The sequence below is a fragment of the Bidens hawaiensis genome, unplaced genomic scaffold, assembly GCF_021521415.1.
Source record: "Bidens hawaiensis isolate Kalapana, Puna unplaced genomic scaffold, B.hawaiensis_p1.1 tig00419396_1, whole genome shotgun sequence".
NCBI lineage: Eukaryota > Viridiplantae > Streptophyta > Magnoliopsida > Asterales > Asteraceae > Bidens > Bidens hawaiensis.
This window is the reverse complement of record NW_027504847.1, coordinates 1,792,330-1,864,418: the sequence shown is the minus strand read 5'-3', so window position 1 is coordinate 1,864,418 and position 72,089 is coordinate 1,792,330. Positions and strand designations below refer to the sequence as shown.

The following is a 72,089-nucleotide window of genomic DNA, read 5'->3' as shown; positions in this document are numbered from 1 at the left end:
GATTAATCAACATCATGCTCTGATACCACATGTTGATTAGTTTCTACAATCGATGATATAATGGAAACAAGGAAATATGTAATACCTGATAATCCAGTGATGTTTGAGATTGACATCTTCTTAATCTGATCGAGTTCCCCTTTAGGGTGTATGGTTAAGATGGAGATTAGGTGTTCTTGATGAACACGATTTGAGAGAGAGAGGTAGGGGATGATTCTTATGGTGTTATTATTCATCATTAGTTTTTAACCTCTCTAATAAGCTCTCTATATATACACCCAAGGGGAAACCCTATTAATGTTAGTAAGGGTAATTCCGTCCATCAAGGATTTACCAGTTATAAACATAAGGTTATTTAGGTCAATGATCAATAATAAGATAAATAATTATAAGGGCCATATATAAATATATAAAATATATTTATTCTAACATCTTGTATAATGTCTTTCAATTATAGATTCATGTTTAGGTCGCTTACTATGTGTTTGAGATTAGTTTATGATTTTGCTAGACATAGTAATCCATATGAACATTGACTTGTGATTTATTAGGGCTTTCTATTCTACCTATCTATATTGCTATTGCTGAGAGGTGATAGATAGTCGGGTTGTCTATGAGGTTAGGTGTTTAAGCTATAACGCTTTGACATGAGGTTTCCTTAGATTTCCCTAGTTTCATTGTAATTTCGTGTCTTGTTGATTGTTCTTAGGTTATCCCTTTTATTTAGATGCATTGAAATAGTGAGACTGACAAGTAATCTCTCTTTTATGGTACTTTTGCATTGTTGGAGGGACTGAGATTTTATACATGGACAAAGGCTAGTATATCCTAAGTCTGTCATTTGGTACATGGACAAAATATAAAGCCTTATCTGTCGTCATGATCTTCGCACATCTCTATAAATGACTCAAGTCCATTATTATACTCAATTGAACTACGGGTTGTATTGGTAAGACAATTTTATCGACAACCATATTGCAATTGAAACATAACTTAGGGTGTTCACGGAGATAAGTCGAGGTTGGGCTGCTAAACCCACTTTTTGAATACCTTATCTCATTTATGACTCATATATGAATGTGTTTTACTTAACACCACAACATGCATCATACACACATATACACAAAATGTTGGCTCGGGTCCAAATCATTTATAAACAAGTCAAGTTCGAGTCGAATCGTGAGCCAACTTGTTTTTTTAGAATACATATAATTTCATTATATTATTATTCATTTATAATATATGGAATGATTTATAGGAGAAATAAAATTATAGCGAGAAACAAATCTGGACCATTGATCATATGTAATCAATTATATTTATTAAAAGTGACATAGTTGTAATTGCCAACATAATATTATAAACTATTTTTATCTAAAAATGGTATATTAGTCTTTTGGGTGTAGTTTGTTTGAGATCTGAATGGTTTTGAAGTCTGATTCGCTCAGATTGTTTGTTTCGTTCCAACATCACATCTGAATGCTGGATGGGCTCTTACCCATTCAGATTTATAACATCGCTGAAGGAGAAGATGACCTAATTGCCCACACATCACAGACCATCGCTCGATTTATGCTTGTACCCTCGTTAATATTTGTTTCCCAACCTCTTGGGTTCTGATATGGTTCGAACAACTAGACTTAGAAGTTACGGTTTAGTTCAGTTTATGTTAAATCTCATAAAGATTCATCAAATGACCAGATTCGTTTGCTTATTTCTTGAAAATATATGGTAATTGATGTTTAGTTTGCGCCAACTGATTTTTGTTCAAATTTGCAAAGTAATTGGTTCAATTAGGGTTGAAAACTTTTCTGCTAGAAATCTGGTTTAGATTTTGGGGTTATTATGATTACTATTTACGAATCAGGTTTTGCTGTTTTGACAATTTTTAGGTCAAACCGGAGCCAAACCATCAGCAGCGGTTTTTATTATTAAAAACCGAAACCAAGCCATTGGAATTTTAAATCAAACTGAACCGTTCTAACGGTTTAGCTCCGGTTTAATTTCACAGTTTGAGCTTTATATAAATTCATAACAAAAATACAAAAGTCGTCCAAATATATAAGAAATGCTACCCAAATGGCCAATGCAAGTAATAGGAAGTCTTCGGTATTCATGGTATTATTAAAGAAATTTAAGTGGCATGGTTTACCGTTTGACTACAAAGCGCAGTTTGGGTATTTTATAAGATTTTGATATCTTGGTTTTGGGTTCAACGTAAATGCAGTTGATTTGGGTCCCCGAATTTGAATTACAAGGGGAATTTAAAAAAAACAAAAAAAGATGGTGCATATTTTGATTGTGGGTCAATTTTTGCTGCAACTGTCTCATGATTTTGACTACAAAGCGATGTTTTAAGTACAAGATAGGTTTTGGTTGGGAAAATTTGGAAAATAAACGATTGTCATTTTTGCTGCAACTGTCTCATGATTTTAGTTGTACAAACATATTTGGTAATCTTGATTGCCTATTGTACTCAAAAGAAATGTGTCTAATTCTCATACATTATTATAATGGCTATTGTATGATCTGTTTTCTAAAATTATGTAATCTCAGTTATCACATATTAATGTAACCATCAGACTGTATGGTTATTTTATTTAGAATCTGGTTTTAATTTTGATCTGTTACATTAGTTTGTATGGTTATTTTATGCATTGTAGTCGGCAACACCGCATTTGTTCTTGTTGTCGTGTCAGATACTAACCGAAAACATCATAAACGGGCTGTCGGTGTTTTCGCCTCCTGTTAGAGCTTTAGCACACATGTTGTATATGGTTAGCAGGATCTTTGTTATATTGGATTGGGTTCAATATGTGTGGATCAACAAGTCACTCGTTCCACAAGCGGAAATCAAGGTAATATAATATGGATGTGGATGAAACCGAAAAAGCTAAACCGAAAACAAAACCAACGAGAGTTATGGTTTTGTTTTGGTTTGCAAGAAATAAAACCAAAAAAACCGAAAGAATTTATAAATTCATATTCTTTATGTTAATTATAAAAGTTTAATAAATATGTAAATTACTTTAGTATACTTAACTAGTTATTAAATAAAAATATAATTTAGCCGCATGTTCATTATTTTGGCCAATATTTTTCGTCGTTCAAAATTTTCAAGCTTAAATGGCAAAACCGAAATAAAAAACCAAAACGAACGATTTTTAAAAATTAAAAAACTGAAGTGTCAGTTTAATTTGGTTCGGTTCTAGCCTAAACCAAACTGTAAACGCCCCTAGTAATATATTTGTAAAACCGAAGAAACCGGAAACCAAAAAACCAAAAGCGAATGATTGTTAGAAATTTAAAAACTGATTTTTGTTTTTGGTTCGGTTTTAGCCTAAAACTGACCTGAACCAAACTGTACCGAAATGTGCAGGCCCATATTAATATATTTGTGTGTTAAAATGTTTTTGACTGTAATTGATGATGTTTTGGTTTTGTGACATGTTGGGAGTAGGATATGGCATGGTTCTGGTTCGGAAGGGTTCTAGCGTTATCAAACCTAGCATTTTTTTTCGATCAATATGTTCGGGTTTCTAATTCCGAGATTCTTAACGAAAGCATCTAATCAGTACTTGAGGGAGGACAAGCAAGTACATGCAACTTCACCTTCAGATAAGAAGTCTATTTAAGACAATTGTATGTATGGATAGTAAATTAAAGGTTTGTATTTGATGTTTGTTTCATGCTTTACTGGTTGTAAAAACTGACAGTTTGTTGTAAAAACCTCTAGATTGTTTCGAGCATGTACGGCAGATTATATATAGCATGTCGTTCTTTAAATAGTGATTTTTGCTTCATAGCAATAGGTGTCGTAGACTCGTAGCAATAGATAACGAGTTGAACAAATTTAAGCGTGTGCGTCATATGCTAAAAACTATAACTAAAACCCGAACCTTAAACCGAAAACTTTCAGTTCAAGTGTAAAATGGTTCAAACAGAATGGGCTATGGAGAACAAGTTATAGAAACTACTTCAACATTAAACGTAACATGGTGGGATATGGATATTCCAGTATGGCGCATTAAAAAGTAGGATGTATTTCATTCAACACAAATAATTCAGATGGGGTAAGATAGTCATTTTGCTCAGTTATTCAGATGTCCAACCAAACAAACTTAACTGATTCAACACTTACTGGTTCAGTGTCTCTTAACCATTCGGACCTCTTACTAGTTCAACACTTAATGGTTCAGTAGTTGCCAAACAGCCCCTAAAGTTAGTACGTGTATTTGATTTTTGGTAACTAATCAATACATTTATGTTTTAGGAATCAGGATACCAAGTTCATTATTTAAACATAAACTTTGTTTTTGCATTTATTGAAAACTAGGGGTTTTTTTCTAGAAAAAAGGAAACGGGGGAAAATTCTCAGATTTTCATCTAAAACTACACTGGTTAATGTAATCATTTATGGTATTGTAATCTTATATGTGTAGGTGTATAGGATTATCTGCAAATTTTGTAAGCTATGTAAGATTATCTTCAATAGTTAACAATTTTGTGGTCAATTTAATGATATGTATTTGTATTTGTAGGGCTATAAGCTGATCAAACCAAACCGAATGAGACCTTATATTTGTTCGCCCGTTAAGCTTTTGTGGTTCACGAACACTCTACCGAACGAAAATTTGTGTCCTTGGCCGTTCATTAAAGAATTGGGTTTGCCTGTATCCATTTGTGTATGTTCGTTAGTATTGTAAATGAACGCTTGTAGGAGTTTTTGCTACGGAATTGGAATTTTGCTATGATCTTAGATACCAAAAGAAACGTTATTTTTTGTACATTAGCTACAGATTTTGCTACAAAATTATTGTCTACGGATTGTTAGCTACGAATTATTAAACACAAAATGTTGCTATATTTTTTTAGCTACAAACCTTTAGCTATGAAATTTTGCTACGATATATAACTGCATAATTTTGCTATAAAAAAATTTTAGCTACAGAATTTGCTACCGACACAACAACTTTGGCTACGTGAATTGGCTATGGTTTTTGCTAGGAAATTTAGCTACAGATTTTGATTGAGTTTTGCTACGAATTTAGCTACATAAATTCGCATACTTTCGCAACATATTGATCAAGGTTTTAGCTATAGATTTTGTATAGAATTTTTCAATATTTTTTTAATATTATTTTCCATTTTTCCCTATAAAAAATATATTCAAATGTTATAAAATACCACACCAAAGATAAAAATCCAAACCAAATAGCATAAAATATCCAAAAGTATTACAATAAAAACTGAAATTTAGTTTTGCAACATCAACCCATATATATTTTATCTTGATGAAAATATTTCTAGTCGGTTTCATGACAATAGTTAAAGTTTATCATTTATTTGAGCATATAATCTCTCATTTTCTTCAATTTTCTTCAACACAACATTTTTTCCTGCTTTTCGTTCCAACCCGCTCTTTAGTCTCGTTCCAACTTGTAACATCACGAAAATTTCGAGACATCAATGTCAAGTTTTCCAAAGACGAGGGACCAATTCTGCCAAATTCCAAACTCCAATGTCTAAAATGAAAATTCTGATTTCCTGACCCTTCGCGATACGCGATGGCTCAGAAGGGAACCCATCGCGTATCGCGATGGGTTGTCTGACAGGTTAATACGTAGTATGCCACGTGACCACACATGGCATGACGTTCTCCATGTGTCCCGCCACGTGGCCACACGTGGCACACCGTTTGCCATGTGTCACAAAGTCTGCCACGTAGCGACATGTGGCAGGCCTACGTGGTGACTGGCCAAGCATAAGTCGCGATACGCGACGGGCTAGCCAAGAGGCCATCGCGTATCGCGATGGGCCTCTGATTTTGCCTATAAATAGAGGGCTACGGGTTTAATCATTCCTGATATAATGCTAAATATATATGTTTCCCTTGTTTATTTTATTTAATATTTTAATAATTTTTATTCGTTTTTAGTCGAGATTTGTATACTACTAACGTTTTTATGTTTCATAGGTTCCGGGATTTGATTGTGATTAAAAAGGGCGAAAAACGAGCTAAAACGAGCCGAAACGGAGATCCGGAACGCGTCAGGAAGAACCAGAACAGAGAACCGGTCAGACCGGGCCGGTCTGACCGGCCCCCATGGAAAAGCACGCCGCGCCGCGCGAAGGGGGAAGGCCAAATGCCCTTAGCGCGGCGCCTAGGCAACACTGGGCTTAATTAATTTCGTTTTTGCTTAATGTCGGGCCTTGTTTTGGATATTTAAACACATTTAATTTAAACCTGACATAACCTTAAGCCACCAGCCGATTTTGGGAGTTGTGGAGCATATTTTCAAGTCTCGTGGTGATTTTGAAGGCAAGAGGACAGCCGGTGAAGAGCTACACGTTTACGTTTGAAGTTTTACGGGTTTTGTCGCCTTTAATCCTTCGTTCTTTAGATTTTCACCATGTTTTCGTTATTATTCGTATTGTTTGATTTAGACTTTATGATGCTAGGCTAAATTCCATAGACTGCCTAGGTCGTGATGAACCTTAGTTCGGTTTGATTTTATTTTGATTTTCGTTTCGTTATGGAGTTTATGTTCTAAGTAAACTGTTAAGTTTGATTTAGTTGATGCTTATGATTGCTTGGTTTTGTTTACTTGAATTTATTGTTTCACATTGTCCTTCTTGATTGTTTCAAAGGATAGGGTTTTGTTAGGTCATTTACTGTGTGTTATTGACTAGTTTGTGATTAATATCGATTAAAATCATTGAAACAATAAAATCAATAAAACAAATAAAAGTGAGCTGCTAGTCTAAAAAGCTGTAAAGTGATAGGCTATTAATAGATCTTTGCTTGTCGGGATTGCTAGATTTAGTTCTTCGTAAGGAGTCCGTCTAGATTTGATTGTCAGCTTAGTCTATTAAATTAATTGGGTTTGCTTTGCTATCTTTTGAATTCCGCGCTGTAAGGTAGGTTTTCGTCATAAAAGATACTTAGACATAAGCAATTAAATAACCGTAAGGAAGTTTAATATAAAACTGGTGGGTCTTAAAACTTGTTAGAAATCCATAGGCGTCTTCTTGAAGTTCAAGGGTCATGTTCGGGTTTTCTGTCAAGGGTCTATTTTATGATCTCGGTTCTATAACTTGCGTTTTCCATTTAATTAATAACCGTAACTTTGGGGATTCTGGCATGGGTAGTTATTTAAATCATCCGAATTAATCCAAGTTTTCTAAATTGTTTATTAGTTAAAACTAATATATTAGGGTTTAAGTTTTATTAATTAATTAATAAGTAATGATTATGTTTTATTATTATTATTAGGGGTGAGCAGAAAACCGAAAATACCGAACCGAAACCGAATTAACCGAAAAAACCGAACCGAAGCATTAACTGAGGTTTTTTTTGGTTTTTCTGAAAAATCGAAATTTCGGTTTCGGTTCGGTTACCCATTTCAAAAATACCTAAAAAAACCGAACCGAACCGATTAACTTTAAATATTAAAATAAATAATTTAGATGATTGTTAATATATTTATACTAAGCCATATGCGACAACAACCGAAACAAATAAGGGGTTTGTTGGTTTAATAGATTTGTAAGAGAAATTAGAGTTTGTGAAATGAATAGTAAATGTTAATATGTATTTTTGTACGTAGGAACTAGTCGCATAAAACAATTAATAGAACAAAAAAAACAAAACAGAAAAAATAAAAAAAAACGAATATAACCGAACCGAAACCGAAATACCGAAAACCGAAAAACCGAAAAACCGAAACCGAACGGTTTGTATATATGAAAAAACCGAATTTTCGGTTTCGGTTTCACCCAAAAACCAAACCGAACCGTGCTCAGCCCTAATTATTATAATAATTAGGGTTTATTTTTTATTATATTAATTAGTTTATTAATAGTTTAATTAAAGTAATCATTAGTTAATTATTATTAGAGTTTTAATTATTTAGTTTTAAAATCCCCCTCAAATATTATTAATAAATAGTCGTGTCTTGTAATCGAGTCTAATTTGCTAGTTTCGTAATTTAATGAGTCTCGTGGGTTCGATATCCGGACTTAGCTGTACTAGAGTCAACCGGTTCACTTTCCGGTTAGTAGTTTATGGGTCTAGAGTATTACTTAGTATCTAGATTAGTATAATTTTAGTTATTTGTTTTATAACTACTTTTAGCACATCAACTCCACACCACAATTTCACACACATTACTCTCTCTCTAGCATCTCTCTAAACCCAAGAAACATACCATCGATCCACCTCGATAAACGTGCTCTCGATTCCTCGTTTCCCGTGCCACCACCCGACGACGTTCATATCAAGAAGGTGATACCATCCCGACGTTCCGACGATACCTATCAAAGAGTGTTGGTGCCTCGTAAAGCGTGCCGACGTGTGGAGAAGTTTAGGATTTCGTAAACGTGCAAAGGAAGAGTGTTAATCAAAGAAGTATTAAAAGAAATCGACGCGGCGACGAAGTGCTGCTCGAGTGTAGGGTTTTTAATGCCAACTAAGGTAGGCGTAATGCCCGAATAAAATAATAATAAAATATTATAAAAGGCTCAATACCCTAAGTCGAGGTTATACTCGATACCTCGATAAAATAAAATAAATATATAACAAAGAAAAGAAAAGAAAGAAATTTAAATGTATATATATGTAAGTGTGAATATATATATAACTCTTTGTTATAAATATTATTTAAGTAATAATGAGTATTCTTAAATAATAAAGAAAATAAATATATACATTTCTTATAGAAGAAGAAACGTAGGGTTTTATATAAATAAACTAAAGGTTTATAATACTACTTTTTAACTAAAGGCTTAAAAGCAAAAAATATTTTGAACTAAAGGTTCTTCGTGGTAAAGATTATAAAATAAGACTAAAGGCCTTAAGCCGGATAGTATATCGGACTAACAAAAGGTTATACTCGTACTATAGGTGCGAGATAGCAAGGGAAAGACCCTCGGACAGTGTTTGAAGCCGATCCAAATTGAAAATGTGAATACGCCCCAAACTTTTAAACTTGTTTTCAAGCGAATCAAACATGTTATGTGAAAAGGGTTTACATGAGACTACGTGTCTCTAAAACATTTATAAACAAGAGTAAAAGCCTATCCCTCATGCTGTCGTGTACGTTTGTCTAGATCCTTACATATGTGGTAGTACACGGTGTGCGCATCGCACCACACCTGGTCGTAGTACGCTTTCCTGCGGGGAGCACGACCTTTTGTATACGATTGGTACTTAACTAAGTCAAACGCTTCGGTGTTTGCTGGGGTACTTAGGTAGAGACTTGAGTTTGTAAATTGTATTATAACGTTATTATTCCTAAGCCAAGATGGGCCGAGGCTTGCGTAACCCTCGAGGGGTAATAAAATAAAAGAAAATATTTTAGCGTCAGCATATTCACCAGCATTCGTTGCTAACGTACTTTCTAACATTTTGCAGGTAATCAGGATTAAGGCTTGAAGAACGAAGTGCTTAAAGAATCCGATGGCTCGGATGTTTTGTTAAACTTAATTATTAATTAATTGTGGTTTTGTAAACTTATAAACAAATAAAGTTAAACGAGACTTCTTGTCTCATCTTTTGTATTGTAAATATTTACAAGTTTAATCCATATGTGTTTTAAATTCTTCCGCATTAACCCGCAACTCTGATTTATTTACAATTGTGGTACCAACTGTTGGTCGCACTCCAAGGCCTAAGATAGGGGTGTGACACAACTCAGCAATCTTTACGTTTCAACTCCGCTCTTTATCATGTGCAACTCTACTAGGATTGGGCACCCGAGACACAACACCACAATCATTGCGTCTCCGTGAACCACGGAAACCATTACCAACACCAGGAGCACCACCACAACCACGATTATCTTTACTACCATTCATAATGTATGCACCGGCACCCTACATACAAATAAAATTATAATAAGTTAAAAAATTAGCATTAGATAATATACAAATTACATTATATGATATTAATCTAAAAAATCAACATATACATATATATATATATATGGTGGGGTTAAAATAATAAGTGCAGTGTGTCTAAGAAGTGTAAGAAGTCATCTGGTGCGTTAGATATGTTGATCTGATGGTGGATATAGAAAGTGTGTTTATTATGCTGTGTATTTTATTCTAGATGCGGTGTGTTTATTGTGTGGTGTGTTTTATTGGATTTAATAGTGTAAACACACTTCCTACACTTATTAGGAAAACTCTACTTCTTATTATAACCTTGCTCTATATATATACACACGCGAAAACTATAAAATATAACTAAACAACGACATTTATAATTAGTCGTACGCTTAAATCGAACAATAACAAACACACCTCGTGACGTTGGAGTGACTAATAGAAAGTGCACCTGAAAATCACAGTAAAACAAAAGAACCATGTGCCATTTTGCTAATATTGAACCTGATGACGGGAGATCTAATATTTATGTTTGTGACTTAGATAAACTTAAAAACATATTATGTAAGCTAGCATATCCTATATAACGAATCAATATCAAAAGTTGTCCAGAAAGTAATAGCCAAAGTGGTAAACCAAAATTGTTATATCAAAAAAGGCATACAACATATTCAAAGAAACTTGCTAATTCAATAAGTTTATAAACAACTACCAAAAAGTAAATAATGAATCACAATATGCAACAAGTTTGACCCGATGATCGGCCGGTGATTATATTAATGTCATAAGTGAAAAGTAGTTCTAACATTTTTCATACATCATGTATTGGCTAAATAAACAAGCATCTCATCACAAAACACATGAGCATATTCAGAATTCACAAGTAAGATTTTAGCATGCAAAAGTGTATTTTATTACCTGAGCAACTCAAGGAAATATATTATGAAAATTTTAACACAGTAACATAAATGTACAAATTTGGTTAAGAGCTAAGTCTCCACCACCACTTAACGAGGAAAGCTAAATTAGAGCTTCGTAAACCACCCACCTAAACCACCCAACTCATTCAATGAAATGATTAGGTTCTGTGCTACCCAATTAATCTTACGTGAGAACCCTAAAGGAATTTTTGCCTTATACCCTCTACAGACAGTATCACCTTGATCAGAATTTTTTTAAACAGGAGAAAATGATAAACGAAAAGGGTCTCTAGGAGAGACAAAGAGACTTGATGGTTTCTATGTGATCCGCCATTCTAAATGACGGATCCTCGAATGATGAAAAGCTATGTGAGGTGGACTTTTATCCCATGTTTCGCCATTTGAAATGGCGGAAGTAATAAAGATATATTGTGTTCTGCCATTTCAAATGGCGGATCCCATTACCCTTTAATCCGTCACTTTGACCGGAAGATCACGTATATCGAAGTAATCTACCCATATATTTTTCTTAATCTTTGAAAGACATTTGCTATTTGAAATAGCAAGTGTGGTTCGGACATATGTCATTTCAAATGGCAAATATGAATAGTGAACTTTCTAACCGATTTGACACCTCACACATCTATTTTTACCATATTATTCACTCTTGTCATTTCAAATGACAAGAGTCAAAAAAAATATTTTTAAATATTTTAAATTTATAACTTAAAATATACAAATATTTTGTGATAATTTTCTCCCTAATACCAATTTAATTGAGGCAACCCTTCTTGCAAAAGAGAGAGAGAGAGATTTTGCCTTCCAATTGGAAAGTCAAGAATTAAACCGATCAATGACAGACTTCCAAAAACCGATTCGTTTCGTATCAACACCCACGGATAGCCCAAGATACATGAGAGGAAAGTCACTACCCATGCATCGAACAGTACTGACCATTGACACAATCTCCTAATTAATCACACGGACTCCTAAAAGACTGCTCTTAGCTAGATTCACTTTAAGCCTTTCGATATATTTCCAAAGTTCCAATGTGATAACCATGCTAATTGTTTGGTTGACACCATGCAACTAAGAGTATTAGGCTTGATGGACAACAGATTTCCATTTTTGGCTTGGCTATACTAATGGTATATTATCAAATTATTGCTTATTTGGCTCTCATGAGGATTGCATGTCTAAAAAGTAAGTTATGAATATATGAATTCGGGTCAAGAAGATTATAAAATGGATAATTGCTCACCTTTGAAACCTTTCCTTTAATTTGATACTCATATGAACTATTTTTGAGCACATCTATCCTTACGAGAGCCAAAATAAACAATAACTCTGATAAATCTCCAACTTAACAACCAAAACATCAGCAGATCGATCACTTGCCCATCAAGCCAAACACTCACAATACAAAAGAACTTCAACCAACAAGTTCAACTGCCTCGTTCGTCTGTCTAGCCATTTTTATATGGATACAAAGAATTGGACCCCAAGACATGGAAGCACTCACATGTTGAATGTAGTATTCACATTTTGGCCCTACTTGTAAGTATGCTAATGTGAGTGATAGCATGTTAATCTTAGAATTGTGCTTGATTTATAGTTCATGATAAAGGAGACATGTTTTCCATGACATAACTAACATGCTTAGAAATTGTTATCATGCCTCTCTTGTTGCCATATCTTTAATGATGGTAGCCCACGATTTTCGATCTTCTTTTCTTGGTGACAAAAAAATTTGAAAATTACAAGAGATAAATACAGTTCAAGATAAAATGACATATTATTCTTGATTGAGGAAAATTAATACATCATAGTCCTTTTATAGGAAATTTTAGCAATTTGTCACCGTAAGTACTCCGTAACTATTGAATGATGACCCAAAACAGTCTAGAAAGGATTATTTTTCTTAAGCCATGCATGTTTTTTATTTTCTTTTATGCATATGTTATTTGTTTGAATAAGTGGATATACTGTTGTTGACTTGTCCTAGTCTCCAGGGATGTGAACGTTGTTCCTTAGACTTCTGTTGATTGTTTTTGTTTATTTATATTGTAACCCTAGAATTCATGTGCGTGTACTTCAGATTATTCAATAAAATTGATCGGTGATTTCCTTGCTTATTATCATCCTCTACCTTTAATCTGCTCTTAATACCAACAGTAACAGCTAAAATATTGAATATGGACAATTAAGAAAATTAATGTGACAACTAAGAAATACTGGACTTTAATCATGAAATAGTCATCAAGAGGGTTAGGGATGGAAACAAAAATGTGTCGTTTATTAGTATATTTATTAGCATGTTTATTGAGTATTTGAATTTGAATGGTTAGAATTATCAGTAGGTTTTTTTAATCAACGAAAGAGTCGAAGTTGTTTGTTAAATCTCTCGTGAACAACTATTGTTGTATATACCGAACTGTTGAAGGAAATAGGTGTACTTATGCATATTAGAGGAACCCGTATCTCATATTGAAGATTCTTTATATCCTAGTATCCTTCCGTGTATTGAACGGTGGTTCAATACTCAGCCTTTCGACGGACACTCAATTCTGATCAGCACCTAGCACCTGGTGGTCGTTTTTTTGTTGAAAGTTAATCTTGAACGAGTTAAAAAAAGTTGAAGGGGTTAAGTGCCATTTTAATTAATTAGTATTTTGAATGCTTAGAGTTATCTAGTTTGATTTAAATTGTTATGATCGATTTTACAGTTATGACCCAATTTAGTGAGAGAAAGAAATCTAGAGTGAGAAGTGAGAACACATAAACAATTATCCTATAGTCCTCACACGCTATTATTATCTATTATTCTATTATCGTAACATAAATGTAGACAAAATGTTAGTATTAGATTATAATTGAGATAAGTAGAGTTGGATTAGTATAGTCTAGCATAAATAGAGGGTCTTGGGTAATTGTAATATGTGATTTTTGTTCTTAATAATACTTTAATAATACTGAAACAATTGTGGTGAGTTACCACAAAATTATCGGTGTTGTTCGTATTGTACGAGCCAAAAGGTTAACAGTTTCAAACCTGGGAATTTTCACAAAACAGCCGATCGATCAAACCCTAATGCTCCATATAATGCATATAGGAACTATCGTCCGTTTTCATACGATCAGTTTTGTAACATTCCTGGATCACCGAAACTTGTGATTGTAGGCTGCTCGGTTTTTAAAGTACAAAAATATTGTTTTTCCCAACCCCTCTGCTAGCCCCCTTAATCTTTTTTCATTCACTCTTATTTGGCATTCTCATATCCAATGTCTTAAGATAATTTTGCCATTGATTATGAAACAAGATACCATCTGTTTCATTAACATTATCCCCATTTACTCAAACTGATAAAAAAGTTTACTGATAACTCAAACGATAAAAACGTTAACAAGAAAAGTTTTAATTAAATCGAGAAACTAATACATATATCAAACTTCTACATATCTATCTTGTAACTTTCATTAATGTAAATACTTACGCCGATTACCAATGTGATTACTGGAGTTTGGCTGAATATTACTGGCTAACAACGGGCAAGTGATCTTCGTTGTTAATTGCCGATAATTAATTTATCAGGTACCCTTATTGCTTATATTGTTGCTCTTGAGAAGCATGCTTAAAAAGCAGGTTATGCTTTTATATATCATTCTTAAAGTTGGAAATTTTGTTTCTTTAATTCCATAATTCTATACACTATTTTTTAGGCAGGCCAATTCTCATGAGAGCCAAATAAGCAATAACCCGATAAAGTACAAGCATTATAACCAAAGCAACAACTGCGGTCATTTGCCCATCGAGCCCAACATTCTTAATGGTAGGAAAATCTTCAACCAAACAAGTCCGGTTACCACATTGGTAGGTCTGGCCATGTTTATACTGTGACCCTATCAAGAGCTTGTAATTATGTTGACTGATCGATACGTATTTGATCCAAGATATAAAAACAGGCACATGTTGAATATAGTATCCTCCTGCTAATGTGAAAGATGACATGATCACAGACCCTAGAACGGTGGCTGACTTTTGGTCCATGACCAGTGCACCTAGCGCAAGTCCGAGCCCTTCTGAGACCAAGACAACTAAGAGAAGCGTGAACAACGTATATAAGAAACTTCCAACTGATGGTTTGAGCCCGGCCATCCAATAGGTTATTGTGCAAAACAAAGTGGGAAGAACCATCTCTAATGGAAGATCTCCTAATGTTCTTGACACGAAATAAGATGAAAGTTTGTACATTCCTGAAGTTCTTTCTTTGTCAAGCATTGGTCTTTCTTGAGGAAATGTGAATATTGCTTGAAATAAAGGAAAAAAGCCCCAAAATCCAGTGTAAAAGAATAGCAATCCTGTCTACAAATGATAAAAAAAATTTGCAAAGTATCAAAAGATTCAATGTTAGATTGCAATTCACTACAAGAAAAGTGACACTTTGTTACATAAATATTGGGGTTTTTTTTTTACTTAAATAAAAGTGGCATTTTTTACTTCAAATGAATGTAATTTTTGTGCAATTTTATTTCTAAAGGCGAACACACACCCTCTAGAATCTAGTATAAAACCCACATACGACCCACTTTGTGGTAATCTAACCCACACTGATTTTATGGGGATAAACACCATATGCCACTAGTTATAGGTGAGATGAAATATTATACCTGATCGTGCAAGTGAGATGAATCACATTGCCACCATAGAAAACCGCAAAGAAATGCTATCGCTATAACCTGACCAATTTTGAGTGGAGAAAAGAAATTATGCCTCCGTTCTTTGACACCTCTTCTAAACAAAATCACAACTTGTTGCGACCAAGTTGTGGTCCATCGTTCATCTTTAATGTCCTCTAAAATATTGTTCACGTGATCATCAACTTCTAATACTTCAGCTTTCAGATTCTCAGCAAGATTTGTGTTATAAGCCAAAGCCAACTTCTGCCTAAGATCAAATTGATCTGAAAAACTTGAATCCTCTGATGATATCCCTAGTTTGTTTGTAAATTTCAACAAATTCACAAAGTTAGTTATTATGCAAATAGATCATGGCACTAAATTAAACAGCTACTTACATACCATTAGCAAGATCTAGCAAAAAGTCGGAAGGATTCATGGCAACTGATGGTGAAAAGCCGATACTTTCAAAATAATTCATAACTTCTGAGCCTTTCCCGAAAAACAACGAATTCCCTTCTGATAGCAACAACACTTTATGAAACATGTAGAAGATCTTACTTGATGGTTGATGAATTGTCATCACAATAGTTCTTCCTCCTCTTGCTAATTCCCATATTGTTGAAACAATCCTTTGAGCCGTCGTTGAATCTAGCCCCGAAGTTGGTTCATCCAAAAACAATAAACTAGGATTTATAAGCATTTCTTGGCCAATACTAACTCGTTTTCGCTCTCCACCAGATATCCCTCTTAAATGTGGGCCACCTATGATTATATTTTTGCATCTTGTCAACCTAAGTTGAGTAATCACAGCTTCCGCATGTGAGATCTTTTCTTGACTTGTAAGATTTTTAGGCAACCGGAGTAAAGAGGTAAATACTAGGGTTTCGGTAACGGTCAAATGAGGGTATAAAACATCATCTTGAGTTACAAAACCGATGTATCGCTTCATAATACTTGAAAATGGTTTGCAATTGTAGGCTACAGTCCCCTCGAGTCTGCCACTTAGTCGGCCACCTAGTGCTGTTAAAAGTGTAGTTTTTCCGGAGCCAGATGGACCTAACATTGCCAACATTTCTCCGGGCAACACCTTGCCTGTGAACCCTTTTAATATAGGCTTCTCTAGTGTTGTGTTCTTCATCCAGCTTTGTTTCTTAATTGTGATGGTGTAAACCACTTCATGAAACTGTTGGATTTCATACCAAAAGTTATGTGTTAGTTAGTTAATTATTCAAACACAATTTTTAACTGTTGATTTGGAAGTAGATAGAAAAAAACCCCTAACCACAAACTAAACAGAAATTTTAGATGCTCTTGACATTGAAGATAATTATTATTATAGAAAAGCATAATTAAAACCTTCATGATTACTTATGTAACAAGTTGTAATTGATTGATCTCATTGATTAATAAGGTATTGGCTGGCCAGTAAATTTTACAGTATCAAGGACGAAACACAACCCGCAACACTAGTTAAATTAGATCGTTCGATGCTCAGCATAAGCTTGAATATCTCAAAAAGGTTCTTGATTTTCGTCAAAGGTCCTTAACCAGACTTATTTTTATTTAAAAAGTTGATTTCTTTATTACTTTGTTTAGTTTACTTATTGAGTAAATGTTCTTAATATGACACAATAAAGGACTTTAATGATTTTACAAAACACAGCTGTTTCTCACATATGACCTCAACTACACTTTATACAAATTTACTTGTGGAAAATATATAACTAGCAAAGAAAGATCAAACAATAATCCTAACATCAAAAAAACAATATTCAACTTTGTGACAAAATAACTGATAAATAATTGCAAACCAATTCAGGGTACACATTCAGTTTTGTGACAAAATAATTGATAGATATGCAACTTAGTTATTTTTTTTCATTTTTATGTGATTTGATAAAGATGTCGTAAATTTGCGGCTGGCTTACAAATTTTGCATCCGAGTTGGTGTAGATCTCTAACTTTGCGATCGTTTTGAATTTGACGGCACATCATTCACTATATTTACAACTGACTTTATGTCGCCAAGTTTCTGAAACTTATTTTCAATCGCAAATGCATGATTTAAATTTTAACAGTATACCCTGAATTGGTTTGCATTTAACTTTTAAATGGAATATTACTAGACCGGATTAGGATCATTGACATCATTTCGGCCTATGAAAGCCAAACTCGCTATGTCGTGGACTCGTCTAGTAATACATAAGAAGCAATTGAGCAATTTCTACATGATGTTATTTACAAAACTAGAAATAATTAGATGTTCAAATAAAACAATTAGATTCATGTCGTATCTTCTATGTGCTACCAATAATTCATTAAAAGTTAAAGAACAAACCTTTAATGTTACCGGACGATCAACTTTGTTGAAGATTGATGTAATTTGCTCACATGAATATTGTGCCTCTATGTCAGTCATCGGTGCCGACATCAATCTATCTCTTTCGGTTCAAATCTATATAATAATCAGATGTATGTAAGTAGTTGTTTAGGTGACTATAAATGTGTGTTTATATAGTAAAATGTGGAATTAAAGGTGATAGAAAAGAGATGTCACGCAATAGAGGTGTGCTTGTTATATCCTTTCTATAGCATTTCGTGTCGTGTTTTTTTATTTATGTTACGAGTTTTTTTCTCCTTGTTTTCTTACCTTTTTTCACCAATTTCCAATATGTATCTTTCTAGCATTCACACCTCATTTGTTCGGTTACAAAAACTTTTTCGATATAGATGGTGGTTTAACCGAGATTTGTAGCCCAAGTTCGCTGAATACAAACTTACAACTTAAATTATTTTTTGAAAGCTTCTGGTATTTAAACAAAAGAACTTAAAAGTTTCTTTCTTACTGGGCCACCATCCCAAGACTTCAAACTTACAACTAAATGTTATATTAAAAAAAGTAAATAATTTATTTATGATTTACTTTATCATGCTATCTTGTAATAACTAATTAGTCTACATTACAATACAATTTTTTAAACTAAGTTGGCATTATCTATTATCTAACAAAAAAATAAATAATAACTTTGATGGCGCTAAATTCTAATTGAGTTAATTGGCGGCGTCATATTGGTTTATGCAATTTTTTTTCTTAATGTGTTTTTGTTTTTAATTCTGATATCGTAAAGAACGTAACAAAAATTGATCAAACACCTTTTTTTTTCTTTTCTATGCTTTAGTTTCGACACCGTGATGAACGTCACATAAACCGACCGACTTCGTGTAAGCTAACCGTCTCAATACCTGAAACCGACAACGCTAGATTTGACCAACGACCGAGTTTTATCGGCCGACGTCACCACATTGGTTCACATCACGTTTTAAGCTTTTTTTTGTAACGAACTTAGCCAAACGATTTTTTTAGTTACAAGTGTAAGGCCAAAAAGTGTGACTTGCGATATCAAATTACGAAACCCGTTACATATTAATGGTCAAGTGAATAATTAAAGCCGACAAAGAATCCGGACACAAAACGAGAGCTTCGGCGCGCGTTTAACTTCAATGGGAAAGCTTTTAGAATATGTATTAGGCTATAAATTCAACATTTTGTAGTCTTTTATGTGTGTGTTATGTAAGGTGTAAATCATCCACCCAAGGGGAGCTCACCTTGGGTGGGTCGGTTCTTTGTTTAATGTTATCAATCTTTTAACCGACAACGAGATCGTTCATTTATATTTTATCTTTATTTATGTTCAGTCGTTTGATTTACCGCACCCGTCTCGAAAACCGTGTCAAGCGCAAAACCGTTCGTGTGGTCGTTTTGGGACCTACAACAATGTAACATCCTAAAATTTATAATGTTGAATAAAGAAAGTTATGTTTAGTGATTTCGCGTTATTAATTCTTAAATATTTAGTAAGGAGCAGGATCATGGACTTAGATTAATTGAGATGGGTTAAATGAGAAAGGGGCCTTAGGTCCATGGGATTTAAGGGATATAAATATCCCCTAAAACCCCAAACTATCTTTCATTCCATCTATTTTCTAAACACACTCCAAAACACACACACCACACACCGCACCCGCCGGCCGGCCGAGGGAAGAATCGAGCGAGATCCGAGAAAGAGAGAGAGATTAGTTGTGATAACAAGTTAAACAAGATCCAAACAAGCTCAAAAATGTATGATTCTTGATCTTTGAAGTTTAAAGATCCGAGCTTTATAGCGTATATACGACCGGAAACGGTTGGGGAACGTAGGGGGTGATGTCGAACCATAGCAAGGGTGTTAAAATCGCTCGAAATGCTGGTCAGAAACCGAACAGCGGCTGATCTGGACAACTTCGCCTGCAACTGGGCAACTTCGCCTTCAAAGCGATGAACTTCGCCTGCAAGCTAAGTTCGCCTGATGAACTTCGCCTGCAAGCTAAGTTCGCCTGATGGCAACTTCGCTGTAAAGTTATGTTCGCCTGATGAACTTCGCCTGCAAGCTAAGTTCGCCTGATGACAACTTCGCATGAGGCCAAGTTCGCCTGATGACAACTTCGCCTGAGGCCAAGTTCGCCTGATGTTAACTTCGCCTAAAGCTAAGTTCGCCTAAGGTTAACTTCGCCTAGAGCTAAGTTCGCCCGAGGGTTAACTTCGCCTAAAGCCAAGTTCGATTAGGAAGTAAACTAAAAATCTAATGAAAAATGTGTTAAGACAGTTAATGGAAATAAAAATGTGTCAGCTCGACCCCAGCCAGGGGCTCTGCCCCTTGGACCCTGCTAGGGGCTGCCGCCCCTAGACCCCGCTGCCAGGGGCGCTGCCCCCGGACCCCCGTTCGTTGTGGGTCATATAAAGATAGAAATACATTATAAGAAGTGATAGTTAATTGATACGTATACTTGTTATACAGTCAGCCGTGCACAACTGAAGAAAGGGATTACGATTAACGGTGAACGTAACCGTGTTCAGGTGAGTTTCTAGCCCCATTTATGTGTTATGTTTTCGGGGCTGTGTGCATACTCGATATGTTTGTTAATACGCTTATCCTAAGAGATAAGTGTATGCCTTATGTGAATGATGTGATATGTATGAATGATTGCTTGATGGTACGTGAACGATCTTCTGATATTGCACGTACTGTCAAGTTGTAACGCTAAGTATAAGGTAAGTATGATATGTATGCTTATGTGTATGAAAATGTTAAAGTTAATAGAAGAAAGAAATGACGGTTGCATGGTTGTATGGTTACGAAAAGGGTACCGAGCCCTAATAATACTCGAGGTATGATGTATGGTTGTATGGTAACGAAGAGGGAATCGAACCCTACTAATATTCGAGAACTAGGGAACCGAACCCTACTAATATTCGAGGAAAGAGGGAAACCGAGCCCTAATAATACTCGTGGAAAGAGGGAAACCGAGCCCTAATAATACTCGTGGAAAGAGGGTACCGAGCCCTAATAATACTCGAGGAAGGAGGGTACCGAGCCCTAATAATACTCGAGGAATGTAGGGCGTAATGCTCTTTATAACGTAAGATATGAAGGTAAGTTAATACAAAAGAAAGAATGAAAGTATGAAAGTATGAATGAAAGAATATAAGTTTATGTATATTGTATAGTGTATGATTAACTAGAACTCACTCAGCGTAGCTGACTTTTAGTATGCACGCAGGTGAGTAGAATGAGGCAGCTCGCTTGAGGAGACACGTGGCAATGAATAAGAGTCTGGCATCTGAAGACTTATGATGTTTTAATTTTAATGCTTTAATGTTGAAAGACAAATGATGTTTTGAGACAAGTTATGAATTATGTAATGTTTTATGAAAGTTTTATATTCCGCGTAAATGTTTTAATTAACTCTGATATTTAGAACTGTGTTTATGAGTAAATCCAACATGAAAGTAGGGCTACCGGTAACGGGGCCTTACAAACAAGACCGTAACGAACATGACGACCGAACTCACATATACTCATCGCCTCAACGCCCAGAACCGACAACACTCGGATTTTACCAGCGTCCGGGTTTTACTAACTGAATAATATGTTTATTTCTTTTTATAATTCGCTATACGAGTGCCACTACTTTTTTTTGTTTGTTTTTTATTATAAATATGATAATTTGACAAATTTATTTTTAGGTTTAGTTCTGTTAACGTAATGAACGTAGTCAATACCAATTAAATTTACGTTAACTCGCCGCTACAACGCTCGAGATTTACCAACTGATTTCGATATGCAACGCGTAGGTAAATCACTAGTTATATATATGAGATCTTATAAATATTGTGAGATAAAAATACTTGATTTTGTGGATAACTCAATTTAAAAAATATATATATAGAAGAATAAACGGAATAGATCTTATATTAAAATTATATATTACGTTATAAGATAAGAAATTATATTTTAGATAAAAAGAATTAGAAATAATAAATTGTTGTATTTTAACTACGGGTAAGAAACCACATTAACAAAAGATTTTTTTTTTTCAAGTACGCCTTTGCGGGAAAATTTTCGAAAATTACTATAAATATAAATTTTATACAAAGTGAAAGACGTATATTTTATAAGATAGCACGTCTCTTTTGGGTGTACATTTTTTTTTGGAGTGGTTTGGAAATAGTAAGTACACAAGGGTGTGAGTCGTCAATTATAAAAGTTCTTTGTATATATATATACACACTAGCTTTTATCTTCCCGTATTACGGAGGTTGTTTTACATTATTCGTTTATAGAAATATTTTTTGGATTTTAATTTTATTTATTGTACCAAAGTTAATAATATACTTATTGATGATAAAAGAGTTTCATAAATAAATGAGATGTCATAACCCGGTTTAAAAGCTATTTGGGTTTGGTGAGACTTATGACCTGCTTATTTTTTTACTATAAAATTGTTTATTAATTATAAATAATATATATTTTTTTTAAATCATGTATTAATTTTTACTATATCCCAACTTTATAGGATTTCCATATCAAATATTTGATAAGATTAATTTAATTTGATGAGATGTTATAACTCGTTTAAGGGGTATATGGGTTTGGTGAGACCCGTACTCGTGAATTCGAGTTAAATGCAAGAGAAACCTTCAATTACAAATAATGCAAACTAGTGGCTTAAGAGAATGAAGGAAGCAACCAGAGAACGTTTAGATTTCGTTATATATATATATATATATATATATATATATATATATATATATATATTATGGGTTGAGTTATTATACAAAAGTAAACAAAAATTACCTGAAACGTAAAATACAATTGAAACTATAAATTACACAATGACTTGAATGTAATACACAATAAACGTAATACTATTTTTCTCAAATTAAGTGAATCACACATGTCATATTCCGAACAAAAGACCATGAACGTATTACACAATGACTGCAACACAATGATAAGTAGAAAGACAAATGTTGAGCACAAAGACACAATGACAAACAAAAAGACACAATGATGTAATCTTTATTTTATTTTTTATCTTTAATATAAGTACCAATTGAAAAGACCAAAATCTATAATACAATGCATAGAAAAACACAATATTAAAAAACCCACTACTTTTTTATTTTATTTTTATATAACAATATGTACGTATGACATTCATATTAAATATAAAAAAAACGCTTGTAATTATGGTGAATTTTTTTTTCATAAAAAAAATGGCGTATGAAAAAGTTATTGACATTATAAAATGATAGAAGAATTGACATGTTTATTGCATATGGAAAAGAAAATAATCATAAGTGGGTTATTACATTAATGTCTTTCTCATCAAATTTTATTCTTAAATTAATCTCCATCATTTAAATCTAAGATCAATGGATTAGATTCACTCTCACCCTTCTCAATTTTGTTATCCTTTGTATTTTAACTTTATTATATATATTATTTAATGGATTTTGTTATTTTTAGCATATACAACTCATTAATCCTATTTTTGTAAAATTTGTCCTCACATATTTGCTATTCAATTTTGTACTAATTTTTATGTTATTTGTACTATCTTTCAATGCACAAACTCACTGAATTTTATGTGACACTTGTCACTTTTCAAACCCGACCTGTTTAAAATTTTTGATATAATTCAGACCTTCAGTTATTATTACAAGCGGTGAATTTATTAAATATTTATGATCATTATGTTGTTACGATTATCACGATATTTTATTATCTTTTATGTTGTTACAAATTTAATCCCAAGTTCCATTTAATGTATTGTGTACCTTTATGGCATTTAGATCCAAGTCCAGTGACCGAATGTGTCAAATTACAAAATATTGATATGGATGCGTCGCGCATCGCGATGGCTACATGATGTGTCCATCGCATACTGCTACGATCTTAGTGTTCATCTCATATAATGTGTAGGTCATGCTATGCGAACCCTTTTTTTTCTCGTCGTCACGATACGCGACGCAAGTCATTGTACGTGTTTTCGAGCTTGTTTAATGACTAGCATTATGTTGACCAGATTTCTAGCCTTTTGACTCGTTATGGATGTTATGGCATGTATTTATACTCATTTTCAACCTGTATGCATAATCATTTATCATATTATTGTCATAAAGGTTATTCAATTCGTAAAACCTTGATTCAATCCCTTAAGACTAGCCTTATGACTAGTTCCTTGCATTTAACTCATTTTGTCTTGTTATTAACGAATCCTTGGATATATGTAGAGAGCCCTCTACTTTGCTCATTCTTTATCACAGCCCAATTTCCACTCAAATCCATTCTAGCTTTTTCTTTGGTGCTTAGGAACCAAGTTTGACTTTTAAATTCAACTTCAACAAACTTTATTCTTTCATTTAGCATTCCTTGGGTAGTTATAATGATGTTTTAAGTTTGTCTACAGATGTTGATCGTTATCATGTTGTCAAGATAATTGACATATGTGTTAACGACATATTCCCTCACTCGGTTCGTTAATATTCGATTGAGTTTATAAATATATGTATTTGGGTCAAAGAAAATGATAAAATGGACGATTGCTCAACTTCGAAGTTTTCCTTATGAGAGCAAAAATAAACAATATATAACACTGCTAAATTACCAACTTAACAACCAAAACAACAAAACGGGTCACTTGCCCATCGAGCCAAAGACTCACAATACGGAAAAACCTTCAACAAACAAGTCGAATTTCCTCATTCGTATGTCTAGCCATTCTTACATTGTGTCCCTACTTGTAAGTATACTGAGTGATTGACACAACGAACTGACCTCAAGACATGGAAGCATTCACAAATTGAATAATAACATGTTAATCCTAGAATGGTGCTTGATATCTAATTCATGATAAAGGAGATATGATGTGTAGACATGAGTATCCCATCACATAACTAACATGCTTAGAAATTATTATCATGCCTCTCTTGTTGCCATGTTTTTAAGAGAGTTGGGGGTCGGAAACGAAGACGTGTTAAATTAATTAGTACGTCTACATAGTATTTGAATACGTATAGTGTCACACCCCCATCTTAGGCCTAGGAGCGTGACCCAACAGTTGGTACCAATATTGTAAATAAATCAGAGTTGCAATAGTTTGCGGAAGACTTATAAAACTTTAAGGATCAAAACATAACTTTTTTATATACGTTCAAAAACGGGATTATAAAACACCCGTTTAGAGTTGTTAACAAAAGATTACTTGTTTATGTTTACAAACCACCATTTATGTTTATACAAAAATAAAATCCGAGCCATCGGATATATAAGCACTTCGTCATTCCAAGTGCTAAACTTGTTCACATGCAAATTGTAAGAAAATACGTCAGCAACGAATGCTGGTGAACACGCTGACGCAAAATAATTTCTTTTACTTTATTACCCCTCGAGACTATGACTGCCTCGGCCCAACGTGGCTTAGGAATAACAAAGTCAAATGACACATTATAAACTAGAGCCTCTACTCTAGGTCACCTCAGCAAACACCGCAGCGTTCGACTTAATTAAGTACCCGTAAATATACACATAAGGTCGTACTCCCTGCAGGAGAGCGTCCTACGACCAAGGGTGGTGCGATCATCCCCATACATCGCATAGTACCACCTATGTAAGGATCCAGACATACGTATACCACAGCCTGAGGGCTAGGTTCATACCCAAAGTTATAACGGTTTTAGGAACACATACTTCCTTGTAAACAATTTCATATAACAAGTTTGACTCATTTAAAAACAAGTTTGAAAGTTTGGGGGCGTATTCACCTTGTCTCTTTAGGATCGACTTCACTCACCGTCCAAAGATCTTTCCCTTATTTATCTCGCACCTATAGTACGAGTATAAATATTTGTTAGTCGAATACACGATCCGGCTTAAGACCTTTAGTCTTATCTCAATCCTCGATGAACCTTTAGTTCATTTTCTTTTACTTAAAAACCTTTAGTTTAAAAGTAAATTATAAAACTTTAGTTTATAATAAAAACCCGACGTTTCTTCTTCTCTAAGAAACGTAATCTTTTTCTTTTATTATTTAAGAATGCTCTTTATTCATTAAATAATATTTTCATAACAAAGAATATATACATATATACTTACACACATATATATGTAATCACAATAATCAATATTCATTCTTTTATTCATTTCTATATTATGTTTTCTTTTCTTTTATCGAGGTATCGAGTATAACCTCGACTTCAGGCTTAAGCCTTGAATATAATATTGAATTATATTGTATTCATTATTACGCCTAACCTTAGTGGCGTATCGAAACTCTAGGGACTTGAGCAGCACTCCAACGCTGCTTGATCTCTTTGGTCGTCAAAAGATAACGCCAAACTTCAACACTCGACGACACGCTTATCGAGGTTCATCGCCACTTCAACAAACACCGTCTTGGTATGTGGGTGGAAGGTGGCACGCTCTTTAAGGAAACGTTGATACACAACGATGGTTCTGGACACGTTTTACGAGGAATTATGGCACGGATTTCGAGGTGGATCGAGTATACGATTGCCGGGTTTTAGAGAGAAGTTAGAGAGAGGTAAGAGAGCTGAGTTTGGATGTGAAAATTTGAAATCCCGGACCTGCGATTTATAGACATTATTTTGGACCCCATCGCGGTACGCGATGGGTCCCTGAGCAGACCTATCGCGTACCGCGATATAGGTCTGTTGACTCACAACGCAGACCTGCCACGTGTTGACACGTGGCAGGCGCCGCTCCACGTGGCAGCACCTAGTGCCACCGTGTGCAACGTGGCACACGTGTCACAACGTGTCAGAAGCTCCATCGCGGTACGCGATGGGCTTCTCCTTTTGTCCATCGCGTAGCGCGATAGGACAAGAAATCAGATTTTTCATTTTTAACCCTCAAGTTTAGAATTTGGCAATTTTATTCCCTAGACTTTGGAAAGTTGATACTTTGAACTCGAAATTTTTACGTTGTTACATATAGTTAGAATTATCCGTAGGTTTTTTTTAATCAATGAAAGAGTCGAACTTGATAAATCTCCCGTGTTCATTTATTGTGTAATGTGATTGAGTATGGAAGGAAGGGGTTATTAAGGATATACAGTTAACCTCTATATAAGTTAATAATGTTGGGACCAAGATATTTTATTAATATAGTGAGATATTATTATGTCGATAAATTAATAAATTATTAATTTAGATAGTTGGCTTGTATTCGTGAGCAACACTTAAATTAAGGCATTGACTTTCAAAATTTTCATGTTCGTTCACTTTTTACCTATTTGGAACCTGTCACGCGGAATGAAGCATTGCAAGCGGCAACAATTCTTTACAACTTTTTGTTGCAATATGAGAATATGATGCCTCAACTCTTGAGTGCAATTGGGATATTTATATATGAACTCAATATAGATTTGAAGTTCACAAAAAAGCAAGTGACTATAGATTCATTTTTTACTAGACAATCCTTGATTTTTATAATATATAGTAATTATTAATTTATAGTTTCGCTGGGACCAATTATTTTCTTATTTTTTCGATTGGTGTCTAGTATATTTATACCGGTTTTAAGTTGGAACCGGACAAATTATTAATTTTATCAAGCTTATTAAATTATCGAATATTAAATTATATATAGAGGTGCTACTCTACTTATGCATGATTACAGAAACCAATATCTCATATTAACGATTCATATATATATTCTGGTATTCTTCCTTGGGAAATGAAATGATTTCTTGTGATAGATTTTCTGTGTGTGAAATTTGATCAATGTTGAAATATGGATCCATCATAATATGATCAGGGTGTAGGATATACCATATGTCTGATTATAAGTTGTACCATTAATTGATTATGTAACAAGATAGGATCTTTCCATTAGCATTGTCCCCATTTTTTTAAAAATGATCAAAAAACCATTGATAAAAAAACAACCTCAAACAATAGAAAGGTTAACAAGAAAAGTATGAATCAACTAGATAATTAAAATAATACAAAAATCAAGCTTCTACAAATCTATCTTATAACATTCATTATGTGCAATACTTGACATCAGTTATCATTGTGATTAGTTGAGTTTGGGTGAATACTCGTGACTAACAATGGGCAAGTGATCAGCTAAAAATGGGCAAGTGATCTTCGTTGTTCGTTAATGATTATTTTATTAGGTTATCGCTTATATTGCCTTAGCAGGTTATGCTTTTATATGTATATATATATATATACCCTATTTTTTAGGCAGGCCAATTCTCATGAGAGCCAAATAAGCAATAACCCGATAAAATACAAGCATTATAACCAAAGCAACAACTGCGGTCATTTGCCCATCGAGCCCAACACTCTTAATGGCAGGAAAATCTTCAACCAAACAAGTCCGGTTACCACATTGGTAGGTCTGGCCATGTTTATATTGTGACCCTATCAAGAGCTTGTAACTATGCTGACTGATCGATACGTATTTTATCCAAGATATAAAAACAGGCACATGTTGAATATAGTATCCTCCCACTAATGTGAAGGATGACATGATCATAGACCCTAGAATGGTGGCTGACTTCTGGTCCATGACAAGTGCACCTAGCGCGAGTCCAAGCCCTTCTGAGACAAACACACTTAAGAGAAGCGTGAACAACGCATATAAGAAACTTCCAACTGATGGTTTGAGCCCGGCCATCCAGTAGGTTATTGTGCAAAACAAAGTGGGAAGAACCATCTCCATTGGAAGATCTCCTAATGTTCTTGACACGAAATAAGATGAAAGTCTGTACATTCCTGAAGATCTCTCTTTATCAAGCATTAGTCTTTCTTGAGGAAATGTGAATATTGCTTGAAATAAAGGGAAAAAGCCCCAAAATACAGTGTAAAAGAATAGCAATCCTGTCTACAAATGAGAAAAGTTTTCCTGAGTGTCAAAAGAATTCAATTTTAGATTGCAATTCTCAACATAGAAAAGTGACACTTGGTAACATAAATATTGGGTTTTTTTTACTTTACAAGTGGCATTTTGCATGTGGCAAAAATATGAAATATTTTGTGCAACATTTTTTCCCTAAAGGCAAGCCCACGCCCTCTAGAATCTACTCTAAAACCCGCATGTTACCCACTTAATTTGTGGTGCTCTAACACGCATCAATTTGATGGGAATAAACATCAGATTTCACTAGTTATATATAGGTGAGATGAAATACTATAGTACCTGATCTTGCAAGTGAGATATATCACATTGCCTATAATCTGACCAATTTTGAATGGAGAAAAGAAATCGTGCCTCCGTTCCTTGACACCTCTTCTAAACAAAATCACAACTTGTTGCAACCAAGTTGTGGTCCATCGTTCATGTTTTATGTTCTCTAAAATATTGTTCGCATGATCATCAACTTCTAAGACTTCAGCTTTCAGATTCTCAGCAAGATTTGTGTTGTAAGCCAAAGCCAACTTCTGCTTAATATTATATTGATCTGAAAAACTTGAAGCCTCTGATGATATCCCTAGTTTGTTTAGTTTCACAAATTTACAAAGTTAATTATTATCCAAATAGATCATGACACTTAATTAAAGCAACTACTTACATACCATTTGCAAGATCTAGCAAAAAGTCTGAAGGATTCATTGCTACCAACGGCGAAAAGCCAATACTTTCAAAATAATCCATAACTTCTGATCCTTTACCGAAATATAACGAATTCCCTTCTGATAGCAACAACACTTTATGAAACATATAAAAGATCTTACTTGACGGTTGATGAATTGTCATCACAATAATTCTTCCTCTTGCTAATTCCGATAATGTTGAAACAATCCTTTGAGAAATTGTTGAATCAAGCCCCGACGTTGGTTCATCCAAGAACAACAAACTAGGATTTATAAGCATTTCTTGCCCAATACTAACTAGTTTTCGCTCTCCACCGGATATCCCTCTTAAATTTGGGCCACCTATAATTATATTTTTGCATCTTGTCAACCTAAGTTGATTGATCACAGCTTCAGCTTGTGAGATCTTTTCTTGACTTGTTAGATTCTTAGGCAACCGAAGTAAAGAGGTGTATACTAATGTCTCGGTAACGGTCAAATGAGGGTATAAAACATCATCTTGACTAACAAAACCGATGTATCGCTTCATAACACTTGAAAATGGTTTGCCATTGTAGGTGATAGTCCCCTCGAGTTTCCACTTAATCGGCCACCTAGTGCTGTCAAAAGTGTAGTTTTTCCGGAGCCAGATGGACCTAACATTGCCAACATTTCTCCGGGCAACACAATGCCTGTGATCCCCTTTAATATAAGCTTCTCTAGTGATGTGTTCTTCATCCATGTTTGTTTCTTAATTTTGATGGTGTAACCACTTCATGAAACTGTTGGATTTCATACCAAAAGTTATGTGTTAGTTAGTTCGTTATTCAAAGACAATATTTAACTGTTGGTTAAATAGATAAAAAAACAACCCCTAAGACACAAGCTAAATAGAAATTTTAGATGCCCATGACATTGAACATTAGTATTATTATAGAAAAGTACACTTAAAACCTTCATGATTACTTTTGTAACAAGTTGTAATTAATTGATCTTAACCTTCATGATTACTTTTGTGACAAGTTGTAATTAATTGATCTAGTTGATTAACAAGGTATTAACCGGTCATGTAAATTTACGGTAACTTGGACAAAATGCAAGCCGGGGAAATAGTTAAACGAGACATGCAAGTTCGATCCTAGCCTAAGGTTAAATGTCTCAAAAAAAATGCTCCTGATTTTGGTCAAAGGTCTCCAACCAGACTTGTTTTTATTTTTCTTAAACGACCAACAAACATAGAATGCTTAGTTACTTTGTACGGGATGACCTAATGACAAAAGGCAGTCGCCAACTGACTCAACCCAGTCGTACGGAGCCCTTAAGCGTCTCCAAGTTATCTCCAGTTCGGGGGAAAACCCACCCACCCGAAGGCCCGCTGGTGGTAAAACTCGGACGCCCTCATAATCGAAATGGAGATCACAAAGATCGCAACATTTTTTCATTGAGTCACTCATGTCCCTCTTAAAATGTTGTAAGTAGGGATTGAACTTGGGTCTTCATCAAGAAACACAAACTTCATACCACTACACCACATTGGAAAAGACCCATACTTGTTTTTATAAAAATTAAAAAATGTTAATATATTTAACTATTACCTTGTCTAGTTAAATAATTGTGAAAAGAGTAAAGTGTCATTTTTGTCATTGTGGTTTGACAAATAATGCAAATTTAGTCCAAATTTTTTTTTTCATATTGGCATCCACGTTTCCCAGTTATTGTCAATTACATCCAAATCACTAACCTCGTTAAATTTAATCCTTAAGTCAAGGGTAAACATGTTTTTTCACTCTTTCTTCATTATAATGCTTATTTCAGTGAACTGCGGTTTTCGTTCTTGTGCTTTGTCCAAAATCTGCGATTTTAGTCCAATAGTTTCAAGTTTGCAATTTTCGTCCTTGTAGTTTCATTTCACTTGCAATTAAACCCGAATTTATTAACCTCGTTAAGTCTAGTCGTTAACTCATCTGCGTGACCCTCACGTGACGATCAGTTTTATCGTTTTTCTCCCCAAATAAACCTCATTCCTAATTCGCAAGCCTCCTCACGTGAAGGGCTGGGGTGTATTTGGGGAAAAAGGGAAAAAAAAAAGAATGAACACAGTTACCCCTCACATGAAGGCACACTGATGGGTTTAATTGCAAGTGAAATGAAATTAGTGAATTTAGGTTTAATTGCAAGTGAAATGAAACTATAGGAAAGAAAATTGCAAATTTGAAACTACTGGACTAAAACTGCATATTTGGACAAACCACAGTGTACAGAAATAAATATTATAATAAAGATCGAGTGAAAAGACATGTCTACCCCTGACTTAACGATTAAATTTAACGGGGTTAGTAATTTGAATGTAATTGGTAAGAATTGGAAAACATGGATAGTCCCATATACAAAATATACACTTTTTAGACTAAATTCGCATTATTTAACGAACCACAAGGATAAAAAAGATACTTTACTCTTGTAAAAATGTTTCACTGTTTTAATATGGCAGACCCAATATTGAGGAAATGACCTAAGTAATTAAATGATTTAACTATGACATTGTTTTTAACATATGGCCTCAAATGCACTTTATACAAATTTACTTACTTGCGGAAAATAATATAACTAGCAAAGAAAGATCAAACAGCAATACAAACATCAAAAAGAACAAATATTCAACTTGGTGATTGATACAACATTAAATTAGACAAAGTAATTAATAATTAATAATTAATAATTGCTAAACCAATTACCGGGTACACATATTCAACTTTGTGAAAAAAAAGGTGGATAAATATTCAACTTATTTTTTTATTTTTCATTTTTATGTGATGTGATGGAGCAGTCGTAAAATATACGATTGGCTAGCTAGCACCCAACTTTAAGTAAGAACATCTCTAATATGATGTTTAGTTTCAACGTGGCATTGTTCAGAATTTTGAACTAGATAAATGTACATTAGAGGTGATGTTCAATTTAAAACGTATACACAAAACTGGATTCAAGTAAAGATGGTAAGTGGGTCAAATTTAATTAATTTTGTATTTAAATTTTGAAAACAATTTCAACCCCCTACTTTAATTATCTTTCTTTTTAAATTAAAAAATAAATTCTTTTTTTTACTTTCAACGGTAAACTTTTTTAATAAAAAAAAATATTTTTTATGTAATTTTAAAAAAATTTAATGAATTTTTTTTTGTGTCTTTGTATGTGGTTAGTTTATTTATTGTTTATATAATTTTAAATTTTTATTTATATGAGTTTTATTACTTTTATTTTAAATTTATTTACTAGAGCTTATTTTATTTTTAAATAATATGAAATAAAATTAAGATACTTATAAAAGTATTTTAGTTTATAAAAATATTTAAGTTTATAGAAATAAAATATAGAAATAGGTAATTATGTGAAATATAAGAGTGTTAAAAAGTAGATGTAGTGTTGAAGGAAAAATGAGAATTTTTTGTGTTAATTTGAAAGGTAATGGGTGAAAATCTGCGTTTGGTTGTTTTTTACTCATCCACCATTGTGGATGCTCTAAGTAGTCGCAAATTTTCCACTGGAGTTGGTGTATATCTCTAATTTTGTAATCGTTTTGATTTGGACGGCAAGTCATTCGCTATATTTGCAATTGTTTTTGGTGTATCCAAAATTGAAACTTATTTATACTTACAAATACCTAATTTTCTAGCAGTGTGTACCCTGATGAATTGACTTGCATTCGGCTTTTTAATATAATACAAGACCGTATCAGGACTATTGACATCATTTATGCTGTATCTTCTATGTGCAACCAATAATTCATTAAAAGTTGAGAAGCAAACCTTCAATGTTACAGGACGATCAACTCTATTAAAGATTGACAAAGTTTGCTCACGTGAATATTGTGTCTCTATATTCGTCATTTGTGCTGCCATCAACCTATCTCTTTCACTTCAAATCTATATATAATAATAAGATTTACGTAGGTAGTTGTAAAGGTGACTATAAATGTGTTTATATATGCTATCTATAGTTAAATGTGTGGAATTAAAGGTTAAAGAAAAGAGATGTTCACATTAGAGGTGTGGTTTTTAACTTTTTATAGCATTATTTGGTGTCGTGTTTGTTTTATTTTAGTAAGGTTTTTCTCTTTGTTTTCTTATGTTGTTGTTTGCCGATTTCTTTTCGATATTCTTTGGTTACATAAACTTTTTTCGAAATATGTAGTTTTAACCCAAGTCACTCTCTTCCAAACGTACAACTAGTTATATTTAGAAAGAAAATACCTGATGTATGATTTAGTTTGGAGAAATCACTAAAATATAGCCTCATCGGCCAAAGAAAATATTATAGAAATAATCATTGACTTTTATGAATCTTACTATACTATTAAAGTAATACAAACTATTCACATATCATTCAACCAGTGTGTTCACATAGGCTTCCAAACCATCCGATTTTCATCAATAGAATTGTTACATAATTCACTAATTAATATTTTTTTTAGAATTAACATCACTAATTAATGTTTTCTATATATAATCATAACCATCTCCTTTCAAATAATTTCAACATCAATTTTGACCATAATTAATTATTTATAACAAATTTTGTGTTCCCTTTTTAAGTATAACTATTATTTTAACAATTCAATTATTTGTATAACAGTTTTCATTCCGTCATTTATACATATTTCCCTACATTCTATGGTTTTGCAGAGAACAAAGGTAAAAAATTCTTATGATATCTACATATATATAACGTTTTTAATATTTTTCACCTGTGTGTAACACGGCCCAGTATCTTAGTTACCAATATATCTCTGACTTTTTGTTCTTCCCGCAACGATTCATTTGTGTTTCCTACTAATTTTAGTATAATTTAAACTTATTGGCTTGGTAATTATAAAAATTTGTTAAATAATAACAACAACAACACAATTTTCATAAACACGTTAATGAGATTTGGAATTTAAACGTTCTTGATATGTTATTTGCTTTATTTATGGGTATTCTTTGAAAGCGGTTCTCTACTTCTCTTTTAAGACCATCAATTAATAACTATTATTATGTTACGTGTAATGCACTAATGCTGAAACTAGAGAAACGTGAATAATATTATGTTGTTTTAGGTGGTTGTGGTTGATTGCATGTCACGTCCCAAGATCTAATGTTCATGCAAATACTTCACTAGTTTACCAAAGTTTTCATACATTGAAATAAACAAAACAAATGATAGAGCTCGGTACATATATAGTGACCTCGAAGTCGAAGAGGTGCCTATTCTTTCAGCCTCTAGCACTCTCTTAGAAGTCGTTCAACATTCTCCTTGTAGAAGTATCAGGCTCACCAAGCCACTGTTAGAAAGTTAGGCATTTTTCTATGACTGATTTCGTAGGAAATCTATTGGAAAAACCACTTTCCAACAATTTTCCAACAAAAATGTGATGTTAGAAAAACACATGCTTGAATATTGTTTTCAACTGTTTTCCAACAACTTTATTACAAAATTGCTACAAAAATAAACCGTTTCAAACTTTCTATAACTTTCCTACAAAAGTTAATTTTTGGTTTATTTTTCATTTGGGGTTAGTTTATACAAACATAAAAAACAAAAGAAATAGTTGATATATATTTTTTTTTGTTGGAAGTTTGTTGGAAAGTTAGTAACAATTTTCCAATGAAAACCCTATTGGTACTATTTTGTTGCAATATTGTAGGAAAATTAGAGTTTTTTTTTTTTTTGAAAATTCGTTTAAAATATGTTGAAATTACTTGTCATGGGAATTTTGTAGAAAATGTTTGTAAGAAAATGACATGTTCTCTAGTAGTGAAGAAAGGCCTTGCACATATATACACTTCGTCAACGTTAATAATATAAATTTAGATATGCACATACACTAATAGGCGTTATATATGTATGTACGTGAAAGAGATTGAACATGATTTGGTGGTTTGGCGCAGTGATGGCGTCCTTCCAATAACACTATGGACCATTAAAACAAGTCTTCAATATGGTTTGACACAAGTGTTGTAATCACATCCCAAAAGCAAGACAAATGGGTTATTAAACTAGATTAAAATACAATACAAAGAAAACAAAATAGGTCATAGCTTTTTTCAAAGTGCATCTACAATGGTAAGCTATGGTCCTTTTTTCAAACCGACACATCAGCATGACACATCAGATTTTAAACCACACTCTAAAACTTTCATTTATCCTCTAATGTGTAATATATAGTCCTTGTTTCATACCACCACCTCGCTATCCATCTCATTATCTAAATTTTCTTTTATTTAATCTTTATTCATTTATTAAAAGAACACATAAAATTAATAACAAGTTCAATAAATTTATATATCAATTACTCCATCCGTCCCATTATAAGTGTCTTAGTTTGACTTTTCAAGTCTTTCTTTTGCAACTTTGACCGTAAATATTTTTGTTCGTGTCATATAATACTTGATAAAAATTATATCAATGTAAAATATATTTAAAACTCAATCCATTCATATATTTTACATAAAGTATTATATAACACAAACAAAAATATTGTCGGTCAAAATTTAACAAGAAAAACTTGAAAAATCAAAATAGGACACTTATAATGGGATGATGGAAGTATTTTTTATCCCCATTCGTTTATTAACCTTTTCAACAAATTTGAGAAAAAATAATTTCATCTTGCCATTAAATCCCATCCATTCATTTGTTTATCACCTATCCAACACCCACCTCCTTCTCTCTCTCTCTTCTTTCCGGTCACCAACTCACCTCCTCTTACAAAATACAAACCATGGAAAATAGGGATACATTTAATATTGATTTCAACCATTTATGAAACAAGTTGGGATTTGGAATATGGAAAATAAGCTGAGCATGTATTTCTTTGTTGAAGTGTGACATGTCGGTACACTTTTGAAGCATTCCGGAATCACGATACGATCCCTCCTCTCTCTCTTCCAATGGGAACATCCTTTTATGGGTTTGGTTTGGAATTCAGACAGGTGCCACATCTCCAGTCCACCATTGAAGATGCTCTTAATGTCGTGAAGATCTCTCTAAACATAAAGGGCAAGACGAATATCAAATATTGTCCTTAATAAAAACTAGGTAAACAACCAGCGGCGGTGCAGCAACGCGAATTCAGTTGGTATCAAATAACTTCGTTTCAAAATCGACACTAATAAAGAAAATATATGTAAACGTCCAAAATAATATCGACACACGTACAACTTATTACTTATGTTCAAAATGACACGAACTTGCTTACGATACCGATACCGGCATTTATATAGCTTATGATACAAGTAACATATCTAAAATGATTTTACTCGGTCGTTAAAGTTCGGTCATTGCAACAGTGAATCGATGTGAATTCGGCAGGTGTCGATATGTTTGTTACGATTCCGAAAATAAACCCAAATAATAAATTCCTCAAGTTTAAATATTTTTAAAAAATACAATAAAAATGTATATATAAGAAAAAAAGAAAGCAAATACAAAAAGAGGATCTTCTCCACCAAAAATCACAATTTAAAAAAAAAAGAAGGTAAAGAAAAAATAATCCCTTCTTTGCTTTCATGGTTGATGTAGCCCTCGAACCTGCGTGTTGAGCCATTAGCCATAGACCAAGCCCAACTATATAGCACAATACCCATCAGGCTACTTCATCTTTATTGTTTTAACATCAAAATGATTAAATTAAATTCATAACTGAACTAATATATTCAAAAAACACACTTTTGTGACACTGACATTTCAACTTTTATCTATGTAGATAATTGGCGTGGTCAGCAGAGCTACTGGTATCCCCTTGGTATGCATTAGATAAGGGAGCTGAGTCCCATCCGATGCTATATGCCATCGTCATTGTTATAAAGGAACTAAAACATGATCAAATTGGACGAAACATGACACCAACATACACAAGTCTAATCACTTAACCACACACAGCATAAATTAAAACAAGGTTCTAAGTCACAATCTAATTTAAGCACATAACATATTATAACAAGTCAAATGTACTAGTCATTTGCACAAACAAATACATATGTATACACATATATACCTGATTAATTCAAAGTCTTAACCAAATATGTGTGTATACACATGTATATAACTTGAACTTATAAAATTATTTAATTTGATAGAATATAAGTTTTTTTTAATTTAATCATTTAATTGATATAGCTCAATTGTATTTCTTGTAATCATCTCATGCATCACACGGCTTCTAAAACTAGTTTATAATTAATCATGAAACTCTGATCCTAACATACAAAAACATATTTGATCCCGAAACTAATCCAAACAATCCCAAAAGGTCACGTTTATATATGATCCCAAACAATCTAAAATTAATCGCAAACCATAGCATACATCAATAATTTAAACAAGCCCAACCCAAAGGAGGGCAGGGTGGGCTACGGCTCCGAGTCAGACTTCTGAAGGCCCGAATCTTTTTTTCTCTTTAATTATATGTATTTAAAGTAATATATTTAGATTATACATCCAATTAGTGTAAATCAAAGTTTTCTTAGTTCAATTGGAAAAACCATTATAAGAAAACAAAGATCACACGTGCAAGTCTTGTAAACAAAACATTATTTTTTATGTCATATTCTTCTTTACTCTCTTTATAAGATTGACTCATAAAAGCCAATAATTGATTAAACTAAATCTAAAAAAAGACACAAAAAACTTTATCATTTATCCCACATTTTTATTGTTTGTCCTGAGCTCAATATGTTATGAGGATTCTCAAAACTGGCCCTAAATTTAAAAAAAGAAAAACAAAACTTAGTTGATGTAAGGGGAACTCAAATAACAATTAATGTTGGTGGTATCGAATAGGGATGACGAAAAACCCGAGCATGTCGTGGTATCAATAGGGATGACGAAAAACCCGAGCATGTCGCGTATACCCGAAAGCCAATGGACATGGTACCATATGCATGAGATTAGTTATAAAACTTTTCACGGGTATGGAATTTGGTGATATCTGACCCGATTACTCAAACCACAAACCCTTTACCCGAACAATATACTTGATTCTTATACCCAAATTTTTTATTATTTCTTTTTTCCTTGATCTTTTATCGTTTAATTTTACTAGATTCATTATATGATAAATTCATTACTCTTTTGAAACATTGATAAAATTCATATTATGTATGGTATGGAGTATATACAAAAAAATAATTATTGAAAAATGTCATTAGCACTATTTATTTTTATGACGATCATATGTATGTAATGTATCACACTTTTTTGTAATAGTTACTATATAAAATGAAAATAATACCATAATTATAATGGTAAAAAATATATATGTACTTGGAAATTCCATTGGATAATTTATTTAATAAACCAACGGGTATACCCAATACCTGAAGGACAATATTTAAAATTTATTTACATCTTATATGGATGATTGGTATCGTTAATTAATCTGACATTGAACGATTGTTGTCGTTAATCTGACATTCGTTATATTTGACAATGGACGATTATTGTCGGCTAACCATGAACTTAATAGTAACCCCCGGGTCTATGTAATTGTTGCTTCTTGGTTCAATAACTGCAAAGGTTATAAGTTCATTTCTTGTGTTAAAACTTAAAATAAAGTTCGAAATAAGTTGAAGCGATTTTACAGCGAGCCTAGTTTGACCCGCAAAATATTGGGCTTCAACTTTGGACTGGGCTTCTCTATGATTTGGGCTTATCTCTATGATTTGGGCTAACCTTTGTAGTTTGATACAATAAAAGCCCACTGATTAATATACATTACCAAATATGTGTATATGATATAAGCTCCTTAATTAGGCTTTAGAATGCGTACGTTACACCTTTGCTACGTTCGCTTACACGACATGTATAGTTGTTGATGGTACTTTGAGTGAAACCCTCGAGCGTGTCATCAAGAGACCAACAAACATATGGGACACGAAACCGACTTCTTGGGTAAATTGTGAGTACCCTAGATGGGTACTTGACATGTATGGTTGTATTTTGTCTATCTTCTATATAAATATTACAAAGACGTTTAAAAGGCATACCTATGCATCAAGTACAAAATGCACATGGTATCAAACATAAAATTTATTCTCATCTTTTGTAAATGTGTAGTGTCGTAAATTTGACGAAATACGTCATATGCTACCCTGATAATGACTAATCAGTTCTAAAATAATATAGATAGTTTGAAAAGATTACCCTCTCCTTACATATAGGTTATTCTTTTAACAGTGGTTCAAGTAAAACATCAAATGGGTAAATGAAAAGGTGTTGGAGAACATGGTTGTTTTAATCACCACCATATTTCATGGGATAATATTCTTACTTTATCTGTTTGAGACTTTGACCCCTCTTAAAATTACTAATGCATAAAAATTAATTACAAAATTAAAAAACGAGTCGAGCATGAGCCGAACTCAAGTTTGAAAAAATGCTTACGTGTTGAGCTCGAGCTTTGGATGCAGATCTTGAAATGAGCAGAGTCTCGAGCTATCGTAAGTTAAACAGGTCAAGCGCGAGCCTGGTCGAATTCAGGCTTAGCTTGGCTCGTTTACACCTTTATATGAAAGTATTGTAAATTTGTAAACCTTTATAAACTATGGTGTGACTAATTTTGACACAAATCACAAATTAGACAAAGTGTACTCATTTTGTCCATGATTTACTAACTTCATCCATCCCAATTAGTCATTTTTCACTAGGTTTATTATCATCAAATTTAAGTGGTGATCATTGGTGAACAATTATTAGTGTCTAAAACACCATTTGAGTTTTAGAATCTTTCACACTATTTTTTTAGTTGAAAGCCATTAATGAAAATATTTTAAACCTTTTACAATTGTAGTTGAAAGCCATTAACGAACCAAACTTTCAACGGACAGTTCATGAACTGTTCGGCGGAAAGTTCATTTACGTTCGTTCGTTTTATAAATCAACAAAAAATTTCGTTCGATTATTTAAACAAACGAAAATGAATGGAGCCTCCGTTCGTTCAATTGTTTTCATGAACATTCGTTCATGTTCATATGTGTATATTGTTCATGAAAGTTTTTTGTACAATTATTCATGTTATCCAAACATTTATATTCTTAAATTTATTGTATGTAACATAAAATCGTATACCATATTTTCACATTGTTTTTGCATTGTTCTCATTTCCTTCCTCATTATTCACATTGATGAATACATCGACCTCAATCTTTAGGCTCGGTCGATTTTATTTGTGTTTGTGAACCGTTCGTGAACACATTCATTTCCTTAATGAACGAACACAAACATAATCTCGTTCGGTAAATGTCTGTATTGATATTAACACCAATTGGCAAATAATTAAACTAATGATCTCTAGTTACTTAAGATGAAAAAACTGTTGAAACACTCTAATAGTCCAAGTGCTTTATGTCCAAAACCAACCAACAATTTGACTTTAGCTTTTAATTATGTCTATTAATGAACTCCCTTTATGATACATTATCATTTTCCTTTCTTAAAATTTAGACTTTAGACTCGTGTGTTTTATTATGAATGGACCGCCACAAGACAATTTGCATAATTAAAGTTAATTGTGTTAACCTTTGATAATAACTTTGTTTGACTTATTTGGCAAAAGAAAATTACACATTTGACAAACTATGATCATTTTGATCATACTTTTAACAATTTCAATGATCACATATTAGTCATATCTTTCAATAGGTTTGTCAATAATCACATATTACACATTTGAAAAGCTTTGGTATTAATCTTTTAGTTGAAAGCCATGAGTGAAAGTATATTAAAAACTTTAGGAAAATTGGTTTTTATTGGTCTCAACTATCATCTTTTGGTCACTGCCGGTCCCAACTAACGAATTGGTTGCTGGCGGTCCCAATTTTTAACGTATTTGTTCCCAACGGTCCACAACTAACAGAATTCTAACAGCGTTAGTTTCAAGTCGCCGGAAAAACGTTTTTGGACGGAACACGCATTTTTTCCCCAAAAAACTCAACAATTTGTCCCAAACATTATGGTAACTTTGTATCATACCTTTAGGAACATTCTTCTAGTAAAAACCCCAATTATTGAGGTCGTCGGAACCCTAGAACCATCGTCGGAATCAGTTGATGGTGCTTAAGTGATGGTGGTTGGTTGGTGGTGTGTCAATTGGTGGTGGTAGCGGTGTTCAGGTGGTGTTTTCCAGCAAAAAAATTGACTTTCCCGGCCAAAAACGTTTTTCCGACAACCTGAAACTAACGACGTTAGGATTCTGTTAGCCGCGGACCGTTATAAACAAACACATTAAAAGTTGGGACCATTAGTGACCAATTTGTTAGTTGGGACCGGCAATGTCCAAAAAACAATAGTTTAGACCAATAAAAACCAATTTTCCAAAACTTTAAAACCATACTTGACCAGTTGGTTTGGATAAAATACAAACAATTTTGTTAACGTGAGAAACATACAAATAACTAAAGTATTAACACTAGAGCATTCATTATTACTCTTGTTTTTTTAACTATAGTGATTATTATTACCCTACTTCATTTTTGTAGTGTAATTACTCTAGTTACTTGTACGTTTAGTAGGTTAATTACTTAATTTCATTAGTATTGGATTCCACCCTTGACCATTTAGCCAACATGATCACAAATTTATAAAATTCGATCATTTTAAGCATAAATTCACTAAAAGGTTCTCACTTATAAACTTCGATCAGCGTATTTGTTTTACTCGGATTAAGTAGTAATGTCCAAAAAGTATAATAGCAGTGATTATAATCAATTCATAAGTACAATTTGGAGTTTAAAGCATACGTGTCAAAAGAAATGCTAATTACAGATCAAATCAACCATAATTCATTAACGACGATACATGTATGTTTTTTGTTGTGCAAGATCAATCCACCCAAACACGTATAACAAGTTACGAAGTGTATATCTAAATTCTAATGCTTGTATATAAGCTAGCACAGTTTAGTTTCATAACCAAGAATAAGTTAAAAACTTAAGACTTAAATAGTTGAACTAGAACTTTCTAGTTATTTACTCTAATAATCAAATTGCTTTTATGTAGGAAATCTACCAAGAAATTAATTTTATCTTTCAATTTTGTCTATTAATGGACTCTCTTTATGATACCTTTTCATTTACTTTAATTTCTCAAAAGCACACTAGTGTCCTCTTTCATAGGGACCCAAACCACAGGTTTTTAAATTTCAATTACACTTTAGTTTTAAACCCTTTTTCTGTCTCAACTTATTAGTTGGTTTTTCTTTACTATATATATTTCTAATCACTCAACACACTATGATTTTACCCAACACAAGTAAGATATGTATAAAAAAGATTATATTTACATATATATAATCGCAACTATATATTATATTAGAATTTTGAGATGTTACATAAAACATCTTAAATGGTGTTTGCAATACATTTATCTTATTTGATTTTAAAAACCAAACAGTTTTTTTAAAGACATGCTTTTTAACCATATACACTTAAAAACATACATCCAAGTAACATCACATACACTTTCCTTTTAGGGCAAATCATCAAAATAGCTCCATTTATTGAAATTTAAAACAGAATAGAAAAAAAAATCAAAAAACTATTTGTGACTCTTTTAAATTACAAAAAAAAAACACCAAAAATTGACTTTTTAATGATACATTAACTCTTCATCGATCTCTATACCAACCCCTAGCCATTATTTTCTTTCTTCTACGCTATATGGTGCAACACATCACCGTCTGTGCTAATATTGATTAGCGACGAGAATCTTCTACATCGCAATTTCTCATGCGCCATTCTTCGTCTTCATACATCAAAGATTAAGTGATAATTTAACTAACTCATGGTTATGTTGATAAATTTTTAGTTAGCATGGCTATTGCGGTTATTTTACTTTCATTTTATCAACAATGCATTATTTGTAGGGTGTAAACGAGCCAAGCCGGACCCGGGCTCGACCCGTATTAACCTACGACTCTACGAGAGCTCAAGCTCGACTTATTTCGAACTCTTTTTTTTTAACTCAAGCTTGGGCTCATGAATCGTGTTTACAAACTCGAGCTTAGCTCATTTATATATGTTATTAATTATTTTTATATATATTTTGAGAAAAACCTTAAACGAATCTAAGCTCGTCTTGAGCTAGGCTGTGTGGCATGAAAATTAATACATAAAAGACTAAAGTGAGTAAAAAGTTGTTAATACACAACGCTCGTTAACGCTCGACATGCCTAACCGAGCTTCTCATACAAGACTCAAGCTCGTACTCGATTACTAAACAAGGTTTATTTGAGGCTCAAACAGCTCAAGCTCAAAAAAAAAACACTTGGCTTGTTTACACCCAACGTTGTAAAATTCCCAACTATGCGCCGATTAATCGCTGGTCTCCACTTTACTGATTAATTTTCGGCTAATCGGTCAATGGTCAAATCCTTCCAAAATCGGCGGTTTTCCGACCAAAATCAGCGGTTTCCGGCGAGATTCCGACCAGAGAAATTCTAGCTAATTTCCGACCAACAGTATGTTTGTGTATGCATAAAACTGAAAATTACATATAAAATTGTGGACGTGTATATATAAAAATGAAAATTATACACAAAAATCCGATCTGATTAATCACTATTCCCTCACCGCTTTTATAACCTTTTACAACATTGTTTACACCCCTTTAGTAGGGATGGCAATGAAACCCGAACCCGATGTGAAAACCCGAAACCCGACATAAATCGGACGGGTAATACCCGACTCATTAGGGTTTGGGACGGGTTTGGGATTTCTAATATACCCGATTACCCGACCTGATTACCCGATAACATAAACCCATTTACCCGATTATATACCCGATGTACCCGATATAACTTATTATATATATATATATACTATATACCATATATATTGTTTGCCAAAACATGTTTATGTCAATTATTTGAGACATTTTATGTTTGTGGTAACCATCTTTGTAATCCATTAGTTATATTTTGTCAAAACCCGGTAAAAACCTAGCGAGTTTTGAGTCGGGTATACCCCACGAGTATTTTTATCAAAACCCGATAAGAAACCCGAAACCCAACGGGAAAATCCGAAACCCGACGGATAATTACCCGATTAAAACCCGACGGGTTTGGGACGGGTTTGGGATGGACTTTCATAACCGGGTATGGGTTTGGGAATACCTAAACCCGACCCAAACTCGACCCATTGCCATCCCTACCCTTTAGTTTAAAATTTTAATAATAACATTTAACAATAGATCCTAATCATCACCTACATATAAATACTTCATACACGTTACAACATTCCACCTCCACCAAGTCAAACCCAAACTCTCTCCGTACCCAACCCCACGCGCCGCCGTTCTCTCTCACGCGCCGCCGTACCTCCACTAACTAGACTTCCACGTCATCATCCGATGGGAATGTCGAAACGATGAGCAATGCAGACGAAAAAAACGAGTGTTTCCATGACTCTCTCGATCGATTACTCAGTTGCTCGTCTTCTTCGTCGGAAACTGATGACGTGGATGATCGTAATTGTAATGCGATGACGATGTTTGGATCTCACGCCCGTCGTCTGTTGACGAACGGCGGTTGCAAATGCTCCGCCGCTTCGGACTCCCCGGTGGCTCGCCGGAGCATTTGCAGGTTTCAGTTTATTCTAGTTATATTGATTTGTTAGTGTAATTGGATTAACTGGTCTGCTATGTGTCGCCCAGTCAGCAAATGAGTGGTTTTTGTTTTAGTGGTGTAGAGGTGTTGTAGCTAGGGGTGCAAACAAGCCGAGCTGCTCACGAGCCCGAGCTTCACTTATCGAGCTCAAGCCAGCTCGCGAGCCTAATCGAGCCTGTCATTTATATTATATTATATATATATATATATATATATATATATTTAATAATTATTAATTGATATATATATATATATATATATATATATATATAATTTTATGGAAAAAAATAACTAAATACCATATATTATTTTATATATGAATTTATTATGAAAATAAATATACAAATATAATTATAAATATATAAAAAACTATTTAATAAATATTAAACCAGCCGAGCCAGAGCTTGAAAAACTACGAAACGAGCCGAGCTCAAGCTCCGTATAAGTTAAACGAGCCGAGCTCGAGCCTGGTCGAGCTCGGGCTTGACTCATTTACACCCCTAGACTTGTAGCGCCTATATATATAACACACATTTGAATATAATAATAATAATAATAATAATAATAATAATAATAATAAAAGAGAAGGCTGGAAGGGCGACAAATATCCCCCCCCCCCAGCAAAAATTCCCCTTTGTAGCCCGGGGGCGGTGTTCACTAATAAAATCGCCATTTTTCGGCCCTCAAATTCGCCCACTGCACATAGCCTTATGATTTAAGTAACGGGGGTTCCAAGGGGGCAACGCAGTGCCCCTGGTAGCGGGGTCCAATGGGTAGAGCCAACTGATTAGGAGCGTATTTGTTGATTTTGAATTTCAAATACGTGGTATCGACCCTAACAGTAATAAACTGTATCTTGATCATACGATTTTCTTTCTGGCCCACAAAACTCTCTCAAATTCATACTCAATTTCTTGCTCAAATCAATCTGAGTTATATCAGTCAAAACATTTGGGAAACACTAACGCCCTGTTCTTGAGTTTTTTTAAAGGAGGGAAAAGAAAGGAAAACTAAGGATACTTAAAAAATGGGTGTTCTTGAGTTTTTTTTAGGATGGAAAGGAAAGGAGTAGGAGGAGTTAGGAGGGATTATATTAATATATTTTCCTAATAAGTTATCATCCCAAAAATGGGATGATTACTAAGGATAACTATTTATTAACATAGTTGTCCTTTCCTTTCCTCTAATTTTCTTCCAACTCAAGAACACAACTAATTAAAAAAAAATTCCTTCCCTTCCCTTTCTTATCCTTCCCTCTCCTTTCCTTTTATTTCCTTGGTTAAAAAACTCAAGAACAAGGCGTAATAGTTTTGATTTGAAAGTGATTCACGACTCTCAGATTTTCCGAAGATAACCGTTTTACAGAAAATTTCCCCAACAGAATGCACGCTTGTTTTAGTTTGTTATGATGTTAGGGATTAGAAAATGCATTTTATGATTATGTCACCCATAATCATAAGTATTAATTTGGAGGCTTTGTCAATCAAATTTGAATTTCGAAATGTAACCACCTAAGGCATTTTTTGCAAACACTAACTGCTAATGTGGTAAACAGGCGTTTGTTATTTTAGTCAATTCATCTTGATTTCAATTCAAAGTTTTAACAAGCATTAAATAACTTTTAATTGAAAGTTTCCATACAACTCTCTGAAAATCCAAGTTAAAATTCTCAAGATATCCGACAAGATTCGTTTTCGTTACCTATTGTTGATAACACTATTGTTAATAGTAGTAGTAGTAGTAGTAATAATAATAATAATAATATAGAATAATAATTATAATAACAATAATGGGAAGAAATTTGTGGTAGAAGAGGTTAGTGAAGTTTGCCTAATTAAGAATCTTGATCATTTGCAGGTTTCGGTTTCTTCTAACCCTAGCTTCATTCGATCAACATATGCTGATCATCAAGACTGTAATAATAATAGTAATAATAACATAAATAATAATAGTGATAGTAATAATAATGGGAAGGAATTTGTGGAAGATGAGGTTAGTGAAGATACTAATAATGAGGATTCAGTTTGTTTAATTAAGAATCTTGATAATGGGAAGGAGTTTGTGGTGGATGAAGTTTGCCTAATTAAGGAAGTAGGAACCGAGAGGTGTTTAACTATGGAAGAATTCGAAATGTGCGTTGGTCAATCACCAATCGTGCAAGAACTAATGAGAGGGGAGAACGTTGAGTCTGGTAATAAGGATTTACCAGACGGTAACAGTAATGAAATTGGCGCTAATATGAAGAAGAAAAGCGGTTGGTTGAAGAATATAAAGAATGTAGCGAGTTCGGTTGCAGGTTATAAGAGTAGTGATGATAGAGATACGTTATTGGGTGGAAGAAGGTCTAGTTCTGCAACGGATGATAGTCAAGATGTTTCATTTCACGGTCCGGAGAGAGTGCGCGTTAGACATTATGGGAAGTCTTGTAAAGATTTAACGGCTTTGTTTAAAAGCCAGGAGATACACGCGCATACTGGATCGATCTGGACGATTAAGTTTAGTTTAGATGGGAAGTATCTCGCTACTGCTGGTGAGGATTGTGTTATTCATGTTTGGCAAGTTGTGTCGTTAGATAAAAAAGATGAACTTTTGTTTGATAGACTAGACGGGAATTTGAATGGTTTGTTGTGGTCGAACGGGTCACCAGAACCGAGTTTTGATAACCAAATTGAAAAGAAGAAAAGGGGACGGTTGTTAAGTAGAAAGTCGACAAGTTTGGATCATCTAATGGTTCCAGAAACCATGTTTGGGCTTACTGAAAAACCGTTTTGTTCGTTTGAAGGACATTTGAATGATGTGCTTGACGTGTCATGGTCTAAATCTCAGTATTTGCTTTCATCGTCAATGGACAAAACCGTGCTGTTGTGGCAGTTATCTAGCAAGTCGTGTTTGAAGATCTTTTCTCACAATGACTATGGTATGATGTTCATTTATAGGGCAACTCTATAGAATAGTAAACAAGTTTTGAAACTGTTCAAATAAGGTCACTCGTAAAATCTTTTGTTCCAATCAGGTCACTAAAGTATTCTTTTTGTTCTAATCCTATATATTTTACCTGGATAGCAAATCATGTAGGTTTTTTTTAGTTTTAAATAGTTTGACATTGCAAAACATTTTTTAAAAATTGAAAAAAATAAATTTTAAATTGTGAAAAATTGCAAAAAATAACAATAATATGGAAAATTGCAACAAAAAAAAAAACTGAAACAATTGCAAAAAAACTGGAAAATTAAAAAAAAAAAGTCTTAATTTATTTTTATTTTTTTTGCAATTTTCCATTTTTTTTTCTGCGAAAAATAATAATAATCTAGAAAATTGCAACAAAAAAAAACTAGAAAATTAAAAAAAAATCTTTAACTTTTTTTTTGCATTTTTTCACAATTAAGTTTTATTTTCTCAATTTTTACTAATTTTGTCACTTTTAAAAAAATATTTTGCTATGTTAAACTATTTTTAAAATAAGAAAAACCTACAAAATCTGCTATCTAGGTAAAACATATAGGATTAGAACAAAAAATAAAGTTTAGTGACCTAATTGGAACAAAAGATTTTATGAGTGAACTGATTGGAACAACTTCAAAACTTGGTATATAAATATATGAACCAATATATGTTGATATATGATTACTAAGTATTGTTTTTCTAAATTCAGTTACTTGCATCCAGTTCAATCCTGTTGATGATAATTATTTCATAAGTGGATCGCTTGATGCTAAAGTACGCATATGGAGCATTCCCGATCATCAAGTTGTTGATTGGAATGATATGCGTGAAATGGTCACAGCTGCTTGCTATACACCCGATGGCCAGGTTGTCGGTTGTCCTCATAAATATCTTTTGTTCACCTTTTGAAAATATTAATATGTATGTTCTTTTGTGACTGATGGAACCTTATTATTATTATTGAAGGCTGCACTTGTTGGTTCATACAAGGGGAGCTGCTATTTATACAACACAACTGGTATGTAATGATCGTGTGTGTGTGTGTGTGCGCGCATGTTTTTTTGTTTGTTTTTCATTTTTTTACGCTCAAAATTTTAAATTTTGCAGAAAACAAGTTGCAGCAAAAAAGTCAAATCAACCTACACAACAAAAGGAAGAATTCCCGTCATAGAAAGATAACCGGTTTTCAGGTAAAAATTTAGCTACTACTTGCCTTTTAATATATTGTTTTTTAGTTTTGAACTTCAAATTCATATTACCTTTTGCAGTTTGCTCCTGGTACTACATCAGAAGTGCTTGTTACATCTGCAGATTCACGCGTTCGTGTTGTTGATGGGCTTGATTTAGTTCACAAGTTCAAAGGTAACTTTTACAAAGTTTTATAACTTTTTAAGCCATTTATACAAAAAAATAGATTTATATTTAAAGTGTTTCCGGGTCAACCCAACTCGTTTTGATATGTAATAAAAATGAACCATTACTCAACCCGGCCACCCAACTCGTTTGGATAAAAGGTGTTTCCGGGTCAACCCGGTTTGACTCGTTACCCAACTTATTTGGTTTGAAAGGTGTTTTCGGGTCAACCCGTTTTTTACTCAATTTTGTTTTCGCTCGATTCACGCATTCATGTTGTAGATGGGCTCGATTTTGTTCACAAGTTCAAAGATAACGTTTACAAAGTTTATAACTTTTTTAAAGCCATTTATAACAAAAAAAAAAGTTTGGATTCAAGGTGTTTCGGGTCAATCCAACCCGTTTTGATATGTAATAAAAAGTTAAAACCATTTTGACCCGTTACTCAACCCGGCCACCCAACTCGTTTGATGAAAGGTGTTTCCGGGTCAACCCGGTTTGACTTTTTACCCAACTTATTTGGTTGAAAGGTGTTTTGCGTCAACTCATTTTGACTCAATTTTGCTTTGACCCGTCACCTAACTCGTTTTGGTATGTGTTGAACTGTTAAAACCATTTTGACCCGTTTCTCAACTTGGCCTGTTACCCAACTCGTTTGGACGAAAGGAGTTTCCGGGTCAGCCATTTTGACTTGATTCCTTTTTGACCCATTACCAGTTACCCAGCCTGTTTCTGTTTGTATTAAAAAGTCAACCACTTTGACCCGTTGACCAACTCCACTCGGTCCTTTATGACAGGATTTTGCAACACAAACAGGCAAACATCAGCCTCGGTGACATCAAACAGGAAACACGTTGTTTGCGCCAGCGAGGATTCTCAAGTTTATATTTGGAAACACGAAGGCGATGCGCGTGCGAGCCGATACAAAAGAGGTGTAACCGTTACTCATTCTTACGAGCATTTTCACTGCCAAGACGTATCACTAGCCATCCCGTGGCCTGGTAAAACCGACACTTGGGCTTCCCAAGACGGGCTTTCTAGAGAACACAACGGGCTCACTACCGACCACTTCAATGACGTGGCAGCACTAAACCATCCACCAACCCCCGAAGATCAAATTAGCTGCCACCCGTTTCACGGAATTATTACTAGTGCGAATAATGGCTACTTTTTCGACCGGTTTTCTGCCACGTGGCCCGAGGAAAAACTTGTTTCGGCTATGAAGAACCCGAGTCGATTAACGAGTGCGGGTTTTGCAAACGGGTCGAGCTTGAGTAAGTCGGGCTGGGGTATGGTGATTGTAACGGCTGGGCTTCGTGGCAAAATCAGAACGTTTCAGAATTTTGGATTGCCAGTTCGAATATAGACGAGCCGAACTAGTTTTGCTTATATAAGTATAATTTTTGGTTTGTTAAGTGAAATGTAGAGTTAACATGATAACAAAGTTGGAATTAGAGAGTTAATTGCTTATTCATTCATGTGTATAATATCCTTTGGTATTATGTGACAGGTGTATAAAGCTCATTGGTTGTTTTGGTATAAACATGTATTAGGTTAAAACTGAAATTATTTAGCTGGTTTGATTTTTGTAGTCATATTTTATAATCAACTTGTCAATATGTTTGGTTTGTAAAGTTATAATTAGGGGTGTAAACGAGCCGAGCTGCTTGCGAGCTACTCGAGATTGGCTCGTTAAAAAGCTCGATCGAGTCGAGCTTAATCGCAAGCAGCTCGAGATTGGCTAGTTAAAAAGCTCGATCAAGCCGAGCTTAATAGAGCTCGAGCCCAAAAGTAAGCTCGTTTAATAAACGAGATCGAACCTGAACAGGCCTGTCATTCATATAATTTTTTAAAATATATATTTAATAATTATTAATATATATATATATATATATATAATATTATGAAAAATAAATAAATATAACTGAATAATATATATTTTATTTTATACATAAAATCATAATTGAAAAAAATATATAAAAATAATTATATTTATATATAAAAAAATTAATAATTAGTAAACGAGCCAAACCCGAGCTGAGTTCGAGCTTGAAAATCTACTCATGAGCTGAGCTTGAGCCTAGTCGAGCTGGGGCTCGGCTCGTTTGCACCCTTAGTTATAGTTAACAATTTAGCTTATATCTAACAGTCAAAGCAAACAAATAAACAAATTTCGAAAGGGTGAGATTATGTTTATCAACTCGTAACATGTTTGATCATCTTCACTAAGGTTTAAATCATTGTTAAATCCGTTTTAAACAACCATTGTACCCTAATTCACAACCTTGCCCGCCAAATGTTCCCACTATTTCTTCTCCGACACCACCACCCCAAACAACCTCACCAACAATCTCACGGCCGTTCAATACTGCTCATAGTAGTCGTCATCGACCAAACGTGGCCATATGGGTGAACAATGGTTGAAAGAATGACCGTAATATGGACATCGTATAACACCATTCGTGTAATTTACTCTGAAAATCTGGCGAATTTGAAATATACTAAAATACAAGAGGAAATCAAGGAGTTAGATTTTGATGCAAAACATGACCGCCAATATGCGTTTATGTTGACATGAGTACATGCGTAATATCCTGGTTGGGTTTTTGTTGGCATTACCAATAATAATAATAATAATAATTGATTCAATTTCTCATTACCAAACAAATTTAACTATTTCTAATTAAGTAAAACGAGTTAAAGTCCTTTGTATGGTTGTATAGTTTTATCGAACAAAAAAATGCTTATTTCGAATCAAAGTTATCGATAACAGAAGCTAGCTACGTATGTATCCTAATATTAATCGATCATATACTTATTTTCTTTCTCCTTCCGTAACTAGGTTGTAGCCATACAAACACATTGACCCGACCAATTGTTAAAATAAACATGTATATGTCAAATTTAACTTTTCAAGACGGATAAGTTAATCGATTTGAGTTATTCAAAGTTTGAACCCTCATACACTGGTCTAAATTGAACCCGCAAGTAATCAGGCCGGGTCGGTTATTCGGGTCAGATACAAATAATAAACTCCCACTCCTCACCCATGACTCTTTCAAATTAGACATGCTTTTTGGGAACTGCACCTTACACAATATCCTCTGTACCTGGCCCCACTTCACTTATCTTAACACCCTTTAAAGTTTAAAATCAAACAAAGACATCTACTGAAAATCTAAAATCTCATTTCTAATTGGTTCCTCAAAATATCAAGTGGGCCCCACCATTTTTATATGATCATTTACCTTATCTCCCAAATAATAAAAATATCTAAATTATTAAAACATATCAAAATCAATCAAATCAAAAGTGCATATATATACACAATATATGTATCCCAATATCCCTACATCAACAACATTAATATTGAACAAATATTTATTAGATATTTATAGTAACCTACAATGGCTCTACAAGCTACATCATCTTTTGCTGTTAAGGCTGAGGGGTGTGGGAGGCTTTAATGGGGCTCCAACAAATAATATTATGACGTGTGGCAGAGAGAGAAACTGGATAAGGGGGGTGTTGGAACCCCCGTTAGAGCCCCTGGCCCTGGTGTGGAGGGGCTCCAGCAGGGGCTCCAGCGATTTTTTTTTTATTTTTTTATAAATATATTCAAACAACGTATTATTAAAAAACTCATAAATTAATAAAAAAAACACACATTAATAAAAAAAACACATTAATATCTAAAAATAAAATAAAAATTAAAGTACTAAAAAAACATTCTTCTTATTCTTCGGCTTGGTCTTCTTCGATCAACCTCTTTCGGATACGTACCTTTTGCTTTTCCATTAGCATTTGATCGACCGGATTTAGGTTACTGAAGTCTCTAGTAAGAAAGTCCAAATCTCTCATTCGACTTTTTTCCTTTTTGTCATTTGAGACCACCTCCATGGTTTTGTTGAATTTATTGAGGGATTCAACAAGATTGGCGATGTTTACGGCTTCCCCCTCAGCCGGTTTTTTCCCCTTGGCGTCCCTTTCCAATGGCCGCCTCCTCGGCGGTGAAGACGTTTCCTCCTCCGCAATGTTTAGGTCGAATCCAACGCGGCAATCCGACCCGGTTGAAGTGCTATACGCTCCAGACAAACTAGTTTTAGTCCGTTTCGGCCCAACTTCCGCATCAACGTCCGGCGCCACCAGCTCAACCCACTTGGAACACCTTTTCAACCTCTCCCACAACTTTAAATCGTCCCACGTCTTCACCATCCCATACCTCCGCAAACACTCCTGCTTCCACTCTTCGACCGTGAAATTGTAAACCGCCAAATCATCACTGCCACTTGGTCTCATACGACCGCTGTTCCTGTTGAAAAGATTAGTAAACAAGCCGACAAATTTTCTGATTTCGGACCACCGACCCGAAATCATATCGGCGTTCCGCTCTGTACTCCCAACGAGCATGTAGAACGTCTCCCTAACCTTTATCCAAAAAAATCTTACTCTTTTGGTAGTCGGCTGCAAAATGAATAAATAAATTAGATTTTCATTTAACTTTTTTATTAAAAATCATTTTTAAAAACGTTAAAACAATTACCGCAACGCCGATCCTCAGAAATTACTATCCAAGCCCGACACAAGGCTTCCTTCTCATCCGATGACCACGGAGTGGCTTTCCGTTTCGTCCTCGGAGTCGAAGCCGGTCCCGACCCGTCCGTTGCAAGTTGTTTTTTCCGGTGGACGCGTCTTTTTGGTCCCGTATCAATTAATATTTACATATTATTACACATTTGGACCTAAATTTTTTAGGCTACACAATTTATTAAATTCTTATAAATTCCTCAAAATACACTTTACTAATTTCTTGTAAATTACTCGAAATCAGTTCTTTCGATTTACCATTAGACCTGAAACATCATGCCTAAATATTTTGGTAAATTAATAATTTTTATGATTATTACACATTTGGGCCTAAAGTTTTTGGGCTACACCATTTTTTATTTTTTTAGATCGGTTTGTTGGATATAATTTGGTTAATTTGGTTCAGTTCGGGCTTTTCGGTTTTTGGCTATAGCAAAACCAAATATCAGTTTTTAAAAAACATAAAAGTACATCGTCATTTTTTTACTGGGTTTGGTTATTTCAATTACGGTTCAGTTATTTCGCTTTGGCTGATTGTAAGAGATTGTGTGTGGTTTGTGATTTAGGTTGTGAACGATCCGAGTTTGACAAAGTCGGGAGTTTACTGGAGCTGGAACAAGTCAGCATCGTTCGAGAACGAGTTGTCGGAAGAAGCTAGTGATGTCTCCAAGGCTCAAAAAGTATGGGAGATAAGCGAGAAATTGGTCGGGTTGGCTTAAATTTAACACAAAATGTGTCTCCTTTTGGTTTGGTTAATCTGGCGGTAATGTGAGTTTAGGAGTTGTTTGCAGGCGGTTTTCTGTTGTATATTTAGGCATCAATAATAATATAAGCTCCGTGTTTTGATCGTTTAACAACATACGATGTTTCATTAACTAGCGTTAAAAGTTCGTTAAAACGAACGACCCACATACACTTGTAACAGGCGATATATCACAACACAACACAAAGCATGATATATAGATACATTCAAACCATTTAAGAAAGACATAATTACAAATTTTGTCCGTTAAACATATGCAATTTATGGATCAAATCCTTTAAAAAATTTATTTGCATGCGGTGTCCTTTACATGGCATGTTTATTTGATTTTTGTCCTTTTGACTAACTGGCATCCAAAAACCCCGTTAAGTCTTGACATGTGAGGGCATTTAAGTCTTTTTACGCATACTATATAAGTATTTATAATTAAAAAACAAATTATATATATTATTAGAAAAAGAAACTAAATAAAATATGTTTTTGTATAAATAAAATATGTTAAACAAAAACCCCGTTAAATCTTGGCATGTTTGGATTTAACTGACTTTTTGGATGACAGTTAGGGTAAAGGACAAAAAGCAAATGTATTTTGTTATATAAAGAACGCCCGCAAATAAACTTTTTAAATGACCTGATCCATAAATTACATATATTTAAATGATAAAATTTGTAATCCTGTCTTTAAGAAACGAAGACCTCAAGCGCTACTTATACCTCGTAAGCAGGGAACCGAGCCTCCAACGGCTCGATCATATCCATAAAAAGATAAGCCATTCCTCCGACACCTTCGAATAGGGAAAACGGGTTGTCTCCACTATGCAGTGTCCCTTGGGATATAAGTATTGCGCTTTTTTCGTGTAGGAAAGCCGCAAAAGCTTTGGCTCTATATAAGAATTTTGCATCACCCGTTAAGCGATAAAGTGAAAGAAAGGCGTATGTGTTCCCGCTTATTCCGTGACAAATTCCAACCCGTTTAAGTAAACCCCGTTCCCATACCACCTCCCCTGCCTCCACGGCCGCCTTGTAAAATTCCTCATCACCGAAAACCTTGTATTTTACAAAACAGTTAGTAAAAGAAATTGAAATTTGGGAACATAAACGGGCTACTAACTGACGGGTCAAAATGGGTGCATTGAAACGGTTCCAACCCGGTCAAACTCCCAAACAGGTCAAACTGGTCAAACCAGATATTTTGACTTTTTCACCCGATTTCAACCCGGTCAAAGCCAACCCAAACTGGTCAAACCTGGTTCGTTGGCTTTTTCAACCCGGACTGGTTCTTACAAAAACTGGTTTTGACTTTTGTTGACCCGATTTGGAACCTGTTAAAAAACCCGAACCGGTTTGGGCCCAGAACCCAGCTTGTGCACCTCTAGGCTAAAAACACCTTTCAGCCCGTTTTTAACCGACCCATGGACCCATTAGCTAGAACTTTTTAATATGACCCGTTAAAGATAAGCATAAAACAAAGATCAAAACCCTCATAAGTCATAACTACTTCCATAATCAAGAGTTGAAAATAAAGGTGTGAATTTCTAACACGACATGAAACTCGTGTTAGCATAAATGGGTTCGGATTAAAGCCGTGAACACGTTTAACTAAACGGGTCGTGTTCGTGTCAACTCGACAGGCTCGCGGGTTAATCCGTTTAACCCATTTTTAAAAAAAATTGTTTTATGTTATCAATTTTAAGTACCAATATACGGAAAAAAAAATTATAAAAACAAAACATGCTAAACGGATTGTTCATGTCAACCCACAAATATCCATGTCGGGTAGGGCCCACCAACCCACAAACACGACCCGTTCAACTTGAAAAGGTGTAACCAAAGCGCTTACCTTGGCTGCTTTTGCAAGGGTAAGAGCGACACCAGGAGCGCCATGACACCAATGCACCAACCGGTCCGACTCGCTTCCCTCACTCGAAGGATAATTTCCACTCGGGAACCGATTCTTGATCATGTAAAAAAGTGTGCTTTTTACATCTTCCAACTCATCTTCGGTTAAAACCATGTCCAATAACACATGCATTATCCCAGCAAGCCCATGGGCCGCTCCCCAATACCTTTTACCATGCCATTCATACATCAATGGGCATGTCTTTGTACCCATTTTTCTACCCGATTTTATAATTTCGTCGGTAATCGTTCTCTGCAAACCAAATGCACGCCAATTGTCATAACTCATAATAACTAAATGACAAATATACAACTATTTAAATTTGAGTGAACTGCGGTTTTCGTCTCTGTGGTTTGTCCAAATCTGCGGTTTTAGTCCAATAGTTTCAAATTTGCGATTTTCGTCCCTGTGATTTCATTTTACTTGCAGTTAAACCCGAATTCACTAATCCCGTTAAGTCTGGTCGTTAAACCCATCAGCGTACCCTTCACGTGAGGGCCATTTTGTCCTTTTTTTCCCAAATACACCCTCAGCCCCTCACGTGAGGGGGCTTGCGGATTAGGACTGAGGTTTATTTGGGGAGAAAAAGGACAAAACTGCCCCTCACGTGAGGGGCACGCTGAGAGTTAATAGATTTGGGTTTAATTGCAAGTAAAATGAAACCACAGGGACGAAAATCGCAAATTTGAAACTATTGGACTAAAACCGCATATTTAGACAAATCACAGGGGCAAAAATCGTAGTTTACTCTTTAAATTTTGAATCTTTAAAGTTTACCATATGTGTGGATGAAATTGTGTTTGGGCCAAGATTCTTGTTTAGAAACAAGCATGCCCATAAGTAACCGACTCTACCGTACAATAGCTCGTTCGGAAGGTTTTTAGGAATGGTGATCTGGAAAAAATTTTTTAAATTGATTGACCAAAGAAAATGTATGAAAACTGTTAAGGAATGAAATGAAGTACCGCTTTAAATCGTGTTAAATAGTAATCACACAAATTATCATCGTTAGCTTCCTTAGCCACGACTGCACCAAGAGCGTATACACCAGCTAGCCCACATATGAACGTCACACGGCTGCAAATTATGTACGATTTTAAAAAAAATAATAATAAATAATAATAATAATACACAGCATTGACATATCATACAACCTGTATAACCTTTTACACGTATTATACGGCCCGTATAACCTTATACAGCCCGTAGATATGTTGAAATAGTTATGTGGGCCCGTATGAAAGTAAAAAAGAAAGAAAGAAAGAAAACGGGTATTGTACGAGCCCGTTTTAAGGCTATGTGTAGTGGAGGGGCTACAAAATGGGGCGTTTTGTGCCATGTGGCGCCCAGTCAGCAAATGGTGGGTTTTTGTGTTAGGGGTGTAATGGTGTTGTAGCCCTATACACACACACACACACACACATATATATATATATATATCTCACACACACAAACAATATAATAATAAAAACAAAACACAAACCAGCGACAAATAATACCCCCCCCCCCCATCGCCCCATTTATCGCCGAGGGGGGGGGGTTGTTCCCTTCCAAAATCGCCCAAATTCGCCCCTCAAAATCGCCCAGTACAAATGGCCTAAGGTGGTATGCAGAAGTTAATAGTTATAATGCATGTGTAACTTTATTGAAATTGACTGATGTGACAGTATTGTGTCCTATAGAAGCTATACAGTTGTTTAACTCTACTGAAATTTGACTAATATGACAACAGCATGATGTAACCGTATAACTTTACTGACTGATGCGACATCGGTGTGTCCTACAGAAGCTATACAGCTATACAACTTTACTGAAACTGACTGATGTAAAAGTGGCGTATCTTGCAGCTTTTCTATATGGTCCACATAACAATACTAAAACTGACATATATGACAGTGGTGTGTCCTGCTGCTCCTGCAGAAGCTATAAGACCCATATAACTTTATTGACTAACGGATGTGACAGTGGTGTGCCGTATGATATGTATAGCTGCTGCACCCTTGCAGTTCAACTTGGTTTATTAATTATTATCATGTTCTTACTACACATCAAATAATCACCTCAAACACTACTCATTTGTCACTAAAACAAAAACACAAAAAAAAATAAAAAAAAGTGCAGTAACCTGGATCCAAAAGATGCAGAATCACAAGCTTTAACAATCTCTATACACAAATCAAGATCTTTCTTGTTGTGTGTAACTTTGTAAGCTTTAAATACCAAGAAAGCAGTTCCTAAATCACCAGTGTAGAGCGAATAATCATTCCCGCTTTTTCCCCATGTCTCCTTCACAATCTAAGAATAAAAAATATTAAAAATTAAAGATCAAACAACACAAAAAAAATAAACCAGGGGTGTGCATGAAACCGAAAAAACTGAACCGAAACAACAACCAACGGTTTGGTTTTACGTTTTGTAAAAACAGAACGTACGGTTCAGTTTTGGTTTTGCATGTATTAAAAACCAAAAGAAACAAAACGAACAAATTTATAGATTTTCACTTTTATTTTTTTATTTTAAGTAATTTACAAAAATTTGACAAATATGTAACTCAAATATTTTAGCTCAAATGTATAATAATAATAATAATAATAATAGTAATAATAATTAGTTACCGATTAACAAAATAAATTTAGCCATAATTTATTATTTTGGGCCAATTTTTTTATTTTTTTTGGTGGCTAAAAATTTTCAAGCTCAAATGGCAAATCAGAAACCACCCGACATCCTCTACGGGATCATTTCAAAAACCAAAAATTCAGTTTTTGAATTTTCGAAAACCACTTAATTCAGTTTCGATATTTGAGTTACATATTTGTTAAATTTTTATAAATCACTTAAAATTTATAGAATTTCACTTTTATTTTTTTATTTTAAGTAATTTACAAAAATTTGACAAATATGTAACTCAAATATTTTAGCTCAAATGTATAATAATAATAATAATAATAATAATAATAATAATTAGTTACCGATTAACAAAATAAAGTTAGCCATAATTTATTATTTTGGGCCAATTTTTTTATTTTTTTTTTGTGGCTAAAAATTTTCAAGCTCAAATGGCAAATCAGAAACCACCCGACATCCTCTACGGGATCATTTCAAAAACCAAAAATTCAGTTTTTGAATTTTCGAAAACCACTTAATTCAGTTTCGATATTTGAGTTACATATTTGTTAAATTTTTATAAATCACTTAAAATAAAAAATGAAGATCTATAAATTTGGCAGGGTTCGGTTTTTTCGGTTTTTATCACATGAAAAATAAAAACCTTAAACCAAACAAGTTGTATAATAATCAGTTAATTACTAGTTAACAAAATAAATTACTCCACAATTATTATTTTGGGCCATTTTTTTTTTGCCAGCTCAAATGACAAAATCGAAACCGACCAGTTTTCAAAAATTCAAAAACCAAAGTTTCGGGTATTGGTTATGTTTCAGTTTTAGCCCAAAACCGACCCAAACCGACCTGTACACACCCTTAAAATAAACTAAACACATAATAATAATAATAATAATAATAATAATAATAATAATACAGTACAGTTTGTTTGAGGTCTAAAGCTGCACGTTTGAGTTGATCAGAGAATGAGTTGTATGGGAGATATAGAAGGTGGTTTGCGGTGGTTTGCGGTGGCGGTGGTGGGTCTTGTTCGGTGATGAATTCGGGTAAGTTATTATGGAAGAACCGATCTGCCATCTGGGTTTTATTGATTATGATTAGATTAATTTGGAAGGTGTGATTAATGAGGTTCTTGAAGGTTATTAAAGGTTGAAGCTTTTTGGGGTTCATACGTGGAGATGATAAGATTATGCCACGAATGGCTCGTGAGTCGGTGTTGGTTCAGGGTCGGCTCATTTATTGTCATATATTAACTAGTTATTCTATCTGATGCGTTGTGTCGGAGTAGCTAGCAAAACCCCATCGTTGTAACCCGGACTTGTAGGTAAAACCCGGGCGTTAGGACGATGAACCATCAGCTTTGTTTATGTACGTTACGGTACCGGAACTTAAAAACGAAAAAATATAAAATTTGAGGTGGACCAACGACCAATTGGGGGGGGGGGGGTTCGGTAAATTTACACATTGGTAAAACCCGAGCGTTGTCGGTCATTGGCTTTACATAAGGCCGCGAGTCTGCGCGAACTCGGTTGGTTTGTTTCAGATTTGTTATGGAGCCGGAACTAAAACAAAAAAATTGACATTTGGTCGGTTTCCATTACGTTTATTATGATAACTGAACTAAAAAACAAAATTCACCAACCAATACATTGTCGACAAGTGGCCCAATATGCCACTTGCGACACCAAAGCTATTCTTTATGTATAGTAGTAATAGTAATTGACCCAAATTCGGTTTAAGTTTGGATGTGCATTGTGAAATTAATTCATGGAAGCCTAAAATTTGGTAATAGTTAAAAATAAGCATGGCTCAACGACCCTAAATGAGCTTCCTATACAAGGCTTGAGCTCGGGCTCTATAACTAAACGAGCTTTATTTGAGACTCAAGTTCGGTCTTGATGAGTAATTAAACATACTGTTTTGAGCATTTTATCAATCCGATCTCAAGCAGCTCAGCTCGTTTCCATTAGGGAGAAGGATATGGTACCGAGTACTAGTACCGACCCGGTACTTTTAAGGTTTTGGGAACCGTTCGATACCAGTATTTTCCCCATTTTCTATCTTCAATACCGGTACCATACCATAACCAAACATTTTCGATTCTGATAGTAGAATGATTTTTTGTATTGGTATTTTCGGTACCGATAGCAGTATCATTTTTAGCTACTTTTTATCGGTATTTCGGTATTGATACTGGTACCAAGCTCATCCCTAACTTGCACCCTTATTCCGCAATTTGCATGCGATCCATTAGCCTATTTAGTCTTTGATAAACCAGTCGGAATAATAAAACCCCAAACTTGTGGGCATTTATAGATAAGGCCTCGAAGCCCAATCAAACTGTAAGTTCCTATAGAAGCCCATTAAAGTTGACTCTTTATATCAAGAAAGGATTAATTTAGAGGTGCATAAACAGGATCAAACATAAGTCAAAACCCGACTAGACCCAGCCCAGCTTCTAAAGGAAACTCAAACCGGATCGAATTAGATTGAAACTAGTATTTAGACCCGCCGTGTTGCGGCGGCGGGCCGTGAAACCAAAAACACAAATTTATCACTTTTATGCTTTGTGCGTGTAGTCGTGAAACCGAAAACACAAATTTATCACTTATTTGCTTTTGAGCGTGGGGCCGTGAAACCAAAAACACAAACTTATCACTTGCTTTAACCACGCATCTCTAATGGCATCGATGAGCTCAACCCCGAACCATTTAATGAAGCATGTAACCGTTAAAACTTTAGTATACTTAGAAGCCCAAACAATCCAATATACAGGGCAATGACTATATATATTCTATCAAAGGTGAGTGATTTTCCTCAATAAACAAACCACAAAATCACTCACTAAACAGCAACTAATTTAGTGATAAGCAAGAGTTGCAGGCATCATCTTGCCAAATATTCTGCAAAACCCAAACGGTCAAAATGTTTGACCCGTTTGACGTCTCCTTTTAGCTAACTTAAGATTTTACACATTTTACCCACTGACCCATTCATTAGTAATGGGTTGAAATCACCACTCAACAAAATAAAAAAAACACAACACTTCCTAAACTGAACCTGTCAACTTGGTGCTTTTATAACAATGCAATTAGTATTTGAACTGCGCGTTTTATAACACTTTTTGGATAACCATATGTTCACAATCATTGAGATAGAGCACGCACAAACGTCCAACACCACTACATCATGGCCGCCTACAGTTAACAAAGACTACTGTACATACGTTCAATGTTCTTTCCAAAGGCGCATCAATTGCACAAAATATCCCAAAAGCCAAAATTAATAAGTCAAAGATCAACCACATAGGCATGAATTTATGGTGGGCTTTTAACAAAAAATAACCCCCATCTCTTATCACTATCACCAATTGCAAAAGTACCCGGTTAGCTCAAAGAATGCGGAATAAACCCAATTGGGAATGTCGGCTCCGCCACGGCAGTCGCCTATGGTTTCATGGAACCCGGCAACAGTCACGGCATCGCAGTCGCCTAGGGGTTTCCAAAATGAAACCCGGCAACATACGAAACGGAGTCGCGACAATCAAAATCGAAGAGATTTCCGTCACCACAATACACCAGTGGCACGATAACAATTGCCGGCCACAACCGAAAATTGCCACCAACATTTGACAACAAAGTTTTAACCAACAAACCATTAAACCCAAAGCTCAATTAGGGACATGCACGTCAATTCATAACCTCTTGTACGGTTGTACCAAAAGCAGTAACACATGTACCTGAAAAAAGTATAAATGAATGCCAGTCGCAGAGGCTCGGATCTGCCACTGAGGAATCATAATGGCTGCAAAATCACAGTTGCATAGTTCATGACCATGCCATCCGGATCTTGCCTTTCCACGATAAGATGATTTCGCTCCTTATAATAATAGACCAATCATCATAGCAACAATACAAATCCAATTATCGAGTTCTGTTAAACGATGGCTTCTCATTGATTTAACCCGGTTTACACCCAATTTTCGCGGGTCTTGTAACTCATTGATTTAACCCGGTTTGGACCCGTTTAAGCCACGGGTCATAACATCTCAAGTTCAGTTTATTTTTATTTTGACATCTATCGCTACTGCAGACTCACAGATATCTTCTTCACCATCATCTCCCTCGAATCCGAACCCATTATCTTGCATCATCACTGGCGATTCAAACTTCTGATTTGTGATTCGCAAGCCTCCTTCCAAATACAAGGTATGTGGGTTGATTTATTGGTATTTCGTTTAATAGTACATAAACCCTAATTGATATATAGACTGTTTCGAATTGATAGTTGTGTTGTTTGACAAGTTCAATGATGTCTTGTGTCTGATATTTGATTTCGTGTATGATATAAACCCTAAATTGGATACAAAAGAATTAGTTTGACTAAATTAAGAATAACGGTTTTAATTGATACTTCTCTTCATGAGCCAGTTCCAGATCCTATATGTGTGTTGAAGAGGTATGTACCCGCCTTAACATCGAGCGGGGCGGGTCAACCCACAAGATATGGACAAGAGGCTTGAAATCAAGATATCATGAAGGCACAAAGCCAAAACCTATGCGCATGGCGCATATCACATATGCTCACGCATCACATATGCTCACGCATCACATATGCCCACGCGTATCACATGCTCACGCACCATATATGCTCACGCATATCACATCTGCGCGTGGCGCATCTGCGCGTGGCGCATATCACATGCTCACGCATCATATATGCTCACGCATATCACATCTGCGCGTGGCGCATCTGCGCGTGGCGCATATTACATATGCTTGAGCATATCACATCTGCGCATGAAACATCTGCGCGTGAGAATAAAGAGAAGACCTCGCGCATCCTCAGGATAGGCGCATATCACACATGCACATAATCAACCTCGTCCTTATCCAAATCAGGATAAGGACAACCTTGATTGTGCTCGTCAGACAACCTTCCAGAAGGTATCCTTTAAGGAATAAGAATATGCTGATGTTGACAGCTGCCAATGAAAGGTGGACAACTCAGCAAAACCCATGTGCTACCACGTGATTGCACATGGGTCGGGTGAAATACCTGGGTCAGAGAATAATCAATGAAAAAGCACCAGGTGTCCTAAGGACACGTGGCGCAAAGCGATAGGAGGAGGCCAAAAAGGCCCTAATGGGATCTGAGCCCAATCATTGGAAACCCTAGCACTATAAATACCACACCACCTCCACAAGGGGAGGTAAGCAAGAAAATACATTCCAATTCCTTACTCACTCTCAGATTATTATCTTCTCCTACAATCTCTTATTCTCACACCGGAGGGTTACCCCAAAGAGGACCCCTCTGTCCCTTTCTGAGGGGTAAGTTCACGGTGCTGTTCGTTTTGTAGGTGGAAGAATTCATACTCCGGAGAACCATCGGTGAAATAGCATACTCATACCCGAGGAAAGTTGATCGTCTACCAGTGAGTCGATCCACGTTTCTTCATGTGTATATTTGTTTTCAAGCATCAAGTAATTCTTTGTTTTTGGATTTAGTTGCTGTAGCAAGCATCAAGTTGCTTCGGTGGAAAGACACGTGAATGGAACTTCAATGAGGTATTTCAATTTGCTTAATTGAGGTTTAATTTGGGGATTGGTCTGATTTAGTGGCTTAATTTGTCGACAAATGAGGTTTAATTTGGAGAATTGTTTGATTTACATGTTTAGTTTGTAGGATTGGGAGTTACTTATAAAGTTAGTTTAAATTTGCTACGGGTGGTGCAAAATAATTACAAGTGTTTTGATTTGGGTATGTTAGTAAGCTGATTTCACAGCCTTTAAAAGGTTTTATGTGGTTATATTAGGAAGTGCACAATAGCTCATAAGCATAAATTAATATTAAGAAATGAACAATTGAATATTGTTGCACTCTCTACGTTTATTAAAGGCTTACAAAAGGTATTTATAATTTATTCCTTTATTTTATGTGGACACCGGGTTGGTGAAGGTACTAATAAATATTATGACATTTCTCTGTTAATTTTTTAATAAGGATTTTGATAATCGTTACTTAGATAATCATTATAGGAAGGTGAAGAGGTAGGTCCCAGCAGGGCTCAGTTGGTCCCGCATGACTCACCTTGAACAGGGATGTCTGCGCAAAGATCATCTACTCCCGCAGGACCCACCATGCTCAGAGAAGCCTACGCGCAGTATGCAAGCTGCATACGCAGGGAAAAGCCTCCCAATGGTAAAGTAACCCGCCTGTTCCCGCAGTTGCGGATACAAGCCATCAGGGAAGGCTACCCGCACAGCATAGCTACACGCATAAGGCTTAACACTTACAAATATTCAGTGTCACCTGAAAGAATGAGCAAAGGCGGGAGGGGGAAAACTCCCGCCAAAATGGGCCAGTCCGTATGATGGAGGATCTTTTGCGTGATACCTGACGAGGTAAAGACAAAAGATCTGACCAAGAATGCGACAGCTCACTGACAGCAGCGTGGCAGACAGCACGCCACAGCACTGTGACCAATAGCCGCCGCCTGCCCACCAACTCCTGCCAGACCACGTGCCTAGCCTGCAGTTGGTAGAAGACGAAGAGTGCACGGCACGCCTGCTCTGTGTCAGCCGCTACCTATCCACCACTCACAGGTAGGGCACGTGCATAGGTTACAGTTGGTAGCGTGTTGGGCCGGCTAAACCCCTTGGAAACCCACCTTCGGCTATAAAAGACAGCAAATGGTATTATCATTTCATCATCTACTATCTCGTATAACTTACTTGATAACTGCTCTAATAGTATTCATATACTTTTATATTCAAAGAGCAATATAGACTGATTCTCACGCCGGAGGGTGGTCACAAGGAGGAACCCCCCCCTTCTCAGTGACGAGCTTACGGTGTCTGTTTTGCAGGTTCCCTGAAGTACAACTTACTCTGCTGGACCTAACCTTCGTGGGAAACATTACTTAGCCCCCAGATTACCTATAATCTGCCCGGGGTCACTTAGTGTTTCTTCATTGGCGCCATCCGTGCATAAAGCTAGAACTACATCTTTCTCCAGTTTTTCAAAACTTCCAAGATGACTAGAGAAATTCCGGTAACCACAACCCCAGCCACTGGGGTAAACACCGGCAACACAATGTTTACAAACACTACCCCAGCCACCCAAGCTGGGGCAAGTGAAGTACATTTTACGAACACTACCCCAGTCACTCATGTAGGGGCAAGTGGAGTAAATATTCCACTGGGATTCACTGATGCCCAGCTGGAAAAACGAACTCGAGCCCCTCGCCAAACACTTGATCAAGTGAAGGCATGGGCCGAGGCACGTCAAAGAGAATTTCAGGCTGAATTGGACGAACGCTTGCGTTCAGTCCAACAAGCTGAGGAATTCGGTAGTACTCGCCAGCACCTCAACATGAGTAGTGAGTACGAGTACTCAGACGCCGAGAGGGAAGACTCCGACACCGACGCGAACCCTCGCCATAGGGCGAAAGGGAAGCGTAAGGAAACGGATCCCCAGCCAAAAAGGAATTTTGGGGAAGCATTCCAACCAGTCACGGAAAAAAGCTCGCGTGACTTCTCCAAGGCCTTTAGACCTACTGCCACAAACGCAGGAAGGTCAAAATTTGCAAGGGACATTGCAGAAGCAATCGCCCCGAGGAGTGCCAAACAAATGTCCAATATTGGCACATACGATGGTATATCCGACCCAGATGACCATCTGAACAGGTTCATTGCGGGGGCAACCGTCAGTAACTGGACGGAACCCACGTGGTGCTACATGTTCCAGATGACTCTGGTAGGAGCAGCCAGAGCATGGTTCGACCGTTTACCGGTCCACCACATTTATGACTGGGCAGACTTCCAGAACAAGTTCAGTCAACAGTTTAGTCAACAGAGGAAGCACACTGAGGAGCAGTGGACGATCCTCAACTGTGTGAGAGAAGAGGATGAATCCTTACTGGACTTCATCACCCGCTTCAACTCCAAGAAGCTGAGTCTGGGCAACATCAGTGAAGACCTCGTTCGCGCCGCTTTCATTCAGGGCGCTGAATACCCAGAACTCATCCGCACTCTGACGGGTAAAGACGGCATGCCATCCACGTGGGATGCCATAATGACGGCAGCCAAACGCTTTGCCGAAACGGAGAAACAGCTGGGAAGAGATCTCCCCCAGAATACAAACCTCTACACGCAGAGGACAAGGGAGAACAATGTGAGAACCGCCCGGCTAAACAAAAAGAGGCGGCAAGGTATTTGGCAGTCAAGGATAAACTTTGACACCCCCTCAAGCTCTCGCCCTCTGGTTGGCGGAAGGGACAACACGCACCCTTCGAACCGGAAAAACCGTTGGACGCCACTCACCAAGAGCGTCACGGAGATATTTGCCACGGAAAAACTGCCATGGCCAAAAGCCCCAGCGATCCGACAGAAACCCAATGCGGATCAAAGCAAGTCTTGTGACTTCCATGGGACAAAGGGCCATAGCACTGAGGAGTGCACATCCTTGAGGGACATCGTCGAGACATTTGTCAAGGATGGGAGGCTCGCACACCTCGTGGCATCTATCAAGAAGGGAGGAAGGAACGACAACAGGTACAGGGGTAACGGACGAAAGCCCGTCGACATTAGCATCAACATGGTCCAGGGTAAGGTCAGAGGAAGAAAGAGACCGATAACCGAACCATGCGCATGGAAGGAAGCAGAAGTGCGCTTCCCGCGAGTGCCGGGAGGCCCAAACAAAGAAGGCCCCCATTGTCATTAAAAGCCAGCTGGGGCACTACATCACCTCCCGCACCCTCGTTGACAATGGCGCATCGTCGACAGTGATGTACAGGCAGTTCTTCGACAAGCTCGACGATGAAGACAAGGAACGCCTGGAGACGGTCTACGCTTCAATGGAAGGGTTTGACGGCAGCATGAACACTCCCTTGGGCATCCTATCTTTCCCCGTCACTCTCACCGATGGGAATTATTCACGCACGGAGGATGTGGATTTTGTTGTAATGAAAAAACCACATCATACGTATGACATCCTATTCGGGAGAGACGGGATGGCAAGATTCAACGCCGTGGTATCCTCAGTCCACGGCATGATGGGATGGCCAACAACTGAAGGCGTAGCGATGATCACGGGCATTCCCCAGGTATGCATCGCATCTGTCTCCTCTAAACCCAAACCGAAGATGGCCAAACAAACCATCACTGAACCTGAACAGTGGGCATTCAATGGGAAATATCCCGATCAGGCCGTTACCATTGGCCCGACAATTGTTGATCCAACACGCACCTTACTCAAGCGCTTACTGCAGCGAAACGCAGACATCTTCGCGTGGACACCAGCCGACATGACTGGTGTACCCCGGGGTAAGGCAGAGCATAAGCTCAAATGCGATCCGGCCGTTACGCCGATCGTACAAAAGCGCAGAGTAATGGGGCCCGAGCAAACCAACGCGTGCAGAACCCAAGTCAAGGAACTCCTTGATGCGGGCATCGTGCGCGTTAGCAAATATCAAACGTGGGTTGCAAATCCCGTAATGGTACCGAAGAATAACAAACAATGGCGCATGTGCATAGATTTCAAAGATTTGAATAAAGCATGCCCCAAAGATTGTTATCCGTTGCCAGAAATTGATCTCAAGGTGGATTCGGTGGCACCATTTCGCCTTAAATGCTTCTTGGATGCGTATAAGGGGTACCATCAAATCCACATGGCTGTAGATGACCAGGACAAAACCGCCTTTCGGACGCCCGATGGCACATTTTGTTATAAAATGATGCCATTCGGACTTAAGAACGCGGGGTCCACGTACCAACGACTAATGGACAAAGAGTTTCACGCCCAAATTGGGAGAAACTTGGAAGTCTATATGGATGATTTGGTCATCAAAAGCCCCGAGCCAGAGGCGATGTTGAAAGACATTGAGGAAACTTTCAACACACTTAGAAAGATAAACATGAAGCTCAACCCGAGCAAGTGTTCATTTGGGGTGGAAGAAGGGAAGTTCTTGGGAGTCATTATTACTAAAGATGGCTTCAGAGCGAACCCTGAAAAGGTCGAAGCCATTGTCAAAATGGAATCACCTACCACCATAAAACAGGCTCAAACACTGAATGGACGACTAGTCGCGCTTAACCGCTTTTTGGCAAACCATGCGGATAGGTCGTTCCCATTTGTGTCAACACTAAGAAATTGTTTAAAGAAAACGCACTTCCGCTGGACACCAGAAGCGGAAGCAGCTTTTCAGGAGATTCGATCACGCCTGATCGAACTCCCAACACTCACAGCCCCACAAGCGGGGGAGGAGTTAATCCTATACCTCTCCGCAACAGATAGAGCAACCGGGGCAGTCCTGCTTGTAGAACGAAAAGGCATCCAGATGCCAATCTATTATGTTAGCCGCGTGCTGGCAGACGCGGAAACCCGGTACTCTACCCTGGAAAAACTGGTCTTGGCACTTATTCACGCTTCACGCAGGTTGAGACGATATTTCCAGGGTCACCCAATCACTATTCTCACCAACTTCAAACTCTCAAATGTTCTAGGCAAACCCGAGTTATCGGGACGTCTAGCCAAGTGGGCAATTGAATTGGGAGAATATGCGATTCAATACAAGCCGAGACCAGCCATTAAAGGCCAGGTCCTGGCTGATTTTATTGCAGAAGTCCCCGCTTCACGGGAGAAAGAGTGCCAGGAGGAGGTTCAACCCTCCCCAGCACACGAAATCAATGAGGTCTGGCGACTCTACACTGATGGAGCAGCTAGTAACGAGGGTTCAGGCGCAGGGTTAAAATTAACAAATCCAGCAGGCCAGGAATATACTTATGCTATCCGGCTGGATTTTCCAAGTACAAATAACGAGGCTGAATATGAAGCATTCCTGGCCGGATTGAGGATTGCGCGTAAAATGGGTGTAAAAAATTTGGAAGCCCATGTAGATTCCATGCTAGTGGCAAACCAAATAAACGGGACGTACACGGCTGTGAACGACACAATGGCCCTGTACCTTGCCCAGGCCAAAGCCATCATGCGCGATTTTAATGATTGTAAAGTGATACACGTCAAGCGCAGCGAAAACAAATCTGCGGATGCGTTAAGCAAGCTTGCATCACTGGCCTTCACCCACTTGGGAAAGGACATCCGCGTGGAACTCCTCGAAACACCATCAGTCCCGCACAAGGAAATTTGTGTCATCCAAACCGGTACAGAAACATGGATGACCCCAATAATAAAATACCTTGAAGCAGGAACGTTACCAGAGTCGAAGTCACAGGCAAGAAAACTACGCTGTAAAGCACTGAATTATCAGCTGGTCAATGACACCCTTTACAGACGTAACTTTCTTGGCCCATTGTTAAGATGCGTGGACAACCAAGATGCTGACTACCTCCTAAGGGAGGTTCACGAAGGCATCTGTGGAGTACACGCAGGCCCCCGCGCTGTGGTAGCCAAGCTAAACAACGCGGGATACTTCTGGCCGGGGATGCATATGGACGCGTTGGCATACATCAGAAAATGCAGATCTTGCCAGCTTTACGCACCCAACACGCATCGCCCGAAAAATGAACTTGTTCCTGTCACTTCCTCGTGGCCATTTCAGAAGTGGGCCATTGACGTGACAGGCCCATTTCCAACAGCAGCTGGGAATGTTCAGTTCCTAGTGGTAGCCATTGACTACTTCACCAAATGGATAGAAGCGAAACCTTTAGCCCAAACAACCGCAAAGCATATCAAAAAATTTATTTGGGAATTTATTATTTGTCGTTTTGGACTTCCACAGAATTTGGTAAGCGACAATGGCACCAACTTTGCTGACAAGAAGCTACAGCAGTGGCTGAAAGAACTTCAAATCACCCACACCTTTACCTCAGTGGCACACCCGCAAGGTAACGGTGAGGTGGAAAGAGCAAATAAGAGCATCGTCGAAGGCATAAAGAGAAGACTCTTGGAACATAGATCTGGTTGGGTGGACGAGCTTCCACACGTCCTTTGGGCAAACAGAACGCTGAAGAAGACCAGTACGGGAGAAACCCCGTTCAGTCTCACTTATGGCACTGAAGCCATGATCCCAGTCGAAATCGGTTTACCCTCACCAAGGGTCTTAATCCAACCAGAAGACAATGATGCGGAAAGACGGTTAGACCTTATGCTAACCGAAGAGCGCAGAGACTTAGCCGCCGTGCGTGAAGAAAACTACAAACGACAAATGCAAAAATACTACAACACGCGGGTAAAACTCTGCAACTTCAAGGAAGGAGACTACATACTGCGTAACAACGAGGCTTCGAACCAACAACGCCCAGGAAAGTTGGCCCCGATTTGGGAAGGGCCATACATTATCAAAGAAGTTCTGGGAAAGGGCGCGTACCGGCTCGAAAGGCTCGATGGCACTCCCATCCCTAGAACATGGAATGGAGCTCAATTACGCAAATGTTATATGTAGATCAATTCCAACTTGTAAAGAAAAGGCCTAGAGCCACTTCTAATGGAAATGATTCTCCTTTCATGATGTATTAATAGCTTGTAACCTATGAACTTCCCTTACGGGAAGAAGTAGTTGCGTGTGGAAGGCGGCAATACCCGCATAAACACAACGCCAAAATGTTAAAAAGTTCTAAGGAAAACCTACACGCAGGTCAGATGTAGGTAAAGTTTAGCCATCCTTGTAAGTGCAAGTGACGGTCTTACCCGCACAATCACGAACAAGGAAGCCAAACTTAACTTACCGTCTACCACGTTAAAAGGTTAACTTATGAACACTTAAAAAAGGATAAGAAAAACCTACACGCAGGTCAGATAGAGGGTAAAGATTAGCCATCCTACCAAGTGCAAGTGACGGTTTTACCCGCACAATCACGAAGGAGGAGGCGAAACTTTAACCCATCATCAACCACGTCCAA

At 35.9% G+C, this 72,089-nt stretch overlaps 3 protein-coding genes and 1 pseudogene across 4 annotated transcripts; 1 reads left to right on the top strand and 3 right to left on the bottom strand.

Annotated features, from left to right (window-relative positions):
• Window positions 1-14,354: 14,354 nt before the first annotated feature.
• Window positions 14,355-18,286, bottom strand: LOC143608558 (ABC transporter G family member 9-like). Its single transcript, XM_077083572.1, has 4 exons — window positions 17,827-18,286; window positions 15,888-16,671; window positions 15,477-15,799; window positions 14,355-15,171 (listed from the first exon to the last, which is right to left on the bottom strand). The coding sequence occupies exons 1-4, from the start codon at window positions 17,917-17,919 to the stop codon at window positions 14,518-14,520; spliced, it is 1,854 nt and encodes a 617-aa protein (XP_076939687.1). The 5' UTR covers window positions 17,920-18,286; the 3' UTR covers window positions 14,355-14,517.
• A 9,786-nt stretch (window positions 18,287-28,072) lies between these two features.
• LOC143608615 (ABC transporter G family member 9-like) lies at window positions 28,073-33,430 on the bottom strand (annotated as a pseudogene). Its single transcript, XR_013149290.1, has 4 exons — window positions 33,222-33,430; window positions 29,419-30,197; window positions 29,042-29,333; window positions 28,073-28,726 (listed from the first exon to the last, which is right to left on the bottom strand). The product of XR_013149290.1 is annotated as an ABC transporter G family member 9-like (transcript).
• An 11,386-nt stretch (window positions 33,431-44,816) lies between these two features.
• Window positions 44,817-50,955, top strand: LOC143608599 (uncharacterized). The gene is made up of 7 exons (XM_077083602.1): window positions 44,817-45,047; window positions 46,913-47,972; window positions 48,708-48,865; window positions 48,965-49,016; window positions 49,106-49,188; window positions 49,267-49,360; window positions 50,149-50,955. The coding sequence occupies exons 1-7, from the start codon at window positions 44,817-44,819 to the stop codon at window positions 50,715-50,717; spliced, it is 2,247 nt and encodes a 748-aa protein (XP_076939717.1). The 3' UTR covers window positions 50,718-50,955.
• Window positions 50,956-55,313: 4,358 nt separating this feature from the next.
• LOC143608542 (lanC-like protein GCR2) lies at window positions 55,314-60,306 on the bottom strand. The gene is made up of 6 exons (XM_077083560.1): window positions 60,148-60,306; window positions 58,727-58,896; window positions 57,567-57,678; window positions 57,379-57,495; window positions 56,542-56,853; window positions 55,314-55,748 (listed from the first exon to the last, which is right to left on the bottom strand). Exons 1-6 carry the CDS (start codon window positions 60,301-60,303, stop codon window positions 55,410-55,412), a joined length of 1,206 nt encoding a protein of 401 aa, XP_076939675.1. The 5' UTR covers window positions 60,304-60,306; the 3' UTR covers window positions 55,314-55,409.
• Between the last annotated feature and the right edge of the window lie 11,783 nt (window positions 60,307-72,089).

Excerpts from the sequence above, each read along its gene's own strand:
- LOC143608599 (XM_077083602.1), top strand. The coding sequence starts at position 44,817 with ATGAGCAATGCAGACGAAAAAAACGAGTGTTTCCATGACTCTCTCGAT. Across the intron at positions 49,017-49,105 it reads CTATTTATACAACACAACTG|AAAACAAGTTGCAGCAAAAA; the intron begins GTATGTAATGAT and ends TAAATTTTGCAG. Across the intron at positions 49,361-50,148 it reads TTTAGTTCACAAGTTCAAAG|GATTTTGCAACACAAACAGG; the intron begins GTAACTTTTACA and ends CCTTTATGACAG.
- LOC143608558 (XM_077083572.1), bottom strand. The coding sequence starts at position 17,919 with ATGTCGGCACCGATGACTGACATAGAGGCACAATATTCATGTGAGCAA. Across the intron at positions 16,672-17,826 it reads ATCGTCCGGTAACATTAAAG|TTTCATGAAGTGGTTTACAC; the intron begins GTTTGTTCTTTA and ends GAAATCCAACAG. Across the intron at positions 15,172-15,476 it reads CATCTCACTTGCACGATCAG|ACAGGATTGCTATTCTTTTA; the intron begins GTATAATATTTC and ends TATCATTTGTAG.
- LOC143608542 (XM_077083560.1), bottom strand. The coding sequence starts at position 60,303 with ATGGCAGATCGGTTCTTCCATAATAACTTACCCGAATTCATCACCGAA. Across the intron at positions 57,679-58,726 it reads TCTGCATCTTTTGGATCCAG|CCGTGTGACGTTCATATGTG; the intron begins GTTACTGCACTT and ends CATAATTTGCAG. Across the intron at positions 56,854-57,378 it reads CAATTTCATCCACACATATG|AGAACGATTACCGACGAAAT; the intron begins GTAAACTTTAAA and ends TTTGGTTTGCAG.